The sequence below is a fragment of the Mytilus californianus genome, unplaced genomic scaffold (assembly GCF_021869535.1).
Source record: "Mytilus californianus isolate M0D057914Y unplaced genomic scaffold, xbMytCali1.0.p SCAF_9, whole genome shotgun sequence".
In the NCBI taxonomy this organism is placed as follows: Eukaryota; Metazoa; Mollusca; class Bivalvia; order Mytilida; family Mytilidae; genus Mytilus; species Mytilus californianus.
Genome location: NW_026262745.1, coordinates 69161234 through 69233322, shown reverse-complemented (window position 1 = coordinate 69233322; position 72089 = coordinate 69161234). Strand labels below are relative to the sequence as shown.

Below are 72089 nucleotides of genomic sequence, written 5' to 3'. Positions count from 1 at the left end.
TCAAATGCTAAGTAACTGAAGATATAACAAGGGAGAAAAACTATAACTACAAAAGCAACGAACATACAAGTTCGTACACGACTTGACCAACACGTAGGCTCTTTTAGTAATCCACGCGTGGATGATTCCAATGGTGTGTATTCATTTGCGAGATCTGTTTCAATCAAATTAACTTCATTTGAGTAACTTTTCTTGGATGGCCAAAGTTCAGCAATAAAAACCATCGATAACAGAAAATACTCCATTTCAACTGGTGTTAGGTATGGCTCTATCTTTTTTAAAACGATTTCCCAGTAGCAGTTGTCAATTGAGTAATTACTCATAGGACAAACTAGTTTATAGCCTCTTGTGTTTGAGTCTTTGTATATTTCCGAAAAATAATGCGCCCATTGTGATATGTTTGCTAGAACTATGAATAGAAGGCTATAATAAATCCCCCATGAATTTTTGAAGCTGGAACGAATGAAGAAATATATAAAACAAGACTGGATGAAATAAAATGAAATTTGAATACAATGAAAGGTAATATTTGCCTCTTCGTAGTCTTTGTAGTACGTGAAGTTTTTGTCAATACATCCGACACTCTTATAGTTGTTTATTGTTTTCGCTTTGCAAGGTACTCTGATCACTTTTACCGAGGCATACAAAATACCTCCAAACGTAAAAATCCATAAAAATCTAAGTTTCAATTTAGCGATAGCGTCGACTTTAATTAAGCATGTTGAAGGTAAAGTTATACGTTCTACGCGCTTAACACGATATATGATGAAATGAGCAATAAAAACAGCTATAGCAAGGACAATTGTGACACACAGATATGAACGTAATGTTAAATATGGTATGGTCTTGTGTACTTCTGAATCTGCCAATCTTATTCCAAATATAGCAAGAATAACTATCACTAAGACGCTTGAAATAAGAATCATTCCACTGATACTACCATCGTGAGGTCGTATATAAGCACTATTTTGTTGGATTTCCGATGTGTCTCCAGCTGTAAATGGTAGAACTATGGCGGCATTTAAAAACTTTGCTACGGACTCCATAGCCTGAATGCAAATAGAAATGAAGGTTAACGTAAAGAATTAAGACCCGAATACAGCAAATTTCTTTTAGAGAGACATTTGTAGAATTGATTATTATCTTTCGATTGATTGATTGGTGATTGCTTTACGCCGCATCAGCACAAAAAGGCTATATCGCGGCGAAATATCATTCGTGTATGAATCATATCTGTTCTGTGTAAACACAGGAAATGTCTGATAGCTTGTTTCATCTGCTAAAACACTTATTTTGAGTCCAGAAGAACATGATATTTCATAAGTTGAAGTTGAGATTTGAACCACGGGAAGCGGATGGATGCTTAACATGCACATTTTGGTTCAGACATGCAGCTGGGGTTTTACACCCCCTATTCATGTATCGTATGTTTGCAAAAATCCTGACCATTCATATGTTTCATAGCATTTTAATACCAGTAACACATTTATTAACGTATTAACTATCACACATGAATCTGTGAAATCGTATCTAGATGTAAAGGACTAATTCAACTGATGTCAAAGAAAGTTAAACTTGATAAAAATGTTAACTACATGGGAAAAGTTATATCAATTATATATAAGAAGAAGTCCACAGTATTTACACAAATATTATAAGGGGATGAGAATGTATTACCCACTGACATATATTACGAAGGACACCACATATGGAGAAGAATTTTCTTACCCTTCCGGAACACCTGAAATCACCCCCTCCCCTCCCTGGTTTCTGGTTGGGTTCATGTTGTTCAGTCTTTTGTTTTCTATGTTGTGTTTTGTAAACTGTTTTTTTCCTTTTTCATATTTACCACATGGCATTGTCAGTTTGTCGGGAGTTTAAATGTCCCTTTGGTATCTTTCGCCTCTCTTTAGTGTAGTTTTGAATTAGTGCAACGCCACAGTTCATTGTGGTGCCCTACTCGAGAATTACGCTCTGGTAATGTCAATTTTTTTGGCAGGATAAGAACAGTAAACGTACAATGTTATTAATGTATACAATTAACAGGAGATAAGTTTGACGTTTAATAAATGCATGACAAGTATTTTCAAACCATGCAAACATGTGGTATATACTTATATACTTACATTAACAAAACAAACTTTGTGAAATACTGACTATTTTTGTCGTCTCACAAACTATTTCACAAATGTTGTAAGTTCAATCTGAAACTGGCAATGCAAAAGTGCATAAAAGTTATCGTAATAATATCAATAATTACATGAAAAACGTTTGTAAAAGTTAACATCATCCAGAGAGCAACTAATCTGGTCCTGCATTTATTCACAAGGAAAGTTTTACAATATTTAGACTTAAGTGCATAAGATGTTACTTCCTCAACAGATGTTTATCCTTTTCATAGAAACGTTGCTTTCGGTTTCAGGTTTAAAAAAGTATTAACAAAAAACCCAAGTTCAAGGTAAATTCAAAATGAAAAGAGGGAAATCCATAAAACTGTACAAAATTAAACGTTCGACTACATTAACTAACGGTACGAATGGAAAACAACTGTCATTTCCCTGAAATAGTACAGGCACTTTCCAAACAAAGTGTGGGTTAAGCCTTGGTTTATATCTGGCTAAACCTCCCACTTGTATTCCAGTTATCAACAGTCCCGATATATTTCCAAATTTTCGTGAGCATCCCAATGATAAATTATGAACATATAACATATACAGGACATTCAGTAATTTACTTTAATTTACACAATAGTGCGACGGAACTACGTTCCAGACGTCAAATGTAAATATGTCCTTACCTATTGGAGTTCCCTTCCGTTGTTTTATGAGTTTCTTCGTGTTGTTCGACTTCTTCAGGTTTATTAAGTTCATAGGGTTCATTTCCTTCCACCAGAAGTTAAACATGGCATAAAAGTCAACGATCTGTCAATTGAGCTTAGAATACAGAGAGGTTGAAGGCTACTTTGGTTCAATTGATAAAGCATTGTTTTTTTTGTGATATGAGACATATGTAAGACAAATACAAAAACAAGTGTAAGCAGTGTTAGATCTGTTAGATAACGATCATTTTCTCAAACATAATTTTAAACAGCTTTCTTCAGAAACCAAAAATTACAAAATCAACATTTCGTGTTAATACTAATTTTTTTTATAAATGCAATAGTTTAGGACTTCCTTACGTCTTGATGTGTATAGACAACATCAACATATTTGTATATCGTTTCGGCTTCATCACATTCTAAACTGCTCTCATTCCTGTCTTTCATCTAATATTTGGATCAGAAGAACTTATTTGTGCCATTTATTCCATGTATTATTCTGTATTAAGACCACTGCAGTTTTGAGTTCTTTGTTTTATAAAATGAAAGTTGGAAAAAATTTAGAATTAAACACCGTCTGTGTTTACATTTTTGATTAAGGTTAGAATACTATAATCTTAAACCTAAAACACATCTTATAAGCCTGCAGGGGATTAAAATTAGTGCAAATTATGTAAGATTCTTTTATTTGTATGATAAATACTGGTTATTAATACTAACTGGTCTTCATCCTGTCGATCTATTGGATGTTAACTAATGCATATTTTAGTCTGGGAAACACGCTTTATTTGCTAGTTGTAATTGACTTTGAACTGTGATGTAGCTCCAGGTTACTGCAAGAACTCTTAGATTGGTACTTTGTGCCTTTAATAATCTTTTTGATAATTGTTTTTTTCATTTTTTTTGGTTGTTGTCGATTTAATGAGTCACGCCCTTTTCAATTGATTATTTGTTTTTATGTTGCGCTGGTACATTACTGTCTGAGGTAAGGTGGATTGATTGCTCGCACATGTTTAACACCGCAACATTCTGTGAGTGCCTGTCCCAAGCTAGGAACATGAATCCAAGGGTTATCGCTTATAGTTGTTTGTCCTATTTAATTGTTTGTTGTTTAATACATACATCTGGCCGTTTGTATTTTTGTTTGAATTGTTTTACATTTTATCATGCACGGGCCTCTAACGAATTACTATAATGGATAAATTTGCACATTGTTCACAGCCGTACGGTGTCCTATAAGTTATTTGGTGTCTTGGCAATTATACCAATCGTTTCTATAATTGTTTTTCGTTTACTTTTATTTTCTCAAATCAGGCTACTTATTGTCCCTTTGGAATTATTTCATCTTTTGCTATTTAGTAGCCTATCAAACCTTACCATACTGTCTGGGTTCGCTGGTCATACACCTTATCTCTATTCCCGGCTGATCCGAGAATCTGTCCCGCTTGAACTATTGACGTCATACAGCAATCACTTTTCCATTGTGGCGTCAGATATTTTGTATTATGACGTCAAAATTTTACAGGAACCTGTGTGATTTCCAGTAATGGCGCTAAAATACCAAAAAGGTGTATTGGAAATAGCACGGTAAGGGGTAATGGTCTGTGTTCTAGTTTTTTATTCAATGATGGGCAGTTGTGTCAATGACAATCGTACCACTTCTCCTTATTTTTATGTTAATTCGTTGGTATGGTACAAGATATTATTCATATTCACATGACATTTACTTATACTTGTTCCGAATATGTTAAAAAGATTAACTGCAGAAAAGTAAACACCAATCCATTATACTTTTCATTCTCATGTAAGTAAAGTGATTCAGTATTGGATATATTGCAATAATGATGTGTTTGTTCGATTCCTGATTTAAACTAGATACTAGATAACCAGGTTTGAGATGAATGATATTTTGGTCATTGGACATATTGACAATAAAAAGAGGATCATGCAAAAATGTACATCCTTATCGTTTCTCAAATGACTAGTTCTATTTCACATTTCGGTACCGATCTTGATACAATGTTACATGACTAATATTTTTTTCTTAACTTTCAATTGCTAAATTTCGAAGCTATTAAGAACCTGGAGTTGTGAATATTTATTATTACTATTACATTTTTTGACGATGGGGTTCGTTTAAGTCACCAATCAGTAAACACACTGATAACTTTGTGATGGTTCTGTCTTAAGATTGATAGCACTTTGAAGTAAATTATTATAATTTTACAGAATGATTTGTCATTGAAATGGTTTTTTTTATCAGGAAGACAGGAAAACGAAAGTCACGTTCACAAGCCACTTTTATTTTTATAATTTTATATAAAAATAAAAATATGAAACAATGCCATTGATAAGATCGTTTAAAAAGGATAAAAATATATTGAGGAAGTAACATATTATGTACTTAACAATACATAATAGATACATTTCCTTGTGTACTACGATAGACATGTCAAGGAGAAGGCAGGTCTTTATTGAATAGTCTTTTGTTCTGTATTCTTAAATTGTTTAAGGTCATATTTTTATCTTTTGTTTTCAGTCCACAATTTTCCATTTTGTGTTTGTGCCCGTTTTTGTAGTCTCAGTTTCTCTATTCTGTAAACCCCATACAGACCCCAATGAAGAGTTCCCTGGAAGATGTAAATCGTTTTTAATAATTGTTACTGCAATATTTAAAAAAAAATCATTGCCAGGTTCTTATTGAACAAACAACATGTTTGCTATGGTCGTGCAATATTTTACAAAGTTTGATTCGTCTGGTAATGTAATTTCCATATATCACCCGTATGCACGATTTGAATCTATTTGTCATGCATTGATTAAACTCCAAGCAAGCTTTTCTTCTGTTTCAAATTTAAAGTTTTCGAAATTTAAAACATATTAATATAATCCTTCAATTCCATTTCAACATGCAAGGAGGTTGATACTACTTTGACGCGTTTCAAAGACTGTTTGATGACTGCTGTACCCATATTTTGACTATTTTATTTATAATGTCTGTTTTGTTCACGCATCGTTGTAAATATAACGGAATTTGATAAGACTGTCGTACAAGTGAGAGGTTAAGCGCTATAAAACCAGGTTCAATCCACCATTTTCTACATTTGAAAATGCCTGTACCAAGTCAGGAATATGACAGTTGTTGTCCATTCGTTTGATGTGTTTTGTCATTTGATTTTGCCATGTGATTAGGGACTTTCCGATTGAATTTTCCTCGGAGTGCAGTATTTTTGTGATTTTACTTTTTTTTTCAAGAAGTGGGTACCAGGATAAACTGTGATGCAGCAGCAAGATGAATACTGTCGTTTAGAGCAAACGCAAACTACCAATCTTATATAGAAGAAGGCCAATGTAGGATACTGAGTACCAAAAGACGATATTTTTATACTGTACAAATATCGACCAATTTTATTTATTCAATTTTTACTATATATTTGAATGATAAATTAAATTATGAGTTTTAAATTTTACTGGTCAAACTATTTTTCACAATGCATATTAAGATAAAGAGATCTGGAATGATTATAAAAAATGAATTTATTATGCCATTGAGATAAGTATACTGTTCCTTTAACATTCATGCATTTCATGCATTTTGGGGTCTTAGATACAAACTTCTTGTTTCTGGTCATGAAGAATCTTACTATCTAAAGAACCGCACTGATTCCAAACAAATGCACCAAGAATGATATCAGCAAAATGCGGGACAAAATATGTGTTGACTCTGTTGGATTTAGATTTAAAAAAACAATCAGTATTCTAATCAGCGCACTTTTACTGGCGACTTGTTTTTGTACTCATATGAAGCAGAACTCATACAAAACCTTCTCAAAGAAAAAATCCAGAAGACAAATCTTGAAAGTTCTTTAATTTCACTTTCAGGTATATTGATGATGTCCCCTATCACCCAATAATCCACCTTGTGAGTGCTTGTACATGTATCTTATATATCTTAGTGAGTTTGACATTAAGTATATATACTACCGAAACTGGATCGTCTGTTTAATATCTTGATCATTTCCTCGATATTGACGCAGATGGACGACTTCAAAATAGAATTTATAACAAACGTAATGATTTCAACTTTCCAATCGCTAACTTTGCATTTCTCAGCAGTATGGCGTTTACACATCTCAATTGATACGTTACGCTTGTGCATGTTCACACTATACCGAATTGATTGGCAGGAATGTGCTTCTAACAAAAAGACTGCTACAACAGAATTACAAGGTAGAAACACTCAAATTGACACTGCATACTGTAAACCAACTTATTTTCGCGGATACTTTATTTCGCATTTAGTCCTTCTTAGCCGACTTTGCGGCGATTTATTTTCGCGATTTTTAAATCATTTTGACGTATTTATATAAAGGAGGATAAATAGTTTAACAAATTCGCAAAGATCAACTTAATCCGCAGGTGAACTCAAGTAAGGTAAGAACTTAATAACATTCTGAAGTACGGAACATTGATGATATGAAGGATTGCTTTATTATTTTAATTTTGTGTGGATTTTGAATTATAGTCACCATCAAGCTCTGTTATAGCTCTGTTCTTATCTTTGTTAAACATTGTAGTAAATTAGTATACTTTACCGAATCTCCTGTGTTTGAGTTTGCTCATCAGATAGACAGGAAAACGAAACCTACGCTTCCAAGGTCCTTTTATTTTGATATTCGATATACAAAAATATAAAACAATGTTATTGATTAGATCTTTTGAGAAGTAGACACGTCTGTTGCGAAAATAATATCTAAAAAAAAAGTCATGTTCTTAAACATACAAATTGTAAAAGTTTCTTTGTGAACGATAACATGTCCAGACGAAGAAGGGTCTTGATAAAGGGGTCTTAATTTCTGTATTTCTTTCTTTTTCTTAAAGATTATATTTCTTTATTTCTATTTTTTCTGCTTATAATTCTGTATATTGTGCCGAATTACATTATTATGTTTTCCTCTTTTTATTCCTTTTATCGTTTAAACCCAATCAATAATCTCATAGAGCGTTATCTAAAAGGTGAAGATATTTTAAAAATAAGTCTTATATTATTAGTGCTACTTTAGCAACATATGTGTGATAGCTTACGGTACGTAAAAACTTGACAAAATGACAAGTAGTTGAAAAGTAACAGTCAAAGTTAGGCCTACAACAATGAGTCAAATCGGACATTGCAGATAACCGCTGAGAACTACAGGCTTCTTGGTTTGGACAGGCACATACAAAAATAGATGTGATCGCACAACAATCTACTATTAATGTTGGAACTATATTGTAACACTACAACATAAGAAAAAAACTGTACAAATTAGTTAGAAATTGAATGACTCATCGTATTGGTACTATGCACGAAAACATATAACGAACAGAAAAAATGCACACAGAGAGAACAAAACTAGAAAATGAGTTAATGAAAACAAGTCCAATGCCAAATTTCAAATAATAAATAAATCTACAAGACTAAGAATTCATATTTCAACAAACTATCTGTTGATGAATTAAGGACTGCCTAAGAAACTATGGGACTAACTCCCTCAGGCAAAGTTGAACTAAGATAAATTAGCGATTTTAGGTCCCTTTTGGTCATAAATCGCTATATAAATTACATATCTTTTACATCATTGGATTTAACATGTTTGGGTTTGAGAGTTCCTGATGAGAGTCAATCCAGAAAAAACGTTTCGAACGCAAAACAATTTTCTAGTATTAATTTCATTGCCAAATATATCGAACTTCTATCAATACATGTAAAGTAAGCGACAGGTTCGTTTTCCGTTATTCAATATTCAATATGCTACTGTCCGCTAGCTAAATAATATTTAAATGAATGTGTAAAGGATTTCTGCAAAATAAAACAATTGTTTAAAAAGTAGATCTGAAAAAAAAATTATCAAATTTGCTTTTAACATAACCGATATTCGTTAATTTCTGTAATTTATTCCTCATTTTATCAATTTTAGAAAATAAAAATGAATCACAAATATTATTATTATTATGACCACGCCCGAAATCTATTAATTAAAACACGGATATAATGAACTTCTGAAAAACATCTTACTACGGAAAGCTATAGTAAACTTTTTCAAGTTATATTACGAAAGACTACCGTTGAAAAAAACTAAAAAACGACCAAAAGACGACCAATAGTAGTTAGGCGAGGCATAGATATAAACACTATACAGAGGACATATCTGAATATTTTTTTTGGGATATACCTGCATATCGTTTCTATGTTGTGATGTTACACTGTTGTTTCAGATGAGGGAAGAGGTTTGGTACTATTGAAACGTTTGGACCCGCTGCAATTGTTTGCGCCTATCCTAAGTCAGGAATATGAGGTTCAGTATTTGTCGTTTGTTGATGTGGTTATAAGTGTTTATCGTTTCTCGTTTTTGTATATAGATTAGACTATTGGTTTTCTTGTTTGAATGGTTTTACAATAGTAATTTTTGGGGCCCTTTATAGCTTGCTGTGCGGTGTGAGCCAAGGCTTCGTGTTGAAGACCGTACTTTGACCTATAATAGTTTATTTTTATAAATTGTGACTTGGAAGGATAGTTGTCTCATTGGCACTCATACCACATCTTCTTACATCTATAGACACGGAGGTAGAAAAACCTAAGAGTTTCGATTAATTCAACAGTTTATAAACAATACATTTACAGAAAAATGATACATGTATATTAATGCTAGTACATAAAACAGAGGCGAAAGGTACCAGAGGGACATTCAAACGAATAAGTCGAAAATAAACTAACAACATCATGGCTAAAAACGAAAAAGACCATCAGACACACAATAGTACACAAAACACAACATAAAAAACTTAAGATTGAGCAACACGAATCCCACAAAAAGAGCTGACTTGTAGTAATACAGATCATTGTTGGTACATTTTGAACAACATATACAACATCCTTACCAATGAACGTCAAAACGTCCAATCCGTCTGAAAACTTGAAAAAGCATTTCCTTTTGAGGAATAACAATAATGCTATACAAAAAAAAAGTTTTACCAATTTCGCATGATTTTGGTTTCCTAATTGGGTCCAAATCCAAAATTTTTGAAAACCTCAGACATTGGAATATAAAAGAGTCATACAATATACTTAAAAAATTATTCAACTATTTTACATTTTCATATATTCTACAATGCTTTATTGTTAACTTTTCAAAAAGATTATCTGACTTTTTACAAATTCGACGTAATGCTTTCAAAACTATTAGAAATACTATGTTCCTTTATATGACCGTTAAAGTTAAACCATATGAATTTCCATGAGTATGCCATGTATGCGAAGGAGGACAAAATTCTCAGCATGTACAGCGCTGATCTAAATGGATAACTGTTGTGAACGCTACTTCGACCCAATTAATAAAGCATCACAGAAAAGAGCGAAACCAACAAAATGATTGTTATCTTACAAATTCACAAAACGAATTACTATATTTACTGTCAGATAGATTAACACAGCTTGTCAATACTATGCGACTGTGTGTATGTAGGCAAGACCGAATGTCAATTCTACGTCAGTTCTAAAAAGAAGTCATTTGAAAAAATTCCACAATGTATAATTTTCACTTTTATTTGGATCCGACGACATAAGTGCTGAAGAACACACTATCATTTACTAAAGATATTAAGTCCTTAAACACATCATATTTTTGCAGCATAACCAATCCTGTCTCATTTTATTAACCACTCCAGACCTATGATATTTGTATAATTATCATTTACCTTTCTATAATATTTTTCCTATTGTATTGTTCCATTGAAATAGTTTCTATTTGTTGTCATCTGAATTTTTTTTTTACATATAATAATTATATGGAGAGGATTATGTTAAAGTCGTCATAACTTTAAACCAATCCTATCATTTATTTACTACAAAGGTTTCGAGGTTACCGAGCGCATTCGCGGTTAACTAAATATTAGTGTTATATTATGCATCTGCAAGAAGTATTAATGTTATTGTTCGAAGTCAGTTATTCGTCAGTAGTTGTCTTTATTATGTTGTAGAGAATATAGATACGGGATTTAAACTTTTGAATATAATTCTTTGATCTCTCTGTTGATTTTGTTCACAACTTCACTCACATTTTAGAAATTGACATTTTAACATAGTTGAAAGTCTATTCTTTTTGTGTTCTACTATTATCCGGGGTTAATTTTTCAACGATGTATACATTGTATGTTTACAATAAATTATTCATGCAATCACACAACAAACGAATGATATACAAGTACACAAAATAACGTCTATATAACAGAAAATATGTGCTACCCGCAATACAGATATAAAGTAAACACAACTGGGTTCGAGTCGTTCCATATTAAGGATGCACTTTGCCAGAAGAAAGAAAAAGAAGAAGAAAAAAAGAAGAAAATAACTCAAATAGAATTCAGTGAGGGCACAAGGATAACAATTAAAACTTGTCCAATTCCGAAATAAATGTCTTGTTGCAGCATGTTACCAGTGGAGGTGAAACAGCAGGATGGTTCTTCACAGCATTTGTCGACGCACACATTGGGCTTCCATGTACAAACAGATGGATTTTTCTTATAACAACAATCAACCGGACAATTTTCTGAGGTTTCTCCACTTTCACATTGCAGATTAAAGCATGTAGCAGGTATATCTTCAAGATCCCGCTTTCGTCTGTTGTATGACCTCTGGCAATTATATTTAAAACATTGAGCATGTGCCCAACAAAAGCCAGGGATGTTATATATATTTCTCAACCCCGAGATGCAATGTGTCCGTTTTTCTGTTTGACCATCACAACCACCACATCTGAATTCGTCTTGATATTTGATAGCATTACCAGTACCTTTGTCTACTCCACATTTATTACAGTAGCTAGTGCTGGAAGCGGATTGGTTACTTTCACCGTCGCAGGAAGGAGCATAAGATGGGTTATTACTTTCACAATTATTGCAGCAGCTATACCAGTGAAGAGTAGATTTTCCGCCCCAGTTGAAAACTTGGCATCTTCCCTCTGCTGCTTGATCACCTGCTGCGCGTATCTATCGAAAATTTACGAGATCTGAAAGTTGAATTTATAAACAATTACATAATACTGAAATTCCGTTAAAACGTCTGATGCTAAAATTACAGAAAAAAGCCTTGTGGTATTTACAGCATTTGATAAATGATTTTCAAAAATATGCATTAAAGGGGCATTAGCTGTCAAATTCGTGCACAGAATCAGGCAACGAAAAGGATCTTCCCTAGGTGGCTGCCTGATATTCACTTTTCAAAGCTGACATTCTTTTTTTTTTATAATTATACATGGTCAGTCCATGCGTAAACTATTCCAAGTTTAGGATCATATTGCAATTCATATGTAAACGGATGCAAATAAGTTGAATTATTGACTTGTAATACAATATTACCCGATATTTTTTAGCTTACTTTGACAACATTGAACCAAGCTGACTGCTAATAACACAATGTCGCTTTTATTATTGTTTGAAACAAATCATATCTTGATTTTTTATTGTCAACTTCGTAGCTTATACCCCGTAACTACTTTTTGATTAAACATATCTAAATTAAAGCGACAGAAGTTTACCGATGTTCAAATTTTGTAAATAGATTAAGAAGAGACAAATAAAAGTTAAAAAAAATCCTGAATCGCATGAACTCAAAGAGGATCGACACGATGAGTAAATTGCAGATCTTACGACTGTACCGTTATCCTTACATCCAAGACTGCGACACGTTGCTATTGAGTTGAGACAGCGACACTGTGTATTGGTCAACTAATTCGTGATGGTGACCGTAAAACTTATGTTTTGTCATCGATTTCAGTTGGTCGTCCCCATAACTCTGTTGGATCAGTTTTTGTGTAAAAAGCATATACATGTTAACGAATCAGCATTGTGTGAACATGCGTAACAAATTAACTTACATAAATCATATGACAGATAAGAGGGTCTGTTACAACTAAGAAATGGAAAGCTTACAAAAATCACTTTTGTCATAGAATCTAATTTGTAGACGTCTACATCCAAGAAAAAATCAAGATACGAAGCAGAACTTCTACTTTCGGTTTTATTCTTAATATCAAGTTCACTGGGATATATTAGATGTAAGTACTCATTGAAACGTGGGGGACATTACACCATCAATATATCTGAAAATGAAATTAAAGAACTTTAATACATGCTCTTTATTTTTGTAAATAGTCTGCTTCATATGAGTATAAAAATAAATCGGCCAATAGTTTTGCACAGTCTGTACCAATTGGAATGCTTACTGTCTGCTGAAATAACAATCAAACCAAGCCCAACAAATATGTTGTAAATCAAAAAGTCCAGCATTTTAGTGACATCATTTTCGGTGTATTTGGTGTAGGAAAAGTGTGGTTCTTTACAAAATAATATTTGTCTTGACCAAAAACAAGGAATTTGTATTGACGTTTCTAATTTGTTTAGTAAATGCTGTCAAATTGTTTAATGAGACCATGTACATGATGTAGTCGATCTTTCTAATTGAGCATGTGGAAAAGTAAAATTTGTTTAAAAAACAGTTTGAATAAGTAGTAAAAGACTATCATGTTTAATGGTTATAATTGCTCTTCCTAGTTTGACAAAACCAATATTCAACTATACCATGAATAATTTGTATCATTTCATTGTGTACCCAATATCATAAGATATAACATTAACGTTTAAAAAAACCTAATGGTTAGAAAATAAAAGCGTCGTATGTTCTAACAAATCCCATATCTATCGTATAACCTTTTAACTTTCATTGAGATGTTCTTCATTTTTCAAAAGAGCATTTTTTCTTTAAAATAGTTGCACCATTTTGAGAAAACGGAGAAAGTTAAAAAAAAAAAAAAAAATGCGCTAAGATTAATATATTGTAGGATGTATGTGAACTTTCAACTACCGCACGTTTTCTTATTTCTTTTTCACTTTTCCATCAGCGCAACATGAATAAGAAGACTGTTACAGAAAAGCTAAGGTACCCGACGATAAACAGATATTTTCCGTAGCATTTAAATTCAAGGTGTAAAACTTATGTACAAGTAACAAATATACATTATTCTGTAAGTTCGTATGCGATATTTGTGATGTAAACCTTTCACAAGAATTTTAGAGAGCTCGTGTGAGAAAAAAAGACGCCAGACTGGTTTCAAATTATTTCATGTAATGGACATTACTCACATTAGTATATTTGATCAACTCTGATGTTGTATTGCTGATGTTAACTCTAGCCCTTTCATATAAATTTCTTTTTATTCCAATGATATTTTGGGAGCTCTTACTTTGATGATTTGATACTTATACTTCTTGATTTTTCAAAAAACATAAATTCTCGCTAAATATTCGATTGGTATACATCCTAGATATCCGATGTAAACCTATGACATAATATCAGAATGTTGGCGAGGGCGCGTACGACATTGATTTTCCATTTTATTGAAATTACAAGGGGAATAATGTGGCAAAAATAATCAACAGATCAATCCGCGGTACTTTTAGAAATCGTTTCACATAATGCTACTGTTAAACTTTGACACACATTAAATTAAGTTCTGTTGCATGGGAAATGTATTTGTGAGAGCATTTTCAACTTTGTTTTCAATATTATTCAAATTTCCAATAGACTTATGTCTACCATTCTTCACAAAAAGTAGATAAATAAATCAATCGATCCTGGGATTCGAACCAATCCGAGATATTATTAAGGTATATTGTGTACCTTGACAACAAAGTAATGAGTCGCTAAAGGAAATGTTGACACGATAGCGCTAAAAATGTTGATTTTCGTTTTATTTACATTCAAAAAAGGCATATATATCCAAATTATCGATCTAACCTGATTTCCAAGTCATTTAAAATATTGCTGATGTACAAATGTACAACTTAAAATAGTTTTATCAAAATCGGATTAAAACTGTAGCTGTTAAGGCACTAACCAATTCAAACTTCGAAATCCTGCAATTCGTTGTGGAACATTGAATATAAGATAAAGATGTCAAGTTAATAATATGCCTTCACAAATACATATAGTCCCATGGTTAAAGTGTGGCTCATTTCCATTAAGAGAAGATTTTGGCTGGAGCCCTACAGATGGTTCAAAGTAGGCACTGAAAACTGAGCACTAACCTTTAAAAGATCTAGAAAAATATGATGTTTTTTTTCAAATTATTTAAACGCCTTCTTGTTCCGCTTTCATTACTTAAACCTTGTACAATAAAACCTATGAAATGCAGAAAATGTATTGTTACTTCATCGTCGTAGCAGTTAAAAGCGAAAGCAAAATAAAATTAATGAATTACAAATGTTGTCAGGGGGTTTTGTGATTGCAGTTTTAGTTTTACGTTTGTGCTTCAAATGCAATGGTTTTTTAAATAAATTTACATTTTATTTATTGAAAGAAAATACCTTTAACGTTGGTATAGCTGTGTTTGTAATATTTAAAAAAAAATACAACTCGGCATGATATACAGTACCTGTTCTATTTGTATTCTGATCTACTAGAATTCAACGAGTAAACACAATCTAACGGCGAAGTATACATAATTGGACAGTATTTCGGGTTGTATAACTTTGTATTCATTTCAAATTCGTTGAACTACAAGCAACAGTTAGATATGTAGAATTTAAATTCCAGAGAGACATTATATTCACAATTGTAAATTTCCATTTGACATAAAAAATTCAAAATCAAATAAATCAAAGAAATCGTCTTAGAAAACGTGAGGTCTGGAATTCGGAATCAATTGGGAAAAAATACACTATATCCATGCTCTACAAAAATGGTGCTACATATAAATCGATTGTTCATAATAGGAAAGCTCATCATCTTTATTAAAACATAACTCCTTTTATCTGATTAAAGGTCTTTTAATACACATGATACATGAAAATTTATTTCCTGCGACTTCTTCTGTAATGAAAAAGGCAAAAAAGCAATATATAACCATTGGAACTGTGACTTGATGATTAAAGCAGTAATTATTCTCCTTAACCACATATATGGACGTTTCGGCAATACAGTTTATCAACATGTTGTATGTTAATGGGCACAAAATGATTTTCTTTAAAGCAGACCTGCTTCTTTATCTTTATTCTTCACAGTTTAAGGACTAACTATAATATCCATTTAAATTCCATTTAACTGAGAAATGTTAAAACACTTACCGTTACCTTGATGCTTAAAATAATCAAGAATCCTCGAACTGACTTTAAACAAATCTGATAAAAAATCTGATAAAAACAGAGAGAAAAGTGTTTCATAGATTTTGATATCGCACGGAAAACTGTTTACAGGTCATCCCGATAAGAAGGGCGATTTTTCGTTCCCTTTTGCTAATTTTCCTTCTTTGGGTGGTAATTTTTCTTTGGCCACATATTGTGACCTACATTTAGCACTAAATGAGGAATGTAAAGAACCACACATGGGAGCAAAAGAAATGAAAAAATAATAATCGATTCATTCACATATATTAAAAATTACCATAAGTTTTTATATTATGATTGTACTTCCAAAGTCTTCCAGATAATGAGGAATTTTAAATGAACAATGTTAGACATTAAAGATATTTGTGTTATATAAATTAGCTCGCAACAATTATATATCTATAACATATGGCTCACGCTTTGCTACAAATGTAATAAGATACTTGTAGTAAAACAAAACCATTACATTAACTTGCTTGCGTGAACGTTTTTGGTACAGCACTGTACTGCATTAATATATCTCAATAAACATTGATTTTAACCAAAATTGGTTGAATGACTCTCAATTGGAGGAGGAATGTTCCTCTTCGTTTTGATGTCATTACTCAGTACCAAGGTCACACAATAATTCAAATGACTTTTTTTTGCCAAATAATACTAGCAATTTTCACCTTTGAAAGAACAAAAGGAGCCTTTTGACTTAAATTGCAATACTTATATATATATATATATCGTGACATTGAGGGATAGTATGTCGTGAATTATACAACTTAGGAATAGATAAAACTATTAAATTTGAGATCACTTTGTCAAATTTTAAAAATATGTTAAAGTTAATTAATTTATAATTATGCAAACTTACATTTTCCAATTTTGACATAAAATGTAACATATCAGAACGCTTGGTCTACAAAAACAATACACTATGTGTCCAAAATCATCTGAATTGTTTGTTCTTGTACAAATCAAAACTGATGATCATCGGTATATATCTCCTCAAATAGCATTTTCTGATACTTTGCGAACACAAATATATTACGATGCTTTTTTTTCAAAAATATAATAGAAAGTATTTGTTACCGTGGTGTTTTTAAAGCGACAAGTCATGTAAAAGTGCACAAATTTGCATATGATATTTATATAGATTGTTTATGAAAAAACACTTTTTGTGAATAAAAAGAAATTCATGAGATTGAATTTTGAAATAAAATATGCAAAGAAAGGTTCCATAATATGCTTTATAAAAGAGGAATTTGTTTTCTTGCTACAAGACAAAAATGAACATTTCACATTCCAATATGAACTATACTATATGAGTTATTTCCCTTTTAATGATTTAGTTGAAAAATTGATTCTAAAAACACAAATATTATGTATTTGTTTACATATTTTGGATGATGCAATACACATGATAAATAACCTATTTTTCTTATACAATTAAACAGTCTTTCACATAGATTGCAAATCTGTTTCAAAATTGGAGAATTTGGACAAAGAATTAGACCGATTATGTACTGCTATTGTACAATCTAAGTTGGTGGTATACATTGAATATAAACACGCATTGTAATACTGTTTTATTCTGTAACTAGTATTTTTTTCTAGAACTTTCTTTTGAGGTAATTGTTTTGGTACTTTGTTAACATTTGAAGCCATTTTAAACAATACGGTTGGTACAGTTCTTTAATTTCTTTGCAATCTTGAACATTTAGCATAGTTTAGGCTTGCAACAGTAGAAGCTGATGTAAATATGTAAATCTTGATCTGTCTAAATAAACAATATCCTTCCGTTGAACTTTCATCAATGTAAAACATTTAATCGATTCTTTGTCATTTATTCACAGAAATGACCGTCGACTATTTGTGTGGTACTCTTTTGGAAGTATTGACAAACATAAGTAGAATTCTGAGAAGGTAACCCGCGGAAACGGTCGTGGAAAGTACAAGAACAGATATAAAGGACGAAGATGTGGACACTATAAAGCACTCGAAACTTTGATTATAGAAACTTGCCTTCTTCCATAATTGCCAGCTACTGTTTATCCAAGTTCTGTGTATAATCTAATGTCATTTAAAATAGTCAACGATTGAAAAAAAATTATGAACACACCAGAGCGTTTAAAATGTAATACTTTTTCACAATACCTTTCTGTAGATTACCATTTTTTTCATACATTCTTGTACTTTCTAAATTGTCTACATAAGGTTCGAATTACGTCAACACATGCACAATTTAATGATACTGATATAATTTTTAGCTTCACTTTCTGCTGTATATTTCTTAATCATTCTATTGTTTTTACAATAATTGCGTCCTAATAAGCTTTTGATAAAATATACCACATATACAGTCTAATATTTAGTATACATTTATAAAATGAAAATGAGGCTCGATTAAGAATAAAAGTGTAAACTAAGAGTTAGAATTTCTATTTACCAATTGTAAACACTCTTTTTCGGTCTAGCGATTGAGACGATATTGAAGTGCTTGTGTTTCATTTCATCACTGTGTTGATAGTATTTTACTAACTACAGTGAAGTTATGGTTCCAAGTAGTAAAGTTGTAGTAAACACTTCTCAAGTTGACGGATTTTAATAATAAATCGTTTGAACGTTATGGGTATGTGTCCAATCATCTGATCGTAATTCTGTTGTTTGCTTTCTCTCTAGTGTGACATAACCATATGAGACATCATTACCGGATGTGCGACACAACGGTTTCCACATAAGATACATGACCTGCTTTCTAGGGTATCTTAATTTACTTCAGGCTTTCAATAGAGTTTGTGTTTCTTAATCTCTGTTTTCTGTAGAGAGAATTGTTAATAATATTCATCTATTCTCTGCTGCGTTTTGGTTTGGCATTGAACGAGACATTTTGCAAATGCCTCCATGGTATCATTGGTATCACTTTAAATGAAAAATGAAAACAATGGTTTCTAATTTGAATGCGTCCTAGGCGCTTTCTCATTTATCCGAGTAACCATAAGTCTCTCCTCTTTGTAACACAAATAATTCTATAGAACCCCTTTTTACCAAAAATCTGAATGAGCCTCTATTAACCATTACTCACTGGTTGTCTTTGGTTACTGTCTGTAATAAATGTTTTTCGTTTAATGTTTAGTTGTAAATCAGGCTGTTGTTTTGCCGTATTGCTGTTTCTCATTTTTTCATGTTGCTGCTTTATAAGAAAACAATGTTTCTATTATTTTTACCCATTAAAAAAGGTCCTCTGATGACCTTCGGTTATCAAACCCACTCAGTTTTGACATTGTTGGCTAATTGTCTAGTTAGCAAGCAAACGAAATCTCATTATTTCATACTAATGATATAGTACCGGCATGTAGTATGTGTCAAATATCTTCCTCTATCTGTTCTAAACACTAATAAAAAATGCATCGTCATTCAGTATGTGTCTGCAGAGTGATGGTTTACATTATAAATTGTGCTGTTTGTGAGCTTTTACAAAATATTTTTTTTTACAACAAGCAAACTAACATTTTCCCGTTGGTTATTTGTCAAATTGTCCAATTATAATTAAGCTGTAATAAAGATTAATCCGATTACTTAAAACAATCATAATTCTAGTCGCATGCTAGTCGTAGGTGCATGATTTTTTCAATTAGTTGCTATTGGCTTTGAAAATAAGTAAACTATAATATTATAATTCAAAACTTATAATACAAATGGCAAACATTATAATACAAATGGCAAAATCAGTCAAAACACATCAAACGATTTAAAAACAAATGTCATATACCTGAGTTGGTACAGGCATTACTTGTCATGCTTATGTAGAACAATGTGAATGGATAAGCTTTCAGAAACAGCAAGTACTCCTATAACTGTACTTTGTGTCTATGTTGATTTCTATTAGGTCGTTGTGCTTTGTATTGATTTGATGAGTTAAGCCCTTTTAAACTGATCTTGAATGTTTGCTATTATTTTGTACGGGGACACAACTGTCATAAGTAAGGGGGATAGATAAGCGCTAGAAAACATGTTTAATGTTTAAAATTTGCTTGTTCCAAGTAAGAGGCCTGTAATTAATGTTCGTTGTTAGTAACTGCATATCATATTTGGTTTTTATTTATATTTTTGAAAATGAATTATGCTGTTAGTTTTCTTTTTTGAATTATTTTACATTTGCCATTACGAGGACTTACTATGCTACGTTGACCTTTACAATATAGTCTATTATTCAGAAGTAATACAGCTTATAGAATTAACTTGTAAAGGATATTTATTCACTGCAATTTTCAGTCTCAAAATGGTTTGTTTTGAATCTTTGCAAAATGGCCAAATGTCTATGGGTATCGATAAATTACTGTCGCCTCAGGTCATACCCAGGAGATGTTGTGTTGATTTTGTGATTAATATAATTTATTTGGTGGGATATTATAGTTTATTTGTTCCTTTTTGTTTTCTTTATAAATTCCATGTAATGCTTCTGACTACATCTATTTACAATACTGGTATCAACATAGAAAGGTTATCCTGAAATCCGTAATTGAATCTAAATACATATATATTGAGCAGGACGCCAAGCTATTGAGTGTTCGACCAATTCAAAACTTAGTTACCAATGGTTATACCTCATTCTTTGCTTTCTGAAATTGACGGTATTTGTAGTGATTATTATGTTCTTACATTGTTCGTCTTTCAATTTCTCTTAATAATAGAACTGTACTTTAATTAAATTGTATTCTTCAAATAAACAACTATGACAAATCTCAGCGAGGCGTTGGCGAGTATATTTAGCTTGCTCTGTCATTATTCAATCTTTGCGACTAGGTTGATGACAGTTAAGTAGGAGCTGTTTCCGAAGTTTTGCAACATGTATATGATATAGCAACTCAGAGACTCATTACTAATTTTTTGTTTCTCTTTTTAATCTTCTTTAGATTTGAATCTTTCGTTTTTATTTATAGTATTTTTCGCCAAATCTCGTCTAATTTCATTTTCATAGAGAGCACTGAACATTTACTATTTGACGAGATTCCAACAAACATACTCTTTTTATCAAAATTGATATAATCATGAATGCTTACTGATTTAAAATTTAGTGGGAATGTATCTAACATGATATTTTCTCTACAAGGAAGATAGTTGGACCTAAATATTTACATTCACATGTTCTGTTTTGTGATATTGGTAATTTTATTTTTATAAATGTTGTACTGTAAGTTCTATCTATCTTTTTATATATATATATATAGAATGTGTTTTCAGCCTTGTATCACCATCACCGGTGATCCGATGGATCAAATCTGCCGTAGAGTTGTCACTGGTTCAGACGTACTTATAATATAATTATTTCTATGACTGCATCCTACATTTATTTGTAAGATCCTCTACGATAGAAAATTCAGCTAATCTGTAATATTACATCTTCATGCCTTATATATCATGTACTGTGTTACGACGCTAGATAAAAATTGACGAGGAAAGGTAACAACCGGCCACCGAAAGCTTGATTTTTGTCGAGTCTAGGTGGTCGAGTGGTCTAGCGCGTCGGGCATAGTGCAATGCTATTTAGTGCCACGATATCTCAGTAGCATGAGTTCGAATCCCGGCCAGGGAAGAACAAAAAAATTGCTTCCACAAATTTACAGATCTAACATTGTTGGGCTGTAATTTAGACGAATTATATATTGATATTCTTTTCTGTTTGGTAATACATTAATAATAAGATCTATTTTGTTACATCTTGTGAACCGTTTATTTGGCAATCGTCAATGGCAGTCAGCAGGGTTAAAGAACATCAGTTGTTCGACCTGCTAGTCAAATGCGTTTTGTTAAAATATACATTTTCACTCATTTGGTCTTTTGGAAAATGTTGTTTGTGCTGTATTTAGACTCCTTTACCAAGAAATTTGTTTTGCATGCACACGTATAAAAAAATGCGGTTTTTATCCAACGCAATTATAGGTTTGAACGTTGTTTTCAATTTAGACTTGTTTATATTTTTTCGTTTGGGCTTGTATTATATTTTCCTTCGGGTTTATATGATCCGTTCATCCTATTTGGACTCTCCAAAATTCAAGAGTCTATCCTAAATTGAGGTAAATTATATGGCCTTCCAAATACCGTTTCGATTCCTAACATCACTGAAGAGACATTATTTGTCGAAATCCGGATGTTGTACTAATTTTTGCACCTTTTGTTTTCGGTATACCATCTTTTCCGCAAGTTTATTGTTTTCCGTTTGATATTAAATTAATATTTAAGATCCATTTTGTTAAATCTGGTGATCATTTTATTTGGCAATCGCCAATGGCAGTAAGTAGGGTTTAAGAACATCCGTTGTTCGACCTGCTAGTCAAATGCGTTTTGTTAAAATATACTTTGTCACTTTTTTGGTCTTTTGGAAAATGTTGTTTGTGCTGTATTTAGACCCCTTTACCAAGAAATTTGTTTTGCATGCACACGTATAAAAATTGCGGTTTTTATCCAACGCAATCATAGGTTTGAATGTTCTTTTCAATTTAGACTTGTATATATATATATATATATATATATATTATATAGAAATGTCCTGTCAGGTTTTCTTGTCACCGCCGGGACAGGCAGCCGGTTGGATAATGAATATCGAATAACGTATGAAAGATCATCGAGGTCAATCCAACGCATATTTCCTTTTCTAGTTGATTTTCATTTCTTTTGTAATAGTGAAGTGAAACTTTAAGGCCACCGAACATATCAATAGTGAAAAACTTCAAGAACATCTTTTTGATAGTATTATAATTTATGCATAGCTAAGCGATTTTGGCAAGCGTTACTGTATATCGAATATAATAGCCATTTGAAGATCAGGAACGTTTCGCTGTCATCTAAACGGTCCCATATAGTCTTTTGCAATCATACGCAACCATATCAGTCGTTAAACGGACAAAAGTTACAGCAAAAAGGGTAAAAGCGTTATGACTGTTCAGACAGTAGTCGATTGGCAGGAAATAATGATAATCAATAAAGACCAGCTAATAAGCTATTAACCTCATAATATATTTTTTAAGACATATCTTGAAATTTATATGCACAACACCGTGTTTGTAATTTTATATAATGTATTCAATTGCAATAGACAAAAAACATTTGAATACAACACCTCTATATTCTGACTCAAAAGAGAGGCGTAAGATAAAAAGGGACATTCAAACTCATAAGTCGAAAATAAACTGACAAAGCCATGGTTAAAATGAAAACAAATAGACAAACAACAAAACAACAGTACACAAAACACAGTTGATTAGTTCATTCAGAGAAAAAAGATTGGTTTTAATTACAATTTGTATAAGATACAAAATATTCTTACATATTCAGATTAACACAAAGCAAAAATTATTATATAGGTAAACACACGAAAACGTAAAAAAATGGGATGAAAATAGTTCACAGATAAAAGTAAAAAATCTAGCATTAAATTAAATCACAGACAAACAGCAATCCTTTACCTTTTTCGTGACAATTGATACTCCTCAAGTATCTTTTTATAACATTGTTTATGCACACGGTGTAAACTCAACATGTTTTCTCCGTTTTTATTCTTTATGTGCTTTGCTTTAGTTATAATCTCAACTTATTTTTTTTAATGCGCAAATCAATATTTCAAGGGGGGTTTCAGATTAAAAAAACAACAGTTGGTTTAACCCTGCCAGTTATATAATCATATGCCTGTCCAAAGTCGAGAACCTTGTCAATTGTAATGGTATGTCATATCTTAATGTTTTGCATAAGATGGAGAATTTGGTGTTGATGGCAGACCTGTTATTGTTTCAGTTGAATTCATTAAGAGTTTTGATATATAATCAGTGCATTAAAAAGCTTGTTGAATTGATAGTGACGTTTTGTGATTTTTGTTTTTGATATCTGATTAACGTATACAATTCCCCATTTTTTTTTTGCATATATAATCTGGTAGATGTTCATCGTTTAATCCTCAATAACAATTGTTTTGTAGATTTTTGTTTGTGTTAAGCCATCACAGTGTGTGTGAAATCAAATTTTAAGTTACCCTTTTTGAAATTTCGTTGTCATTGGCTCAATATAGACAATCATCTCATTCAATCATGATTTGAAATAAAAGCAATCATTCATATGCTAAATTTAATTCATCAATGACATAATAACACCAGTAATAAAGGTATAACATAAATATATGAAGCAACAACTTTGAAGACATTTCTACAGCATGAATTAAATTCCCAATGTTCATGTTCATGTCATTTATTTCATAAAGACAGATTATACATCACCAATATGATGCAACATTAAAGTGTCAGTGTCTGAGCACTTATGATGATGATTGAGTTTTATTTTCCAAACAACACCACGGCAAATTCTACAAAGTTTCTGACAAAATATTGGTTAACGATTGACTTCAACTTATCCTGGTTGTTAGTATTGACTTTGTTCACATATTTTCAAATCAACAATTAAAAGAGTTTGTTGTATGAATGAGCAGTCAACATTGTGTTATAATCTTAAACGCTAAAAAAAACAAATATGTAACAAAGAAGCACAAAATGGTATATATACCAAGCATATTAGCTAAAATTAAAGACCATAATACACAAATTTACCATTTTACAATAACACAATGACGGGATGTATAAGTACAGAGCCACGTCATATATGTATGTGTTTGCAGTTGTCTTCTCTTGTATCATAGTTTTTACACAATCGGCAATCATCGGGTCCTCTCCTTCTAGATGACGGTACGGAATCAGCCGAGTTGTGACGAATGAGTATTGACATCATCATCAAATGTCAATTACAACCTGAGGAAAGATCTGTCTAGTCTTATATCTTGTTTGATGTCACTTGGAGCAGGTTTGTATTGCTGATCAGCAGTAAGGTTTCAATTTATGCAGTGTGGTAAAGGGACACTTTCAATCCTGTGCTAGATCGCTAAGCACACTCCAACCGCTGATTGTTCTTTATTGTAGCGTAATTGGTGTATATGTTGTCCTGATAGCAAAGCTTGGATTAACCTTTAAAAATTTGTATGATCACTATTTTGGTTTAATATTGTAGCAGAAGTCATTTATAATAATAAATATAAGAGAAGCCATTTATTTTCTCAAGATTAACTCATTGTTCGAATACACGGGGTATATAGGATTGACCATTTGGTCAATGTTTTGTTTTGTTTAATTAATTTATTGTACTTTAATTATTGTACTAATCAACTTTTATTGATTGTTTAACAAACAAAATGTTGTCCATGAAATATTCAAGTTTTTCAAACTATACGAAAGAGATTATTAGACTGATTTTAAAACAGGCTACATTTTCCTTCACATAATCTGTCATTTGTGTTCTATCTAGACAGAATGTAATACACTGTTAAACATTTTGAATATCAAAATATTGATTTAGAAAAATTAAATAGAAAACAAAATTGTTTTTTTGTATAAGCGTTTTTTATAAAAAATAGAAAGAAGAAAAGAAATAAAATTCTCTGAAGTCAAATTCAAATTTTATCAGAAAAAATAAAAGGGCATTTAAAAGGGATTCAACAATATATCTTTCTTATATTCATTTACTTTTTTCTTTGATTTTTTCCAAGTGACTTTGTACACGATTCTGGTTATATGTTTCTGCTTAATGAATGTTAATGAAAATCTGTAGAGATTATATATCATAAGTTTCAATATATATACCAATTTTACTTTTTTTAATTCTCATTTTTTGTGACCTTATTTCTTGTGCCCTTCTTTCCTGTGACTTCTTTCCTGTTATATTTTATCCGTGATATTTCATCCGTGACATTTAATCTGCGACTTTTTTTGTACATTCATCAGTCATAAGTAGGGTCGGTAACTCTGTCATTGCAGATCGCCAGATGAAGGGTCGATTAGTTCTTAATTTAATTGTGTGCAATCTCTCTTTGTTTTTATAAAAGAAAATTTGATATGATTGCCAATGCAACAACTCTTCACAAGAGACCTAATGACACCAAATGAACAACATTAAGTCACCGTGCGGCCTTCAACAATGAGCATAGTCAGCTATAAAAGGCACCGAAAGAACAGATGTAAAACAGTTCAAACGAGATGACTAAAGGCCTAAATTATGCACAAAAAATGGACAGAAAAGAAATATATAACACAGCAACAACCGACAACCACTGAATTCAGTCTTCTGACTTTGGACAGACATGTACATACAGAATATAGGGGGTTTAACATGTTAGCAGGATCCCAACCCTCCCCTTACCTTGTACAGTGGTGTAACAGTACAATATAAGAACGAACTATAATATTCAGTTGAGAAAGGCTTAACTCATCAGATGAATACAAATAGAAATACATCTAACAATAACACAAAGTGGACGTGGCCGGGTACTTGTACATCCAAACAATAAAATGAGACACTAAGAACAGATCTGAGAGTACTCACAGCTACTGACAGCTAGTTCAAAGCAAATAACAACTAAAAAAAATCATTCATCTAAGACTTAATTATCAATCATTACACATCCAACATTCAATTGATTCAGTGTAAAGACGCCATAAACAGTCAGAAAAAACATGACTTTGTGCAATGCCATGATACAGGTATCAACATATGGTAGATGCATGAATATGCATAGGTATATATCAATGATATTGAGTTTTGTTTTAATTTACTGATAACAAAATAAATATTAATACATATAAAAACAATATTCAAAGATCTAATTGCAGTGAACCTTTAAGAATAAGTTTATTTAAAGGATTGATAAGTTTACCATGATAATGTCTAAATTTCAAGGCACAGTTAACCAATTCATATAGGTCATATATCGATTTAAGTAAAAAATAATTCTGTATTTGAAGAAATGCTGCCATCAATTTTGCAATGGTCGCAATATCATTTTTTCTGGCGATGCGTAACGGAGACATTGAAACGGATATTTGTGACCATTAAAATATAATTGACGGTGGCAACTCTTCAACTACAGCACTTTTATTACGATTCCCGTGCTTTTAAAAAACAAATTATATCATTAAAGCTTGAAAAAATGTATAAGTTTAATATACAATATAATTCCGCGAAAATTGAAGTAGGATGTTGGCACATAGATGTCATTACTGAACACGAAGTCACTTATGTGAAAACTTACAATCTGAAGATTATTACGTTTCTTCCACGATTCCAATCTGGATAAAATCAAATGAAAACGGCTTTTTAGAGGTAGGTGTTGTTTTTTCTCTCTCGATAAAATGTAGCAGACGACCATTTGTTGATCTTAGCAATTCAAAATGACAGATCACTTCTTAGTTACGACGTGTAAACTGAGGATTTGATGGTAACTGTTACCAAACGAAAAAAAAAATGTTACATTAAAAGTGCATTAAAATAAAATTTTGCAAACTAAAATTGGCCAAAGTCAAAGAAAAAAATACTGATCAAAATAATTTCCCTTGAGTTTAGACTAAAACATCTTTATTCAAAGAGAGTAACAAATCAACTCAAGTTACTATTGTGTATTCATAAAATGCATATGTTAAAACATTAAGGAACAGGAATATGAATATTGGAATGTTTTTTACCACTTTAAAACTCTGAAATAAATTTGTACACGTGACGATTACTACAAAAATAAAAATAAATGGTTTTGTAAACGTTTTCCGTGTAATACCTGAATAAAAGGGTAATGTGGACATGCTCCGTGTTGAAGGCCGTACCTTGACCTATAATGGTTTACTTTTATAAATTGTTACTCGGATGGAGAGTTGTCTCATTGGCACTCATACCACATCTTCCTATATCTATTGTATCTATCTGTTTGTAATTTCTAAAGCTTGTCTGGTGGCATTATCTTTCATATATATAATAAGAAGATGTATGGACTGTAAAAAGTTTATATTTTTGCATCCAAAACAGATGCTTTAATAATAAACATGGTCAAAACATGAAATCTTTAGAAATCCAACATCTACAGAATGAATCATATTTATCTAAAATATCAACGTGAAAAATGACACAGCCGCCATTAAATTTTAGAAAAATCACTACGTCGACAATATCAAATGTTTCGATAAATCAGTGGCGCAATTTGCACTTGATTTAAACAGCGTAAGCTCTAGATCTGTAATCACAATGTAGTTGCAAATTATTACCTTTATTTAAGCAAGTGTTGGAATTGATGTATAGGTAGACATAAACAAACGATATTTGCAATTGATAGAGGACGTAATTTAAAGTTGAACAACCAATCCTTTTTGAAAGAAATATGTTCGAACATCAAGAATAGAGTTGCAAAGGTAGAAGAATGGTGAAATCAAAGTAAAAAAGAAAAGTTTATTAGAGGGCCTTTGCAATTTTTACGAGACAACATGACTTAATCATTTTGTTTAGTTTCTTTTGTAACCTATTCTGACATCGGACTCGGACTTCATTTAAACTGAGTTTTACTGTGCGTATTGCTGTGTGCTTGTATTTTTTTCATTGGCTAGAGGTATAGGGGGAGGGTTGATATATCAAAAAACAAGTTTAACACCGCCGCATTTTTGCGCTTGTCCCAAGTCAGAAGCATCTGGCCTTTGTTAGTCTTGTGTGATTTTAATTTTTAGTTTATTTATATATTTCGGAGTATAGTATGACGTCCATTATCACTGAATTACACATTTTTGTTTAGGGGCCAGCTGAATCACGCCTCTGGGTGCGGGATGTTCTCGCTGTATTGAAGAACCATTGGTGATTCGGCTATTTTCTGCTCTTTAGTCGGGTTGTGGTCTCTTTGATACATTCCCCACTTCTATTCTCAATTTTATTAAGATGGCGTATTTATACGTCAACAATATCACACCATGTCTTGCTTGCTTGGATATTTCACAATATATCAAACTGGCACTTTGAGCCCTCCGTGATAGACGAAAAGAAGCTTACTCAAATTCATCTTGGCGTCATTTGTATATTGACTAATTATCTAGTAATTATTATCTAATAAACTACAGCTTGAATGGGTCATAAAACGATTTTTGACATATCAATTTAGCCTTTTAACTATGATTATCATGCTTTCCATGTTATCGAATATTACCATTTTTATTATTTTTATCTTAGAAATTTAAATAATGAACCGACTACTAACAGCCGGCTGAATATTGAATATTGAATAACGAATAACGAACAGGCCGCTAACTTCACACGCATGAAAGTATACATGTGTTACTGCCATTGACAGATGAGTTTCAAATGAAACGAGTACATCGCGAATTTTGGAACAACTTAAACTGAATTCTGTAACAAATTTGTGAATAACATATTTCATTTGTTGATATTTTTTGTTCAAAATCTATGAATTAATATGTTTTATGCTCACTGTTGATACTTTTGTCCATACGCAAACGAATTCGCTAACCATCGCATTAGTTTCAACAGATCATATTTTATTGTGTTATGATAATACCCAGCCAGGTATGAGGCCTGTTTACAGGGCGATTTTTCACAATATTTAATCAGGTAAATAACAATAACACAAAAAACTACAAACGAGAATGTGTTTTGCAGATTGTAGTATAAAGACAAAAAAAGTGTATTGACTTGACATATCAACAATATTAAGGATTCGACCCAAAACTCGGAAAAAGCTCGAAAGAGCCCTGCATTTCCCCGTTTCTAAGCTTTATATTTATTTTATTGATATGTCAAGTCACTAATATATAATTGTCTATTCATTATTTCAAATTATTGAGTAGTGTTTCTTTACACTTAAAATAGAAAGGAAATCAGATATCCATGTACTTACGTATCTCGATAATCAAATCAATATGTAAAATAACTCAATAGTTGACAACAAAATGGCAGGTAGGATAACTTTAAAGATTTGAACATGAATTTACTTTCTTACTGAATTGTTTATAAAACAAGTTAAAAAAATAATTAGGAAATGTGTATCTGATACCAAATAATACGTATTAGCAATGTGCTAATCATGCTTTTATTACGTAGATTTGAGCACGTACATTATACATAATTGAAATCAATAAAATAATGATAAGTATCGACTATCAAATCCCATAGCCGACAGTAAACATGTATCTCTGAAAGTATGAATAACAGTGTATCTCATTATTAGTTTTGTTATGAACACAAACTGATAATAAAAAATATAATTACATTTATATTAATATAGATATACATCATGAATACAGGAAGTTTGTAGTACACACGAAGAATATGTATAACAGGCATTCAATTAGATCAAAGCATGTAATTTTACTACTTGTTTAGCATGTTTAGTGCACATGTAAAAACAAAATAGCCGTCATTGCGATATTTACAATGTTGACACAATATCGTATCAAAATCTTTAATATTGTTTTAACTCTTATATAATGTTTACATCGTTGACATCGTTAACGTCACAATGTATACAATGTAATAACGATAGAGTGTTTACATCGCGATCGATAATGAAACCAATGTCAACACCATGGTATTAACTCAGTATAGAAACATCAATAAACACGATTGCTGACACTATTGTAAATAATGTTAACGATGTCAATTCAAAGGTAAAGACTAAGTATACACTATAAGCACGATAGTGTCTCGCTATTGGCAACATCGCTATGTCTATGATGTGAACGATGTAAACACAAAGGCTTTAGCTTGTTTTACAAAATTAACAGTATGCCGACTCGCTATTGTAAACATCACAATGTATACTATGTAAAAAAATGTAAACACAAGGTACATCATAAACATTGTAAGAACTCTTATATACTGTTTACATTGTTGACATTGTTAACATCACGCGTACGATGTTGACAACGTGATCGATGTAAACACAAAGGTATTGAATCGATATGCAGTAAAAGATATCAACAGCGCGATTTCTTCGATATGAACGATGTTTACACAAATGTATAGACTTGGTATACAAAATAAACACGACGTCTACGGTGTGAACAATGTAAACACAAAGGTATATATGCTTTTAATAGATGCAATGTAATTACGATGTTGACTCGCATATGTTAACATTCTGATGGCTATGGTGTGAACGATGTAAACACAAAGGAATAAACTCCTTATACAATATAAATACCATATTAACTAGCTATTGTCAACAGCGCAATGTATACTATGTTAACAATGTAAACACAAGAAGTTATAAGAAGATGTAATATGAGTGCGAATGAGACAACTCTCCATCCAAGTCACAATTTGTAAAAGTAAACCATTATAGGTCAAACTACAGTCTTCAACACGGATCCTTGGCTTTTTCCGTACAGCAAGCAAGGGACCCAAAAATTACCGGTGTAAAACCATTCAAACGGGAAAATCTAGGCCTTATCTATATAAAAAAAACGAGAAATGAGAAACACTAATGAACCACATCAACAAACGACAACTACAGATCTTGACTTATATATACGATCCAATATAAACACAATAATGACACGATACCGTAAACATCGCGATGTTGACAGAATTGGTAAAACATCGTGCATTGGACATACTTAAATTTGCCTGGACCAATTAATTGAAACGTTTCGGAATTCTCGATTTGCAATGCTCTTTAATTCGTTTTTGATCTTTTTTTTTTTTTTTATTAAGTGCCATTGTCGAGTCTTTTGTAGACAAAACTAATGTCTGACATATCAAATTATAAGCCAGGCTCCTTTGGTGAGTCTTTAAAAACTGTAATACAGTATCCATTTGGAATGTTCGAAATAAATGGGCACTAATCAAAAAGCAGCCATCTATGAATTAATGAAAAACTCAAATGTCTTCATCTTATTTTTGAATGTTATTAAAAAACGATATGGTATGATTGCAAATGAGACAACTCTCAACAATAGACAAAATGACATAGAACTTAACAACTATAGGTCACCGTACGGCCTTCATCAATGCAAGCCCATACCGCATAGTAAGCTAATATATAATTGCAATTCTAATAATCATATACTAGCTTTTTTTCTTAACTTTACTTGAACACTATGTTTAAGTTCCCACTTAATCGCACTCCACTTTTGCAATATACACGTTTTTCTTTTTAATATACCAACCGTACTACCCTTATAGTAATCTGCATCTCAATAAGTCGTAGTATGTATGATTTCTTCACAGAATTAGAAACACAGAATGCATCAACAGCTCTGTATCGGTATCTGTGTCAGTTTATCATAGGCACAGATGAGCATGTGAAGACTATAAGATTAATAACTGCCGTGAGAGACGATTTATCAAGCGACAAGAATAGCGCAATAATCACCAGTGGCAGTCATGGAGAGGGACTTGTGACGCCGGAAAGTGATTTCGACATAATGTCAGTAATCAAATCTATTGAGGTCTGTGAAGTCATCAACGTTCACTTTAATCCTAACATAACATACTATATCATGGAAACGGAAGATACACAGCCAGGTTATACAAGGCTACGTATGGTGCATGCTAATCGTTATAGCAACATTGGAGAGTTAAGAGGCGATCATTATTTGAAAAACACGAAATTAAAACCAATCGGTGCAAATCAAAGGTTTTCGTTTGTTCATGGACCGTGTGTCACGGACAAAGATGGATTTTTTGACTATTGTTTCTGTTTACGTAGTAAAACATGGGTATCACAAGCAAAACAATGGATAAGACGATCAAAAACCTTATGGCCAGCATACGATGTGAGACAGGCTATCGTAAAACATGGTGTTCTTTTGGTACCAGTAGGTGTCAGAGGATCTAGCAATGAAGATTTAGAATGGCGAATATCATTTTCCGTTTCTGAAAAAATTCTTATCTATACGTTTACCCATACACAACTGCAATGTTATGTTCTTATGAAAATTCTTCTAAAAGACGTAATAGAGAGTGATTTAGAATGTAAAGATTTGCTTTGTTCATATTCTATGAAAACAAATATGTTTTGGATTTCCGAAGAATTAACACAAGCAATATGGAAACCAGAAAACTTGATATCTAATTTTATCAAATGCTTAACGAGACTTATATACTATGTTGAATACTCGGTTTGTCCCCATTACTTCATTCCTGAGAATAATCTATTCAAAAGTAAAATCAAAGGACTCGCACAGAAAAAACTCTTAAGTAAGCTGTATGAACTGAAAAGTTATGGCTGGCAATGTCTCACATTTTCAGATAAAATTCCAAATCTGTATTCGTTGTCCATGTTCTCATTTGACATTAACAAAGAACCATGGAATTTACGTGTCGAAAGTATAAAACAATTCTTAATTACATATATGATGATAACAGACAGTTTACCGTCGTTTTATCAATCAACATTGGCTAAAGGAATACACAGGGTATTGCAGGTACAGAGTTCAAAATTAAAATATATCTATTCGTACCATATGTCACAGTTTTATTGCAGAAATATGCATTCACAAGCATTTGAGAATATATCTGATAATAAATCTACCTATAAAAAGAACAGGTGTTATTTAAGTACTTTGTTACTTAATACACAATACGATGCAGTATCTGGATGGTTGATGTTAGCCTCGTTTTTCTATACGACGAAACAGTACAATAAAGCTATGTACATCCTTCGATATTCTTTATGTAAATGTTCACATGAAAAGATTTTCATTGGTATGAATTGGTCGCCTTTCCATTATGAACTTTTAAATCTGAATTTATTTAGGAACATGACAATCTTGCAGCTATGTAAATTTATGCTGGTTAAATGCATTAATTTTTCGAATAACATTATGATAATACCTAATGAGTTGCAGAATGGAACAGAAAGATACCTTTTCCCAACTGTAGTATATATCCATTTCCTTCGTTTTCTGTGTTATTATCAGCTACTTAATACCAAACTTTGCCAGAAATCTCTCCGAGATTTACAAATGACCATCGAATACGATTATTTCATTGCAGTTCCTTACCATACCGCAAGTTCATACGAGATCCTAGGTATCATTTTTCAATTGATGGACGACAAAAGATCAGCGAGGTAGGCGTTTATAAAATATATCAGATTGAATTCAGATCCATTGACTAATTCTGGTGCGTTGCGGAGATTGTCAATGATATGAATGTATGACAAATGTGTTTTTGATAACTGTCGACCCTCTAAAGTGTTAACTTAACAAAGGGAACGAAGTGTCTGCTGCAGGGACTATTCGCTGTCTGTGTATGTGGTTCATAACGGGGGAGGGAGTCACCGTTTTAATCAAATATATTGCTTAGTCTAAAAATGTTTGCATTTACATAAGAAATACACATCAATATATCATTTGGTTTTTTTGTACGGTAGACATTTTCTTCAGCTGATAGAATTTCAATTCCTTAAACATGTTAAACAATTTTTAGTCATTTAGCAATAATAACGCGTTGAGACATTTTTATAGTCATGAAATATATATAGAGTACACAAGATGCAATTATAATTAATACTTATATATCAATATGAAGTCTATGTACTGCTTTTGTGTCTTCTATGACTTATATGTGATCATAATCAAAAGCCTTTATAACCTGATTTGCATTGAGTTGTTTTCTTTGCTCATTTGTTTTCTGTCCCTTAATTTTTAAGAAAAAGAGGATTTAAATTTTGAAAGAATGTGTTTACGCAAGAAATGTTAAATTTCATGTTCGAAGTCTACAGATCGTCAGTCGTCGTCTTTGTTTCATTTTAGTGAATATATGTATATGAATTTAACTCTTTGATATAGTTCTTTAAGATCTCTCTTGAACCTATTAACACTTAAAAAATGCCATTTCAAACATTGTGGAACGTCTGTTCTTTTCGTGTTCTACTAGTTTTCTGTATTCAATTTTCATTGATGTATAAATAATCTTTAATTATCAATTGATTATACAATAATACATCAAAAGAAAGATAAATGTAAAAAAAGGGATTAAGTACAACAGGAAATATGTGCCACCTGCAATACATATAAACAGTAATTACAACCTGGTTCGAGTCTTTCTAAATGAAGGAACCTCACGAAATAAACGAAAACTAGTATCCTACTTATAATAATGCATTCACATTAACACAAAGAAAAAAAAAAGAGAAAGAATATTCAACTACAATTACTGTACAAGGATAATAATCAGAACTAGTATGATGCCGTAATAGAAATCTAGTTGCAACATGTTTCCAGTGGAAGGCAAACAGCAGGATGGTTCACCACAGCATTCGTCTATACACTTGTCATCTTCCCATGTACAAATAGTTGGATTGGTCTTGTAACAGCAATCAACAGGACAGTTTCCAATGGTTTCGCCATCTTCACATTGTAGATTGAAGCAGGTTTCAGGTACATTTCTGGTGCCCCGTTTTTTTCTTCTGTATGACCTCTGACAATGATATTTAAAACACTGGATATGCTTCCAACATAGACCAGGAATCTTGTAAACACTTCTTAATCCACTACTACAAAACGTTCGTTTTGTATCTTGACCACTACAACCGCCGCATTGAAATTCATTTTGATATTTACCAGCCTCACCTATCCCTCGATCTTTTCCACACGTATCACAGTAGCTTGTGCCAGAACCAGTTTGGTAAGTTTCACCATCACAATAGGGATGATAATTGGGATCATCATTTGCACAATTGTTACAACAACCATACCAGTGAACACCAGAACTTCCACCCCACTTGAACACTTGACAGTTTCCTTCTGATGGTTGATCACCAGCTCTGCGAATCTTTCGAATATTTACTATTTCTGAAAGGATAGATGAATATATCAGTACATTATACTTTGATCAATCAATTCACATCCCTTGAAGCACGATAAATGATTATGCATATCGAATTGAAATTGCATAAAGAGAAAAAATGTACATGATATCACTATTAGTTTACGACCCTTATTGGCATTCGAGATTTCATGCTCCTTCTGAACTTGTCACAGCAGTAGGAACAACAACGCGAAATGAACTATATCTCAAAATAATGTGTCTTTACGTAAAGCATTCGTGGAGGAAAAACATAAAAATACTAATCAGGACATGGGATATAATTGTCACTGAGATATCTTATCACCAATATCAAAGGACAAGCTTTTAAAAAAGAGGCGAAAGATACAAAGGCGACATTTGAAACTCGTAAGTCACAGAAAAAAAACCGCTATAGCAATTAACGAAGGCATCGGAAAGATGAGCAAGTCAACAAAACATTATTTCGAAAACTAGATACTAAACAGCTCGATCCATATCAAAAACTGGTAGTAAACTCAGATGCTCTGGAAGAATCAGTAGCTCCAGCTTCACATGTGTCACTCTTAATACAGCTCATGTTATTACAAATCCTGTTTCATTCCGTGATTTCACAATCGATAATAAAGAGGATGACATTGTTTCTCTTACAGTTGGAACATATACCAGTGGTCATCTGTGAAAGACATGTTCCATAACTGTCAAACAACTCGTGATTGGGTCCGTAAAATCTTGAAAAGATGACTTCATATTTACAACTTTGCCTTCTTCGTTCAATAACTTTCTTATAAACATCAACCTTCTACCAAAGCAAGCAATGCTAGCAAAAGGAAACATCATCTTCAAAGTCTGAACAATAAATCATTCAGTTGTTGATTAATTTTTTAAAGCTGTTTTGATTAATTAACCGTTTCAGATCAAAGTGTGTTTTATTAGTTACATGCATATGCAGGCGGTTATAGAATGTTGCTACATATTAATATGATGAATAGAAAATTCACGATTAGGAGGATGTAATTTACAAGTTTTTTTGTGACGTTTTCTACTCACCTGATCATACTTTCAGATAAGTTGGTGATGTCCTATCGTAATTTTCCCTCGATTTTACCACGGATAATTTCAACCTAGTGTATATGACACACGAGATGATTTCGACTTTTGAATTTTAAACTTCCCATTTATTAACATAGAGTCTGCTTCACACCGTCGTTCATGTCCACACTACACGGAATTTAGGATTTGCTCTGATCGTGTGCCATTTGCGATAATGACATGACATGTTGACTGAGTGTGGATTCACTTTGATTTTGATGCATGAACACGATGAAAAGCTTTCTATGTTGATAAACCAGATCCCGCTCTTCTTAAAGTTTATTTCCTGATTTGTGTCTTTATTTATATAATGTTAATGAATTCATTGGATTTAAACATCGATAAAAAAAAATAAAAAAAAAAAATACCGAACTCCGCGGAAAATTCAAAACGGAAAGTCAATGATTAAATGGCAAATTAAAAACTCAAACACACCAAACGAATGAATAACAAATGTCATATTCATGCCTTGGTACAGGCATTTTCTTATTTAGAAATGGTAGATTAAACCTGGTTTTATAGCTAGCTAAACCTTTCACTTGTATAACAGTCGCATAAAAGTCCATTATATTTACAACGATGTGTAAACAAAACAAACAGACGTTAGAGGTAAAAATGTCAAAAATAGGGGTACAGCAGTAAACATTGTTTTATAATCTTAATCCCTATAAAAGCAAACAAATATGTCAACAGAGAAAAACAAAAAGATATATAGACAGATCACATTGAAGCAAAAAAAAAAAATCAAGAATTCATAAATATCATAGCACAATTAAGCAATGATCTTTTTTAAGAAAAAGGACGAGACGTTTTTCGACATACCCCTGCTTCATCAACTTTCTTCTCATCATTGGTGATGTTTTGCAAGGTCTGAGTAGCAGCTGTAAGCTCTTGAATACTGAATGAGTTGGGAAATGTATATCCCATATGCAGGTGAAGTTGGATTATACTGCTTCTAAGGTGGGGGAAATTGATAATCTCAAAATCAAAATCGTCTCGTTTGGCATATATTCTGGTATTGAAACTAGCGTTTCCTAAAATTTCCAAGTTGCAGTTTCAATGTATTTCTCTAGGTTGCACTTTGTAAATACGGCTTTTCTCAAACCACGCTTCTTTTGGGGAGATATGTGATATTCATAGATAATTAAGTTTGTTTACGTACTGGTTCTTAGATAGGATATCTATGCTTCAATTCGTAGAGACATAACTTGGGACTGTTACCAGTAAATATACATATTCATATCAGTCGAATTGAAATTTGTGGGAAACCTATAGTCAAGGTAGGAGTAGTACAGGATTTTAGTGAAGGTTTAAACTCTTAGAAGTTCAGCGCATATAAATGATGACAATATGCCACACAGCCCTATATTTTGACCAATGAAAAAATAGAAGTGCATATGAACTTTCCATTCTAGGATATAATTTTTTTTTAAAAAACAAGTGGTACAGCTTTAGCCGTAAAAGGAGTTCCTATGGGAAATTGCATTGTCAATATTTACAGAACTCCAACCTCTAATGTGATCAAATATTGAAAAATTTAAGCTAGATTAACGAAAGATTGTATGCATTAAACATATGAAGCGTGCATCATAACAACAAAATGTCCCGCCTTTTATTAAAGTAATTAATGTAGCAGAAGTGAGTTGATAAAATGACTGTCAATGAAGAAAACGTTTTTTTTTTGTTTATAAAATATGATTTGAAAACGGCTTCCGATAGTGCTGAAAGTGTGGTTAAACACAAACACTCAATTAATCGATCAATGAATTGAATACGTAGACTTAAAAAAAATGGCAGTTTGAATCAAACTGGTTTTAACATTGTGACAATGGTTATCAAACTGTGGTGATCTGTACTTAAAAAAGTGAAAAAAATATGAAATCCATTTGCTAGATCAGTCAAACATTTGTAAATTTAATATGAGGTCATTATAAGTGCTGTTTCAAAAAAGGTGAGTAATAAAAGATGTCAGCCCATTTCTAAAAAGCATAATTCTATTTTTGAAAGTAATCATAAATTATTTAATGGCTTATGAGATAACATGTTTAATCTGTCAATATTCTATTTTTTGCTAAATATATGATTACGATTTATTGTCAAAATTAAATCGTAAAAAATGTTACAAAAAAATAAAAGGCACAAAATGTGTCAATTGTCAAAAAAATGTTTACGAGAAAAAAAAGAAAAAAAAACAATATCCTTTCTTAACTTAATCTGTAGGAAGGGCAGTAGTTGTCTTTTTATAGTTTTGACGAAATTTCAATATTTGTATGGTAGCTTATTGTCCATTTGATGGATTTAAGCAGAAGTCAAATAATTGGTATAGAGATGACCTCCACAAAAAAAAAAAAAAAAAACAACGGTAAGCAGCAAAAGCTCCTTTACATGGTTCTCTCAGTCAGTTCTAGTGTGGTATATTGTTGTACTTGTATATAAATGGAAGTTTGTCGGTTGTTATTCTATGGTTGACGAGTTGTAATATACTGTCATATATCATTTATTTATGTAGTGCTCTGTCTTAAACATGTTAAGTGTTCTGGCGTTTATTTGTACTGTTTTCCAGTCATTTAATGTGTCATTTAAGCGGTATTTTCAACATTTCCATTAAACCATGTTTAATCCACCATTTTTTCTTGAAACGTCATGTATCGAGTCAGGAATATGGCAGTTGTTATCAAAGAGTCCGTTTCTACGTATGTCGACGTTTTTTTTTTGTAGCAGTTCAGTGTTTTTGTTTTTCCGTTGTTTTCCTCCTATAGTTGATGTGTTTCTCTTGGTTTTAGTTTGTGACATAAATTTGTTTTCGCTTAATCGATTGATGACAATTGAACAGCGGTATACTACTGTTGCCTTTATCATGTTTTTTTTTTTTATTTTGTTATAAATTTATGATGGCGGTTTGTTGTCAATATTAAATCGTAATGAATGTTGCAAAAATCAAAGCACAGAATGTATCAATTCGTAACTTATCACTGACTTGAAACAGCTTAACGAGTCTTTTAGTCACTTTTATTGATTAAAACTGTTAAAGCATCAGATGTGACTGCAGTAAATATAGTTCTTACTATTTGTGTCGGTGTGTTGAAAAAAAAAGAAGACAAATTTTGAATGGCTATACATCAATCTTTATTCAGCATGAACACAATAAATGTTATTGGAACTGTAACAAAGTTTGAATTATAGATGACGGAATCTCAAATTATGTATCATGTCCCTATACTTAACGTTGATGTTGAATAGGGAGAGGCGTCAATTTTCGGGATATTGTACAATTTTTGAAAGTTTATACTTTTTTTTTTTAAATTTGATATGAGGGCTATTTATAAGGATGTGTTCATAAAAAAAAAAGTTTGCTCCATGTGGGACACATATTTTGAAATATCTTAAGATAAGTTTGAAAAAACGATATTGAACAAAACTTTCATAATTTCGTGATAAAATTTTCCCTAAAAGACCAATTATTCAAATTTTGAATTGCAATATGATTAATTCGACCCTGCAGGAATGACCGATTTCTGTCTTGTTATGTTTCTTGTAACCGTATATAAACAAACAATAACTTAAAGACAAGTTGGTTCATGCAAATGGTAAACGCTATTTAGATATATATTTTATATAACCGCATTGTCTTGTTATTGTTTGTTCAGTACAATTTTTGGCCCATTAAATATGTGCATTTTAGCATTTTATAGATATGACAGATCTTTTGAAGGATTTCGTTATGTTTATCCGATTGATTTCCGAAAAAAGTGAAAATTTTATAAACAATATTTTGCAAAAAGGTATTTAAATTTGTTATCAAGGTGCATAAACTAGACTAAATGACACCAGAATAGATGGCACTAGTATATTCAGCGTAATGTGAATTAATTTAAATATACAAACACGGAGAAAAACTTGAGGATAACATAGAGTACTCAAGGTGATTAGTAATGAAGAATAATGTCATGCTCTGCCAACATATCAGATTGGAATACTGGATTAAGCTAGCATTTAATTCCAAATTTGCCTTAAATTAATCTGGGATTTTATCATAATCATGATAATGGTTAAACTATTACAATTTAAAAGCCATTCATTTTTGTTGGAAAAACGCATCACCTTATTTTAGAGAAAAACAATATTTATTTTTAGCGATTTAACTTCTGAAACAAAGCCGTTATAATCTATAGATATAGAATAAATCTATAGGTATAGAATAAACACAATCAGGTATTAATGCTAATGAGAAAACTCAACCAGAAACTAAACAACATAGATATTTACATCTAATGACCGAAATATGGCCTTCAACAATGCATAACATTTAAACCGCATAGTCAGCTAAAATAACCTATATACCGTATAGCGGGTTATTTTCGCGGGGTGTTTATTTTCGTTTATTTTGGCGGGTCAAGGGGAATCGCGAAAATAAATTCCGCGAAAATCTATGCATACGTTCGATACTTTCTAATAGCTAAAGCTTTTTGTAAACAATCTATTTTCCCGTTCGACGGATCAATAACGGTTAATATTAATTTAAACAACATAAATGACATAGGCCATTGTTCACTGGCTATCAGTTGTTAATTAGTTTAATTTATTGGTTACATAATAAAAAAATAATGATAATATAGGAGTGTACAGTACGCTTGTCAGGTATTTTATCCTTATTAATTATTGTCAAATTATATAAGAGTTGCTAGTCACTCATGATAATTTTATAATTTAATTAGTACACCAAAGGTCAGGTCAATTTCGTAACTTATCAACCGCAATATTCACAAGACGTTTGTACAAAGAAAAAAAAAAGAAAACGGTATTCTATTGATTAACTGTATCAAAATATAATCAATAATTTTACTTATTGATTATATTTTGATACAGTTAATCATGCATGTAAATCAATCATTTTACCATAAAAAAAAGACCCTTTTTAATCAATTTTTACAACTTTTTGACTACAACCATTTCAGTATCCGCCAAAATATTTAATTGGGATTATAGAATCCGCCAAAATAAAAACCGCCAAAATTTTTTGTATACTTTGTTAACCCTGAATCGCGAACTTTTACACCCGCGAAAAAAAACCCCACTATACGGTATAAGGATTACTGCATTAAAGCTGAAACATAACAATATACTTAAAGTTGCTTACTTATTTGGGTTTTCAACAACCTTCACTCGTTATACAGCCCTTGCACGATCGGTATTTATTTAAGGTGGTATGATTGTCTTCCTCCATCTTGAATTTTGAAGTAACAGATAATAAATTGTCTAAATCTTTAATGGAATGTGCAAATTTTGAGAATAGTTTGTTATTCATGTGTAAGAATTTTATGATACTTTTTTCTGTTTGATTTAATTTTTTCGACTTTGCCACATAAGGGCAGATAACTAAGATAGAAGGGGAGATAACTCAGGACATTTATTACTTAGATAATAAGAAAAGAGCACCTTATACATGTTATATATAAGTAAAAAAATACAGTAAAACATACAGATAGAAAGGAGAATTAAAACAAAACTTATAGTATTCATAAATATGAGTACTTAAATGTAGAAGAAAGAAATATACATGTTTTCAATAGTTATTTCATTGACCTTTAGGCTGATATAATGCTTTTGAGTATCATAATAAATAGTAAAATGAACGTTTGATACCTAAATTAATCATTTTGAGTCAACGGTTACTTTGTTTGATTTATAAATGTATTTATTAAAATTTCATTGATATTACATCTATTTGGTAAGAAAGGACTTATAAGAAAATGTTATCAATCTTGATTTAGAAATTTAATATTTTCTGTTTACTTCTGAAATGAACTTCGGTTCATAATTAATATCTATAGAAACAAATCAATAAAATAACAAAAAATTTTAAAGTGTAATTTTTATACTTAAATAACTTAGGAATTCAATATTTTTGGTAAACGACAGAACGAAATTTTTTTTATATTCCGAATGTCTAGTATCAATGGCATCAACATATCTAAATATAAGAAACGATGCCTTAAACTATTCTTTTTTCAAAAAAGTACAATTTAAGTAGATACATTGTAGATCAATAAATATCAAAATTGTAAGGAAAAAAAGTAATTTGCTTAGATAAACATATCTGTAATATTTTCAGATTCAGATGTTTGCAAAGATTCATCACGGGGAATGCCATATCTTTGTGACCCTTTGACAAGAACGGAGTTAAAAACCAATATCATTAGCAAAGCGTTGCACAAACATTTCACCATATTTAATTAGCAAACAGTAATATGTTTAACTGTTTTAAAACGTTTTATATTTAAAACGTTAAGTTTTGGCAGGTAGTTTTTCAAACTTTTATGTTCTTTGGTCTTATTAACCTCCCGAGTATGACTAATAGTTCAATTTAAAAACAACTTTGTGGAAGAAGTGATTTCTTAACATCGTTTTGTGATCTTTAACAAAATCAACAGTTTGAAGCAAACATGCTTGTTCCTGATGTAACCTAACACAAATTATATGTTAAATCTAGCAATTAGTTTCACAAGTACTGAAAAGGGTATGCAACAATTCAATTGCAAATGAAGTGTTTTTCAGTATGACTTTAATCAGATTTGGTCCAAGATATTGGAAAGCTTACAGTTATACAAAAAACAGTAAAAGGTAAATACGGTCTTGTTAACTGTACAATCTAAATGTGCATAATAACATGCAAGACACATGTATAAAACTGCTTAAAACATTAAGAATATACTGGTCGAATTGGAGTTGAAGGCATTTACTTTTCACTGTGTTCATTTTCCATTGCTCGGGGGTGCCGGAGTGTCGGCGGATAACCGCCGATATCTGTCATGAAAACTGGCAATCTCAGTCAACATAGATTTGAGTCGAATGCAATACAAGTGTTTGGCAGAAAAAAATTCCCGTTGCAGAAAAAAATCAATTGTTCATGGGTTTTGAACTCATCTGCGATATTATTAAGGCGTATTTGAAACCTTTGATAACAAAATGATTAGTCTCCAATAAGAATGGTTGCACGAGAACACTGATAATGTCGATTTCCATATACTGTACATTTTATAGGAGGCAAACATTGTGTTTCTCTTGAGTTAACGATCGACCTGATTTAGAACTCGCAAACTCGCTCAAAATATTGCTAATATACAACCTTAAAATCATGTTTGTCAAAATCTGGGAATAACTATAGTTGTGAGATCATGCACGAATACTTACTAAGGGATCTCATTACTTCGAAATCCTCCATTTCTTTACGAGACTTTATATATCAGATACAGATGTAAAGTTAGTTATAGAATCATGCTTTGGGATAAACTGCTGCTCATTTAAAAAAGAGAAGATTTTGACAGGAGTCATCGAACCAGTTTAATCTAGTCACTAAAAAAAACTGAGGACGTACCTTTGAAAGATCTTGTAGAATATGATGTTCTGTTAAAATGAATTGTACGCCATCCTGTTCCGCTTTCATTGCTTACACATTGGATAATCAATCCTATAAAAATGTAGAAAGTATATTGTAAATTCATCTTCAGTGCAGTGAAAATAGAAAGCAAACTAACATCATTTAAACCCTAAACGTTGTCAAGAAGTTTTGAGATAGTGATCTTAATTTACGTTTGTGTTCGAATGAACTAGATCTGTCAAATACAATTTAAATGTCATTTATTGAATGAAAATACTTTTAACATTGGTAAAATTGTCCTTGAAATTAAACTCGCAACGATATGCTATAAGTGTTCTATTTTTAATGAATAAACACAATCTTAAAGTAAAGTCTGTATAATTGGCCGGTATTTTGGATTGTTATGATCATTTAAATTCATTGCGAACTCACTGAACTACAAGTGCATGTCGAAAAAAATGTACATACAGCTAAACAAGTCTGTACAAAATGTGAAAAATATCAATTTATATAGACCGTTCGTTTAAAGTGGCGAAACATAGTGTATGTTGCAAATTCTAAAACTTCCACCTGCAGGATTGTCCAAGAAATAATAAGATTTTTAATGAATAGCGATATTACTTTTCTTAAACAGGAATTAAGAATTCTAAGCTATACCTTTACACTATATAAAATTATTTCACCACTATTTTAAACACTTTCACGTACAGTTAAAATTTGGATTTAATATTTATGGATTGACATAACATAACCATTGAATTATGTTTCCTGAGCAATTTTGTTACAGAATATTCTCTTTCTGAATCGATCTTTAAAGTGCCATTCAGTTCAATAGAAATCGGATATTTTGATAAGAAAAGCTCTTTGAAGACTGATTTATAAACTGTCAAATCATTGCAGTCGTTCAGTCATTTTTTTTAAATCATCCACTGCGTTGAATTCAGTACAGTTTAGATAATATGCAATCAATGAAGATCCGTTCAGATCAAACTTTTAGTAGTTGACATTTACCTACACACCAATATCATAGTGAATTGTCTTTAAAGATACGGAACAGAGTCTTTCCCTATTTTTGGACGGGAATACTCTTTTGAACCCTTTCTTTCGATGTGCTTATTCCCTACTCATTAGTTATGCCGTTATCTGTAGTCACATTTAGATTTTGATAAACTGTATCTATGTATGACTGGTAAATTCGGAGATTTCGTTACCACAAATTACTTACAACATCTGCCAGAAAAGCACCTCGGGTGCACCAAATCTATGAAGTGTTTATTTCATTCAGTTTCGAAATGTGTGTTTTCTTATCTTTCATTTTTGCTGATGTGGTTTGTCTATATGCTTTTGTGTGTTTCTTTGACACATATGACGTGTAACTGTTCTTATACATCCCGGCATTGTATTATTGTGTAATGGTAAATTTTTGTATTCTTGTCTTTTGATGTTTGCTGATGTGCTTTGTCTATATGCCTTTTTGTGCTTCTTTGTTACATATTTGTTTGTTTTTATAGTGATTAAGATTGTGACACAAGGTTGACTGCTGTACCCCTGTTTTTGACATTTTTATCTATCGTAATGACACAGAAATTATTAACTATAGGTCACCGTACGCCCTTCAACACTGAGCAAAGCACATACCGCATAGTCAGCTATAAAAGGCCCCGAAATAACAAACGTAAAACAATTCAAACGAGAAAACTAACGGCCTAATTTATGTACAAAAAATGAACGAAAAACAAATATGTTACACATCAACAAACGACAACCACTGAATTACAGCCTCCTGACTGTGGACAGGCACATACATACAGAATGTGGTGGGGTTGAACATGTTAGCGGTATTCCATCCCTCCCCTAACCTGGGACAGTAGTGTACAACATAAGAACGAACTATAAAAATCAGGTGAAAAAGGCTCAACTCATGTGTCTGTTTGTTTTATTCACACATCGTTGTCAATGTAACGGAATCTGATGAGACTGTCATACAAGTGAGAGTTTTAGCTTGCTATAAATTCGGGGTAGATCCATCATTTTCTATATGAAAAAATGCCCGTACCAAGTTAGGAATATGACAGTTGTTATCCATTCGTTTGGTGTGTTTGAGCTTTTGGTTTTGCCTTTTGAATTAAAGACTTTCCTTTTTTGAATTTTCCACGGAGTACAGTATTTTTGTGATTTTACTTTTTTAAAGGAATATAATTGGCAGTAATTTTGAGTATCTAGTTGTCTTGTGACTTTTGCTATGTATTCATTATTTTTGTCGGTGATGCTGGTTATAGCGCCAGTGTATCTAGGTGCTAATAATGTAAAATAATTGATACGTTGAGTACACTAATTATTCGAGGTTATTTTAACGCTGTAGTCAGATTATATTTTCTTTATCGGTACAAACATCGATTTTGCTTGTAATAAATCTAAGCATTGATCAATGTGAGCTGCTAAACAGTAATGAAAAAATACAGTTCTTCATGTTGTCAATACAATGGCTGCGATCTAGTAGCTTTCGGTCACTTCTATTACTCTTATATCGATATTCTAATTCTGATCCGTGTTGTCAGTAGTTCTGGTGCTTTGATGAGCAAAAATCTTTCTAAATAATTTTAACTTGTGCTGTTTCTTCGCTGTCCAAGGATAGGATAGTGTTGAGAAATCACAAACATGTTAATCCGTGTCTTATAACATATACATATGCTTGTTGAAAGTCAGGATCCTATAACTAATTAATTGTCGGTTGGTTGATTTTTGTCGTATTTAATTGTCTTTGACAGTTTTAGTCGTAATCAGGCTGATGGTGTCCTCGGTTGAATATTTTAAATTGTTTTAAAGCCTGGGCCTGTTATAGCATATACTACAGTATAGTTTTTTTTTAATTGTTGGAGGCTTAACGGTAACTTATAGTTGTTTACATCAACGATGAAAGATATCTCATTGGCACTCATAATCTATAAAAGAAAAAGATTTCAGAGTGATTACATTTTTACAACAATAAGTTGTACCGACAACTAATAAAAGAAAAGAAAAAGAAGAGATTAAGCTTATCTTGTTGATCATTTACGATTTGACAAAAAAAAACCAATATATATTTAAATGCTTCAGAAAGGCGTAACTATCCTTTCCTCGTAATGTTTTTTATCACACTGTATCCGATGATAAGAAGCATGTTTTATTATTTATCTTTTTAATAAAAACGAAAATAAATGTTTGTTTTTAAATCTTTGTATTAGTCGCGGATAGAAAGGTTTCCTTTTTCTGTTGGTATGTGTGTCCGTCATTCCACACGTCATTCAAAAACTACAGAAAATTTCCATCAAATTCCTTTAAACTTGTATTAAATATTTGAAGGAAACATATTTAAAAAAAAAACTGTTTGTAATTCAAAAGGATAGCGAATATTAACTGTCATATTTTTGCAAATATCAGGCACTCATACATCGACAAGTTTTCTTTAGAAGTCATCTTGTCGTTGCAATTGCTGAAGATGTGGAATTTAGAATAAACAAACATACAACAATATATTTCTTCATTTTTTACTGCGTTAGAAATTCAAAGAAGACTAATATTATATTTCTATTAATAGTACTTGCAAATACTTAACAGTATGATCATTTGTTTGTTTTTATATATTTGTATATATAAAGAGTAAATGCAAATGACTATTTAAGACTTTGTGCTATGAGTAATTATACATTTTAAAACATGTTCCAGGAAACAATTTGGATAACAATCAAGTCATATCTAAGACCAGTATAAATGGATTAATGTTCTTGCTGAACTTTGGCTAATCAAAAAAGTAACACAAAAAACCCGAACTAATCTTAAATCGTAAACGATTACCAAACCACAAATTTTTTCAACGATGTTTGCGTTGCTTCCGTTATTATATTGGTCGGTTTGTTTGGTAATGTTTCAGGTTATTTGCATTAGACAGAAACAAAATGAATGCAAAATCGGCAGATGAGATCTTGGAAACTGCAGATATTGTTTGCTACATTTGTATCTTTGATTCTTAAGACTTTGTCGATGATACGTTTTGTTAGATATTTAAATTCTAAAAGACAAAAACAAAGCTTCAGTTTTCATTATATGATGATGGTTGGTATTTTATTAGGTTCTGTTGGATATTATTCATAAGTTATTTCATCATATTTACATTATTGAAAATTTCTAACGTTAATTAACCTGCCATTCAATTAGTGAGTATTCAACTGATTTTTTATAGTTTGTTTTTACGTTGTAATGGTAAACCACTGTTACAGGTGAAATAGAAGGTTGAGCGCTCACGAATATGTTGAACCCTTCCACATGCTGTAAGCGTCTGTCCCAAGTAAGGGGCCTGTAGTTAAGTGGTAGTCGTTTGTTCATGTTTGTCATATTTGTTTTTCGTAAGCTGTTTTGTTATGAATAAGGCCGTTCGTTTTCACAATTGAATTATTAACTATTTTTATATCGGGGTCTTTTATAGCCGACCAAAAGGTATGTGTTTTTCTCATTGTTGAAGGCCGTACAATTGCCTATAATTTTTTACATTCACTTAATCTTAACTTTGGTCGATAGTTGTGTCATTTCAATCATACCACATTTCCTTATTTTTATATTTAGTGTTATATGATTATGAACAATTAAGGCAAGGCGCTAGAGAGTAAGTTCGTCTTGTACTGTCAATAATCTAATATTTGCAACTGGATTGATGAAAGTATTGACAACATATTTGTTGAATTTGGACGTTGACTTTTTCAACAAACTGTCGTAATTCCTAAGGAAACGAACTGTGCGACTCTCGCTGTCGACCTCTTTTTTTTTTGTATATGAGTCGGAGTTCCTCCAAACACTTGTCCTAAGCAAGAAGATCAAAGAAGCCAGATCATTAAAATTTCACATTCATATACAGTCGAACCTCGTTGTGTCGAACTCGGTTGTGTCGAAAACTCGGATGAGTCGAAGTAATTTCTCGGTCCCAGTAAAATTCCCGTTTGATCAATGCATAATAACCTCTGATGAGTCGAACTCGGTTGATTCGAATACTCGGTTAAGTCGAGTAAATTTTATAGTCCCTTCGATGTAAAATTCATGTAAATTGACCACGATGACTCGAAGTTCGAAAGTAAGAATTTTCAAAAGATGCAGACCTAATGATAAAAATTCAAATCGGATGTTTTTCTTATGTTACCTAATCATTTTCAAAAGTGATTAAAGCTGAGTAAACATACTTGTTTGTATAACAGTTAAAATGACATGTTTATGGTGACCGGTAATTTACACCTTTGGTTGATCGTTCAAGCGGAATGTTAGTGTGTTGAACATTTTTCACATCAGCTAAAAACAAAACGAATTTAAATGACCCAAGCCGAGATTAAATGAATCGTTAGATTTAAAACTCATTAATTACAATAAATAAAAGGATTAGAACAATTACGATAAATTCATGATAATCTAATATAAAGCAGACGACCTCTGGCTCATCAAAGACCGTTCATAACTTAATTCGTTCCGCGAGTGATTTCATAATTTATAGTGACTGACCTTCGTAAATATTTGTGTAGACTATTGATTTTATTTGTGCATGATTTGTATCTGTACTTGTGTGTTTAATTATTATGAAGGAACAAAAATGTAGATTGAATACACAATCATAAAGTGTCATATCGAAAAAAGGCACACTGTTCATTGTATCTTGTTTACACAAATCATACCAAATTTCATGCATTCCAAATTTATGACGACACACTCGACCTCGGATGTGTCGAATACTTTGGTCCGGTCCCTTCGACTTCGACACAACAAGGTTCGACTGTATAAAGATGATGTTCTTTGATTGGGTGTCATTAATATTTCCTCCAGAACATAAAATCAAAGAAACACAGAGAAAAGATGCCATGGTGGTATAATTTTAATGTTATCAATTTTCCCTACCGAGCAATATATAAACTGCACCTGCATATGGGATATACATTTCCCAACTTATCCAGTATTTAAGAGAATGCAGTTGTTACTCAGACTTTGTTAAACGTCACCATTGTCTGAGCAAAAAGTTGTTGAACCAGGGGTATGTCAAATAACGTTTCGTCCTTTTTCTAGATTTTTTGTGAATACACAGAAGTCCATGAGATAGAATTTAGAAATAGAATGTGAGAATATATATTGTATTATATTCTTTAAAAACATTGTTTTACCAAATTATATGTTTTAATAGAAAATTTGAAATGAAAAAAAAAATGTATTTGGTAAAGCAGTCTATATAGTGCAATAGAATACTTATTGTCTCTAATAAGGGCCTCGGTGGCCGAATGGTCTAAGTAGTTACTACTGTAATCACTAGCCAGTCAACACTGAGGTCGTGAGTTCGAATCCCGCTGATGTGGGTGCACTCTGACTCCAATCTTAATTGACTAGAGTTGTCAGTTTCCTTATCGAAGGTCGGTGGTTTTCTCCGGGCACTGCGGCTTCCTCCACCAATCAAAACTGGCCGCCACGAAATAGCCCAAAAGTGGCGCTTAAAAGTGGCGTTAAAACACCAACAATCAATCAACAAACAATATTGTCTCTAATTAAATAAAACAGTATAGCACAATAATTGCCTCAATCTGTCTCAATTGTGCAGATTTAAGCAAGGAACTATACAAAATTGAGTACTGATATTTTAAAATCCATGATGAGGTTATACAATTAATCTACCTTTACTCCTTCAAACCAAACTCATGATATTTCTTGTGAGGGTAGTGAAATTATACACCATTTATCTGTTTTATCCATTGAAAGTTCATAGAGGAAACATTGGACCTAATAGAAGAAAATTAGAAGTATTGTATTAAGTGACATTTACTTCCGGTCCGCAACTTCTTCTCAACTTCTAAAAGGATTAATGTGAAAGTTATAGAAGTTGTGCATCATGCATTTTGTTTCGACATGGTGGGTTCACAGGGGGAGTAAATAGAGTAAATATCATTAATATATAATAACACCTTCGAAACTAGTATGTTTAAATTAAGTTATATAGTTTTCATACAAGACACAAACACTCAGCAAGTCGCTGGTACATTAAACCAAGTTGCTGCACTTGTTTGATTAACGAAGGCTTAACCACTACAACCTCCACATTAAAACTCGCTCTTAAAAAGCGAAGTAGTTTCGCCTTTATCGACGCCACATGTATTGCAATAGCTTACACTTGAACCACGTTGGTACGTAAGGCCATCACAAACCGGCGTAAAGCTAGGCAAACTATTATAACAATTTTTGCAGCAAAGGTAGTAGCGTGATATGCTGGAGTCATCAAACGAGAAACCAAAACATTTTCCATCTGAAGCTTAATCGCCGAGTATTCTCACTACGCTTTTCTCCAATGGTTCTAAACCTGAAAAGATATCGTCATCAATGTGACACAGATTTTTCCAAAAAAATAAATAAACATCTGTTAGGCATTATTTGATATGATTATATTTCCCATATGCATGTTTATGCGATGTACTTAATTGATCCTGATGCAGATAAATATGAAACGGATGACGTGTCTACTGTTGTTGTTTTATTCACTTCTCATAAATATTAATTATCCCAACCTGTTTAATCAATAGCTATTTTTCCTATCTCCTATATTTCCCAACTTTAAAAAGTCTTCAGTTCTTTTTTTTTTGTCTATTTTTTAAGATATCGATTGAACACATGAGATCACCCCCGGTATTTTGTGGAGTTCGTGTTGCTCAGTCCCTGGTTTTCTATGTTGTATTGTGTATGCTGTTCGTCTTTTTTGTCATGGTGTTGTCCATTCATTTTAGAATAAGGATTTTGAATATTCCTTTGGTGTTATTCGCCTCTCTTTTGATATATCTCTTTACTTTTAAATCTTTTTAAACAATCATTTCTTAAAAACAAGAAAACGGAGTCTCATTTATTCATTCTTTGATTGTGATGTGTCATGTAAATTTGATATACTTTGTTATGATAGTTTTGTTATTTAGATATCAGCAGTGAGCTTACTAAACATAGAGAAGAATGTTGAACCCAGCAACATCTGGTGCTTTTAAGTTATTGTTCAAAGTCAATACCACAGACAATCAATGGAATTTGAATGTTTATTCTCATTTGTATCATACTTGCCTCGCCTTTTTCGAAATGCACTATCACTTTCTTTATTTTTGTTTGCTTGTTGTAGTCCTAGAAAATAAGTGCTGGGTGGAATATTTTATTCTAATAACGGTAAAATAACAAACAGACATTTTGCTAAAATGAACAAGTTAATTTTTAATACGTAAAATATATTTTATACTAAAACAATATTCCATGCGAAATTTATGTTAATTTAGAATTTACTTCATAGCTGATGAATATACATATTTGGTTTATTTTTTAATTACGAGTAAACTTTTGGCAAACCAAATACAGTAAAAAAAAATTAGATTATAATGTATACACAAATTTATATTATGAATTTCATTGGTTTTACAGTTAATTATATAAAACAAAATACTTCAAAGAGATATATATCATGTATTAAATTTCTTAACTTTTTTTATTTTAGTTTTGTTAATAAGACCAACGTTGTTACATGTATTCATAATAAATGGGTTATACGAACAACAAAATTTCTGAAACATGACCTTTTTTTGTTATGAATTTAATGCTATAGTCAAATAATACTTTTTAATAGTTGAAACTAATGACAAATGACTTTGTGATATGTAATACGTTGTATATATATTGAACACAATAGCTGAATTGTGTTTTGTGTTAATACGTTACAATTATTGGTTCATTAAACATGTTCATTTAAACAAGTTCCGAGTAATGACGATTTTTTAAAGAAGAACTTTATGCACTAAGGTCAGGTTTGTTTATCGTGTTGATTTTAAAAAATTGAAACGTAAGAAGAAAATCCGTTTGAAACAAAACGGTATACAAAAGTACTCCGATGCATATATCTGAATTTAAGGGCAAAAAAAAAAAGAGAGAAAAGAAATATAATTACAATAGGAACACTTCTTTTTTCAAGTTCATGTTACTTTCAGGATTTTTCTAATTTCAATGTTTTACTTCAAAATTGATCATTCTAGTTGAGTGATTTTTTTTTGTCGTATTATGTATATATATATATAAATATAAAAATAAGAAGATGTGGTATATTTGCTAAAGAAATATTCTCCTAGAGAAACCAAATGACACAAAAGTTAACAACTATAGGTCACCATATGGCATTTAAAAATGAGCAAAACACAACCACAAAGTCAGCTATAAAAAGCCCCAAAATGACAATTAAAACATGAAAAAAACCGCCTCATCTATGTAAAAAAAAAATGAACGAAAACAAATATAACATACATCAACATGAGAAAACAACTGAAGTACAGGCTCCTGGCTAGGGACAGGCACATATATATTGCGATGAGGTTGAACATGTTAACGTGAGCCCACCCTTTCATAACCTTGGACAGTGGTGTATAAATAATTTTCCTATTGCATTTAAAGCCGATATTTAATCGACTCTGATTTTTATTTTCAAATAACATCTTACAATTAGATTTACGTAAAGGTCTAGAAAGCAGAAAAGTATCATAAAGTTATTAAGAATTTCTTACTTCATACATATTTGACATTTTAATGCTTCGGCTAGATCTTTCTTGCTAAAGGAAAGTCCATAAAAACGGTTCGGACAAACGACAGATATTGAGTGTTTTTTTCATTAATTTATAAATCATAAAAAAGGATATGTCCGGATGATTGCAAATGGGTCCACTATCCAACCAGAGAAAATTCATACCTAATAGTAAGTTATAGAAAGCTCCTGCATGACATAATTCAGAAATAATTCATGGAAGCCATAGATTTGTTGGAAATTTACACATTGCCTGACCTGTGATATTCGGATTTTATCGGATAAATTGACAAATATCACGACCAAGGCTATATGTTAATGTCTAACAAATATATGGCTTCCATGAATTATTTCGATTTTAATAGGATACATACGATAATTAAAAAAAAAAAAAAAAACTAAAGCGAGGGTGGGTATACCGTTTGTGTAGCTGTTCTATTTTACGCCTGTTAGATAAAGCTAAAAATTTCATATATATCTATAGCTTGCATGAATTATTTCTTAAATAACCAATAAAAAGAAAGTGTTTAATTCTTTTAATTCTCAACCCCAACAAATGCCATATTTAATTTACATTTTTCCCCTAGTAAGTCACCGTAATATCCAGTTGACATTTCGTAACTAAAGAGCCGCCATGCTGACTTGCTGTTATCAGTTAATGTGCGAATTATGCAACAAAATAGAAAATAAAACAACACCTACCTCAAAACTCCATTTTATTGCAATTTTATTTAAATAAGGAGGGTTCGTGTCACGGAAAATCCTTCAGCTTTAACGTTTTTATTCGTATGACGTTATGATTTGAAATGACTTTAATGCGTCAATAGCATTAATTGAATTTCGCTGAATCTTAGTTTATTTTGATTTTTATACATTTTCCCGAGCTTTAATGCATTAATTCTTTTTGTTATGGATCAGAATACAAATAAAGAATATGAAGTTTGTTTTTCAATGGTATTTTGTAACACAGCTAAATCGGCATAGCGTTTGCACAAAGGTTACGTAACATGTGGATTTTAGTGGAAGATAAATTGTAACAGCTATAATTATGTACATCTCTGAGTCTGCGTTAAGTAAAGATATATCTAGAACTTTATCACGGTGTTGTTAACAAAGCAAAGGAAAGACGTCATATTAGAATGTTAAATAATTCAAATGAGAAGATCATGCTAAACATCGAAATACAAATAGGGTAAACTGAAAACTACAACAAGATTGGTTAACAAGCGTCGGCCAAAGGAAATTCACATAAAGAAGATGATGATGTAAATGCTCAACTCTCCCCTCACAATATGCAGATTTTCCGTTTATTCTTTTATGCAAATTCTGGTTTCAGGAAGATTTCAAAATATGAATATGATGAACAAAATCTCAGTATAATACTTGAAAATGCAATTTCTACAATCAATAATGAGCTTTAAATTTGTTATATTGCAGCTAATAAAATCATTATTCTTTTAGTTCTGGATGTCATTTATAGTTTTGTCCAGAACAAAAGCCTTATTGCATAAATTATTTGCTATTTAGTAAAAATGTTATAGATCAATTAGAAAGAATGGCATATTCTTTTGAAAAATATTCAGAACATTCTTCTAATTTTACTTGAATTGGTTTTTTTCTGAATATTTTTTTTCTTCATGTCTGGCAGTGTCCTTTTCGCGCTGTTAGTGATGTAAGTGTCCGAAGAAAAAAAAAAATGAAAAATACAATTCAGAAAATATCTCTTATGCATTTATTTTTTTATAATTATTTCAGTGCATTTTGAATTGAGATACAGGTATTATGTTTGGGGACACGGACACAAAAGTAAATGATATTTCGTGGTAGGGTTGAATTGTGTAGTTTGCTTCGTAAATAACGGCAGATAGAAAAAAGAACAACACTTATTAATATATCATATGAAAGCAAATCATATTCAATATGAGATTGATTTCGAAGTTCAGTTATTTGGGATATATTGGCAGATGGAAGTTCCTTACTAAACTGTTTTATATATTTTTATAACAGTGGCAAGAAAAAACATTTTCTAGATATTAATATCGATGAATATTTTTCACCAAAAGATAATTATTTGAAATTAAAAAAAAATGCATTTCAGGAAATAAATCACTAATTACCAAGAATAAATAATGAAATATAATAAAACTATAATGCTTAAACTATTCACATACCTTTAATATGTTCAGGTAAATGAAATGCGGCATCTGACGCCATTATTGGTGTTTTAAACCCTTTAATGATTGCAGGCTTTAAAATAAACACAATAAGCAAAGCACTGCACAACAATTTCACCATCTGTGCACCCGTCGTGTTGCTCATGTTATTAAAAACCCGGTAGATAGTCTAATTCGGTAGGTCACATTCGTGAAAAGGAAACGGGATTGTAGTTACGGCATAAGAAACATATCTGATATTATCTGTGAAACGGATATTCCATAACGGTCAACCAACTCGTAAACGCGTCCGTACCATTTACGAAGAGATGATTTCAACTTCACAATTTGGAACAAAGTGAGCGACAACAGATGCTCTATTAACAATGATGAAGTAAAGGAAATAACTGTTCTTGCTTAAAACGGTCTCGAATTACCAGAAACACAGAAATGAAAGACCTACCATTTTCTAACTCAGAATGAGGATAACTTCAAAACAGGATGGTTCGGTTGGTTTTTTTCAGCCATGTTTTGATTTTTTCTAAAAAATTGCCTGATTCTTACAAAGACTGGCACTTAAAACATAAAAAAAGATTTATCTATATATTTGGTGACCTAGAGAACTGAACGAGGGAGCAGACTTTATAAACGTAATGTCTAATTTTGATGATGTGGGTATCATTTGCAAGAAACAAATTATAGGGAGTTTTCAAATATGACGTTGTTTCAAACTACACAATTAAAAAGAACTTGTTCTTCTTTTTCAGTCAAAACATAAAAAAAAATAAAAAAAAAAAAAAAAAGAACAAAAAAAAAAAAAAAAAAAAAAGCAGCTATGGATGCTTTTGCATTTGATTTGTCTACTGAACCGAACTGATAACTTTTATGAGTTTGTATCCCAGTGTTTTTTATTAGCAAAACTATAAATCACATTATGTATTTCAAAACACATGAACGCTCGCAGTACAAAATGATGCGTCAGTTTTCCTTTTACCATATTTAGTAGATATACATGTCAATTATTTACACATTATTACCATTCAATGGTATACCTGTATACAACAAACTTTTTCACTCTGATCTGATAAAGTATTGACATTTCATGATATGATTTTAATAATTTTGTGCTGATGATTTTTTTTTTAATATTGCAGTTTCACACGGGAAACACCATACAAATATTTACGACAAAAAGACGATTTTTTTCCTTTCCGATTAATAATTAACCATTTTGGACGGTGATATCTATTTTGCCCCTTCTTTTGGTATGCTTTTGTTATACCCGTATTTGTAGTAAAGTTTTGGATTTGAATGACCTATATTTACGTTGAATTGACAAATTCTGAAGTCAGAGATTTCGTTACCACTAGTTAATTAAAAATTTTACACAATTCTTTCATAGATAAATTTGAGAATGGAAATTGGGAATTTGTCAAAGAGACAACAACCCGACCAAATAACAGGTAACAGCCGAACCACCAATGGGTCTTCAACGCAGCGAGAAAATCCCACACCCGGAGGTGGGCCTCAGCTCGCCCCTAAATAAAAATGTGTATTAGTTCAGTGAAAATGGACGTTATATTAAACTCCAAAACATATAAATGAACTAAAATAAAAAAAAAAACATACAAGACTAACAAAGGCCAGAGGCTCTTGACTTGGGACAGCCGAAAAAATGCGGCGCGGTTAAACATGTTTTGTGAGATATCAATCCTCCCCTATATCTCTACCCAATGTAGAATAAACAAACACACAGCAACATTGATCAAACACTAGGGGATGTTTTCTTAAATGCTTTCAAACGCTTAAGGGAATTTTTACAAACGCTTAACATAAAATGACGTTTGTAATACTAGTAATTGCCGATTCCAAGCAGCATGAAGCTCTTCACAGGAAGTTCCAGGATAAAAAGCACACCATCAAATCTAGTAACTTACAATAACAACTTGGCAAACATGGTTGAGTCGTGATCTAAACAAGTTTTTTAACCAAGCTTAAAAGGTCAAGAGAAAAAACTGTTTCTCAGACCACCAAGACGAATGAAGACCTCCTTGCGATCTTGCCGCATCCTGCACTGCCTCCTCCACCTCCTGATTTGCAGATTCATTACCTATCGAACCAGCTCAACGTGTTACCCTTGAACATCGCGCACAGGAGTACCTACATCTTAGTACTACGAATAATACAGACCTCACCTTTGGACTAAGATCAGAAAACAATGGTATTTTTATCGGATATACACCCTTTACCTTTGAAGGAGATAATATTTTTTTAATATGAATAGAATACGATTCAGAGGAACACTCGTATTGTTGGAACTCATGGTCAAGAGACGTCATGAAACATTGAACAAAAAGACTTAAAACCTTATGTAGATATTTTGAAAACTACAAATGCAATGAATAAATATTACGGTCCAGAGTGCGGACCTAAACCAAACAGGAGCTACGGATAGAAGGGCATCGTGTCGTACAAGAAAAATAAGTTTCTTGGTGGACTACAAACCGTGTTTATACCATCAGACTTTGGTCAGCTTCTAGGTCAACTGGACCTTTTCGCTGCCTCCTTTCGAGCTGGAAACAATGGTGTAAGCAACGGGATTGTATCCATCATCAACACAATGAAGAAGTTTGTTATAATCGACAGCGGGGAGTACAAGCTGGCACATCGTAACATCTTATACATTAACATATAAACGTGGTATACAGGCGGGGTCTGACTATTATTTGACTAGTTTAGCCGGACGCATGTTCGCCTCCTCTCTCGCAAAGCAATGGGTACTGCCACCAATTCAACCCTAAAAGGTGTTGAAGAGGGAGCCAACAAAACTGTTAACCAAGTCGTTGATAAAGTGACCAGCTGAAAGAAGAAAGCCAGCGTACCCAGCAAAACCCCTAAAACAAAGACTTCTCCGCAGCAAACCCCTTTAAAAAAACAACATTATCTCAGGTACCGGTATTGCAACAATTCGCGATTTTATCCAGTGCTATACTAGCAAATAAATAACAATGTCTGAAATACTTATCATCACAGAAGGTTTGTCGTTCGATGATAATTTTCAAGATTACGAAATACTGTGAAAGTACTTCTATTCGTTGGGTACCAGTTTTCATGATTTTCGATGATAAATTTATCCACGTATTTAAGTGTTCAACGAACTATAAAGTGTTGTCCAAATCAAGTCATGGAAAGATGCCAATGTATGTTTGACTACACGGCCATAGATTTGGCCACATATAATAGAGTCTACATTGAATATCAGCAAACGCATTATGAACTATAAATACAACTTCCAATAATATTTTATTTTTAAAAAAAACCTAAACTGTACGATTTTCAACCTTTTAATTTTCATGAAAAATAGTTTTGTTCGATGCAAGTCAGACTTCCGGTGATGATATGCGATGATGAAGTGTTAATTTTTCTGTCCTCATAATTCTCATACGAAAGAATTATAATTTCATATTGGGTTTGCTTTTTTATTTCATAAGAATTAATTCTACGATCAAAAAGTACATTTGTAGCATTTTGTTATGTTACTATTTTCTTTAAGTTACAACTTTATTGCTCAATTAACAACTTTGATGATCGTTAATCTGATGATCGTTCGATCTCGGGTTAATTAGTGTTGTCACTACTTATTACATGTGTGCAACACTAAGAATGTTTACTTTGCAATTTCCTTCAATCTAGACAATCTGTAAGCATAGATAAATCAGTTTATTTTCGGAAACAATTATTGCATTAAAAATTTGATGAATGTTGACGAACAAGTAAGTGAAAATGAACACCTTATTTTGAAATGTCTCACAAATCATTATAAAACAAAATACATGTATGATTAGTTTCAAGATTCTTCGATTCTGATGGCTTCAAAATTTTCACTCGATTTTTCTCAGAAAAGTAAAATCGATAAATTTAAGAACCCACGAACATGCAACTTAACTTTGCTTAAACTACGACAATTGATGCCCACGAGTAAAAGAACTTTCAGAATACATGAATACGAGCCTCAGTCATGTCATTCCAGAGCTCTCTTAAACAGTTCTGGCGCAGAGATACGAATTAACATTGAGACCAAGGATCTGTTTGTCCATCTGGATGAGAGTTATCTCTCGGTTGAAGGACAAATTTAAAAAACGATGTCACGGTTACGCAGATGCAAATCTAGTGACACCTGTAAACAATGGTATTATTTAATTACCTATCTAAAAGTCTTGGTTACAGACTGGCAGCACAGCCAAACGAACACGTGAATGATCCATGTATAGAGACTACCATGTTGAGGTTGTTGACTTATCTTGACGACTTCGACTTACGCAATTCGCAGAGTTTCAACCACTTGTAGTGAAAAAATTCGACGGCTGACGCCGAAGCTGACAACATTGGCTTTGCAGCTAGGCATTGTAACATCGTTATGAAACCTGCGAGCAAAGGAACGTTCTCATTCACCACACCATTAAAGCATATCTTCGGTTTCGCAGAGGACTATGACAACATCGTGTACGGATTCAAACACAAAACAAAACTCGTGATACTAACGTGGTGTAAAGAACAGCGACAGTCAGCAATATGGCAAAAATCGTCTTGAGTAAATAATTCTGGTGTGTTACTCACGTTGTTCTCTTTGATAAAAACAAATTGAAACAGTACAAAACAATCCAGAGCAAGACTAAACTCAACTGTGATTTTCGTTGGTTGAAATAGTGCAATTCCATAGCCGTTCCCCAGAGAACACAATTCAGTTGGCTTTTTTTAGCCAAAAACGGTTGAGAAAAACCTATATTGATCATCGTAGCCTTCCAAACCGACAAGTGTAACGACTAGACTCATAACGCAGCATTGGTGTTTGCGAAAAATCCACCTCACCCTCAACGAACAATGCTACCCAGTCATGTACTTCAATGCTGCTTTTACCTAGTGCAAAACATTTAGGTTGTACAAAGATGCAGCAAACTTTCGCAAGAAGTTCTTCAATATGGATAATCTCATCAGCAACAGTAACATCAGCCCTTTCGACTTGTCAGCCCTATATCCCTTGTGCGTCAACGATTTGATGCATCAGTCAGAGAAACTGAAAGAGTCTGAGGATGACAATTAAATCAGAGCAGAATTCGAGCGCAGTGTCCCAGCAAACACACAAACGTTCTGATGTTCGAGTGTGACAGACAAAAGATGAACGTCGTGTTTAAGGTAAACAAATGGATAATGAGTTGTTATAACCAATTGTCGATAATACATCTCCTGAGCAAAGGTTTTTTTCATCGTGTCCGGGAAGATCGAAATCGACACTCGGTTCAATCAACCCATTCACCTCAAAAGTGGAAGGAGTTAAGAAGTTCTGGTAAAGTTAGAGACTTACTACTTTTTCCCAAACACTATTGCGGTGAAAAACACCTTGCTTTTATTCGAAAGATAAAAGTAACACCTAGACGTAGATCTACTATTGCGTTGAACACTGGTTTTTACACTATCGAAGACATCAACGACGTGTTGCGAAGACAACTACGAATCAACAAACACCCAAACAAAATCAACATCAATGCCACATGTCAGTGCGACACTAACCTAAGCAAAGAATTACATAGTGGACTTTAAAGTTGTCAATAGCACCAAAACAGTACTGCGATTCGAATGAAACATCTACAAACACGACTACAAATAATGTAGACATCATCACCATCATCATCAGTAGCAGCAGCATTCTAATCAACTGTGATATCATCAGTAGTAAATGTGAAACAACAAACCATTATCTACAGTTTCTTCCTAAAAGTCTTACCCGGCATAAAAATTATTCACAATCCTAAAAAAATTGAACATTTACCAGTGACGTTGAACAATCACATGAGTACTTATCAAGGCGGGATTCCCATCGAACTCAGAAGCGAACATTTGGCCATACGCTTTGTTCCTCGCGAGGTAAAAACAAATGATCATGAGTTATCACGAATACAGTTTCAAATTGACACAGGGTCAAGTCAACAAATTACAACAAGCAGCAAAGAATGGTTGTTCAGTCAGCATCCGTGTTCGCAGTCCAATCTATCAAAGGACAAAAGATGTTGCTCGCCAAAAAATCGACAGGCTGTCAGATAGTGGTAAAGGTGATATAGTTTTGGAGCTTAGTATACCTGGTAAAACAGCTAAAACAAAACATACAAAAGAAAATTGGATTCCTACCCATGTTAATAGGTTTAGCAATGAGAGCGCTTCCCGTGTTAGCGAAAACCGTACTACTGTGGATTCATTAATTTCTTGTGGGTACCAATTTTCGTGGATTGAGGAAACTTTGTATTTTCGTGGATATTTGATTTCGTGGTTTTACTTAGGTTTGCATACAGGGCTATACAAAATTTGTGCTTTGTTGAACATTTAGATTCTTGGTTCACCTGTAACCACGAAATCAACGAAAATTGGCATCCCACGAATTATAATGAATCCACGGTACCTGCCATGGGGGTTGCTGCGTTGAGTGGTTAAAACAGCGCTGCCATCAACAAAACTATTTGATAAGATCTCCATCTTTAACGTGGAGGTGGTGTGTGCTGTGTAAATGCTTGCGGTAACGATCTGTACCTGATCCCAGGCAAATAACCTTCTATCTATGGAAATGGTATGTACTGGAAACAAGGACGACAACTCATTCTACGATGGTGAGGGGTTGATACTATTTAAAACAGTCCTTGTAGAAAAGTTCTTCCCTCAGGTCAGGACATGCACTATAACATAGACAGTGTTTCAAATTTAAAAAAATAATTGAAGAAACAGTGGTCCATAGGGTCATAACATCAAGTTTAAAAACCAACATAAATTTGAATAAACAAAAAGCTTTACAATTTTCGAGGCCTAGATTCAGATTTTGAACATAGTACCACTCGAAACCTTGCGCAAACGATGCGCCTGTTTCTCCTCTACCAGACCTATATTGCCATAACCCGTGACACCCTTCATTAGTTTTCTTTAGCAGCGATGGAAAAGGCTAACCCTCTGTTTTTTATCCAAACTTTTCACAATTTCGAGCCCTAGTTTCAGATTTTTGAACATAGTGCCACTCAAAACCTTGCGCAAACAATGCGCCTGTTTCTCTTCTACAAGACCTATATAGCCATATCCCGTGACACCCCTCATTATTTTTCTCTAGAAGCCATGTAATAGGCCAACCCCCCTGTTTTTTTTCCAAATTTTTCAAATTTCGAGTCCTAGTTTCAGATTTTTGAACATGGCGCCACTCAAAACCTTAGACAAACGATGCGCCTGTTTCTCTTCTTCGTGACCTATATAGCCATACCCAGTGACACCCCTCATGATTTTTCTCTAGAAGCAATGGAATAGGCCAACCCCCGTGTTTTTTATCCAAATTTTTCAAATTTCGAGCCCTAGTTACAGATTATTGAACATAGTGCCACTCAAAACCTGTGCAAACAATGCGCCTGTTTCTCTTCTACAAGACCTATATAGCCATACCTCGTGACACCCCTCATTATTTTCTCTAGAAGCAATGGAAAAAGCCCCGCCCCCTGTTTTTTTTCCAAATTTTTCACAATTTCGAGCCCTAGTTTCAGATTTTTGAACATAGTGCCACTCAAAACTTTGCGCAAACAATGCGCCTGTTTCTCTTCTACAAGACCTATATAGCCATACCCCGGACTCTTTTCATTATTTTTCTCTAGAAGCCATGGAATAGGCCAACCCCCTTGTTTTTTTTTCCAAATTTTTCAAATTTCGAGCCCTAGTTTCAGATTTTTTAACATAGCGCCACTCAAAACTTTGCGCAAAATGCGCCTGTTTCTCTTCTACAAGACCTATATAGCCATACCCCGTGACACCTCTCATTTTTTTTTCTAGAAGCCATGGAATAGGCCAACCCCCCCCCCCCTGTTTTTTTTTCAAAATTTTTCAAATTTCGAGCCCTAGTTTCAGATTTTTGAACATAGCGCCACTCAAAACCTTGCACACACGATGCGCCTGTTTTTCCTCTACAAGACCTTTATAGTCAATAAATCAAGGGTAAGAAAATTTTGGCTCTATATATTTTTTTTTCTATCACCAAAAGTTTCATTTCTGCAAATTTGTTTGTTAGTTCAATTTAACTAAGACAACAAAGGTGCTATTTTTTTCAGTGAAGGACAACTTTTACTTTTTTTTCTTAATTGAAGTGGGTGCATTGGTGGTCTGACACCTACAACCAATCCGTTGACAGATGCAGATTTACTGTGGTACTGAATGTTACCCTGAGAAGAGTTGTGGCTTGTTTTATAAACAGATGTGGTAATCCCATTTCATGATAGAGATGTAAATTGTAATTTCTGGACTGAATTTCTGCCTTTTAAACATTTTTTTAACGGCTGTTGCTGTCTTTTTCAATATTTCGGTTTTTAGATATATTGCCTTATTGTTCGCTGGCTTATTGTTCGCTAGTTATTGTTCGCTAGCTTCAGCCTGGTAAGAATATGTGCAAAACCAAATACTGTTTTCGGTCGGTGAAAGAATAAATCGGATAAGAATGAAAATAATATAGATTCTTCCACTAATTGTGGTGTAATACGAAAATAATCAAGACTAGTATTGGGAATTGGTGTGGTTTCTTTTGATTTTCACTGCATCTATGTCAAAGAGACAATAACTCGACCTGAGGGCATAACATGCATACTTATTACTATTTCTAAGTAGAAGTATATTATTTACCAAAACTTAGATGTTCGAACTTGAGGTAACTTATTGACAGTTGGAAAAAAGCTGGGATTTAGCGAGAAGATAGATTATGCACTTTATGCAATCAGGAGATAGGCGCCGAGTTTCGTGTATTATTTACCTGTAAATATGCTGATATTTCTGTTCCTAGATCATATCTTATACTATACCACACCATTATGAACCAAAGTTTGAACACATCTATTTGTGTTTATAATTTAAATAGAGGGAAGAAAACAAATAAAAACTATTCGTCGTGTTTTAAATTAGAAATAAGTGAATCTTTATAAAAATTTGAAAATAAAAACGCATTTATTTCACAGCAATGGAAAAAACTTTTTATGGGTTGTTCTCTATCCACGATACATCCAGTTTTGCTCTCATAAATATGTTTAACCCCACCATACTTTCTATGCGCCTGCCAGAAACCTGTAATTCAATGGTTCTACACCATCCTATTAAACATAAATTTGATAATTGTGTCATACTGCTGTTGATTTCATTGACTTGTTATAAATACATGTTAAAAAGGGCACACAATTGTCACTCGATCGTACATGTAACAAACAGATTAAACCATTGGTTGATTGAATTATATCTTATTGTACACTGGATATTTGAAAAGTTATTTTTGATTTTGTTGCGGACTATGCTCTATTATTGCAGTAATTGTAACTGCGTTCTAATAAATGTTTTCAGAGGAGGATTGGACTACGGAAGTTACTCGCAATTAGAATTTATTGGTCTGTCCATCTTTTACGGATAATAAGGAAGGATCGGATATTTGAATATCTATCAACTTTTTTTTCAGGTGGTTTCCTTTCAATAATTTAAATAAACTGATTGCATAACCCCTATCAGCATATAAGTTGCACTTTGTAAATACAGCTGTTTCACAAGCCACGCCTCTTTTGGGGAGATATATAATATTCACCAACAAATTGGTTTAGTTTACGTACGTACTGGTTCCTAGATATGATCTCTATGTTTCATCTAATAGAGAAATATCTTGGAATTGTTACCAGTATAAAAACACATGGTAGCGGCGAAAATTGAATTCTGAGGGAGACTCAGAGTGGAAGTAGGGGTAGTGCAGAATTTTAGTATAAGTTTAAACTCTTAGGAGTTCGGGGCATGTAAATGTTAAAATTAGGCCGCACAGTCCTATGTTTTGTTTATAGTGCATATCAACTTTCTGTTCTAGGATATAATTTTTCACGAAACTTCATTGTAAAAAAGTGGCACAGCTTAAGCCGCAAAGGGAGTTCCTATGTGAAATTACATTGTCTATATTTACAGAAGTGCAACCTATTTTGCGGTACTCGTTCTCGTTGTTAGCATGCAACCTTTATTGGGTGAAAAAAGAGAACATATAGAATTTCACCAAATCTGGTTTATCTCAGAGATTTTAATGAAATTTACTCAAATATATAGTTTTATAAATATTTCATGAAGATTGAGAAAATCCTTTGCCTTAACTATGATGACTCAGCACAAATTCACAGTTTACAGTATGCATAGTTTACTTAAGGCCCTGAATGCAAAATAAATTTATAATATATGCATATTTGTAATTTAAATTGTTAAGAATTACTTATATCTACTCTTCGCAGTCATTGAAACTCATAGATCCTTGATGAATATTGTTGTTGGTGTTTTTGTCCTCTTGATAACCCAAAAGAAAGCCGTAACACCTGAATTTGCTCTTTTTGTGACCACGGCAAAAAAATAATAGCTAGAAATACAATAATACCTCAATAAAACTAACAATAGTCTGTTCTATCCTAAATGTGTACTAAATTTTCCATATTCACAAAAACAGCAGAAAAAGTTAGCAAATTTGAGGCCCCAGTGTCAAAAACATAGAAAAAAGAAAGACCCCCTGGGTCATAAAACAGATAATTCAACCTGTAAATGTTATGATTTTATTATTCTAAAAGTCTTTTGTGTAGAAAACAATAACTGTGCTTGGAAGTTATGCAAAAAAACAGATGTTAGCAGTCAGTTCTATAAATTTTTTAGTGAATTCATACATCAGACTTGTAACTTCATACATACATTTTTTGCAAATATGGCTTTGTTTAACACTTCTAGATCATATATTAGCTAAGTTATGTTAGATACATGGTTAGAGATGATATTGTTGTGACAAGATTTCTAAACTGACCATTTGAGGCAGAAATTGTGAACTGTTATTGACAAATAGGCATACAGTAAGATGTGGACAGGAGACAGAGGCAGGATTGGATACTTTATATAATCTTGAATGTTGGAATGATTAACTACTAAACTTTACATTTATAGTATTCTGAAATGCTTTCAATTTGTTATCAGAATAGTTTCAAACAGGTTCTAGCCATTTCATTTCAGCAAACATGCACATAGGGTAAGCTGACAATAATTAAAGTCTTGTTTTCAAATTCTTTAAAAATTGAAACAGGGGTGGTGGTATAAAATGTACTGTGAAAGAAAAGTTAGAGTAAATGCAGTGATTTCTTTAAGACTTTAATTCTGATAAATAAGCTGTTTCACAAGCCACGCCTCTTTTGGGGGATATATATTATTCACAGAAAATTTGTTTTGTTTACGTACTGGTTCCCAGCTATGATCTCTATGTTTCATCTCATAGGGAAATAACTTGTGAATGTTACCAGTATAAAAACACATGGTAGCGGCGAAAATTGAATTCTGAGGGAGACTCAGAGTGTAGGTAGGGGTAGTGCATAATTTTAGTATAAGTTTAAATTCTTAGAAGTTCGGGGCATATAAATGTTGAAAATATGCCGTACAGTCCTATGTTTTGACCTTTGAATAAAAAAGTAGTGCATATCAACTTTCCGTTTTAGGATATAGTTTTTCACGAAACTTCATAGTAAAAGTGGCACAGCTTGAGCCGCAAAGGGAGTTCCTATGTGAAATTGCATTGTCTATGTTTACAGAAGTGCAACCTATTTTGCGGTACTCGTTCCCGTTGTTAGGATGAACGAGCGTCAATTGTCTAAAATTTATCGACCCTTTTGCTTTGAATCCCCATCGTCTCGATGGTCTTGTAGCATATTCGCATCGAATTCTGACGCCATGGATTAAATCCCTTGCCGGGTTTTCATTTTATCTAACGAAAGACTTCAACACTGAAATTTGCTGTTTCTCCTCTAAGCAAGCAGACACTAAAAGCAACAGCAAAGACCGGTCTGCTTGGGTCCAGAATATGTGTTCATTAAGGGTGGCAACATTTTCTCGTGAACAAGCACAAAGGTCTAAGTTTAAGGACAAAACAGTGTTCATATTTATACTAGCTACAATTGGTATCAGTACTTACAATTGTATCCCTCTTTAGACCCGTCAGAATAATCTAATATAGAAATGTTCTAAGTTCTAGAACAGTTTTAACTCAGGAAATCTCTACCATATCACTGTTCATGGTCGAACTGTCAAAATCGATTCTAGCGTAGAACTGTCCAAAACTATTCCAAGGTAGAACCGTCGAAAATGTTCTAAGGCAGAACTGTCAGGGTCATTTCTAGGGCAGAACTGTCAAAATAGGTTATAGAGAAGAACTGTCATAAACTACTGGTCTATGATAGAACAGTTCTAAATGACGTTAATTAGAGCAGCTCTCTAATCGTGATTTAGAGCTGGTACAGTTAGCTGAATTTTCCATGTTAGTAATATTTCAAACAGATGATGAGGATCAGTAAAATAATGGATGTATGTTTTAGCTCTGTTATTTAACTGACTGTGTTTATAATTTATCTTTATTGAATATCATGTTATTTTTTTTTGTATATAATGCTTAACCTGTGAAGAAATATACACCTTAATTAAATATTTTCGTAACTATTATTATTATTATTATATAATATATGTTAGTCAATTCGTCAGACACATTACCGTTCATTAATCCAATTAATCGAAGATTTATATGGTCCAGACGTTGTTTTTAATTTCAAAAGCAGAAAAGAATGTTATATGCGGTATTAGTTTTACTCATTGTTGAAGGCCGTACGGTGACCTATAGTTGTTAATTTCTGTGTCATTAGGTCTCTTGTGGAGAGTTGTCTCATTGGCAATCATACCACACAACCACATTCCACATTACTATGAGACGTCCAGGATTCCGAGCTTTAAGGTTGACTTTGGATGATAATTGGTGTGTCATGAAAACTCCAATGTATAACTGTGCAACTGTAGATATATTTCTATAGATGCATTTATCAAGCACTAAAAAAGTATATATAATTATTTATGATATATAACACTGAGTCTAGATCTGATCAATCGTATCAACTGAAATATACGTAACAGTAAAAGTTCTATGGTGTTAAGTTAATATTGATATTAAAAGATCTTCGAACAAAAAAGGATGTTGAGACAATGAGATTTAAACAGCACTTTTTGTGAGGAGGTCTTTTAATGTCAATATTAACATAATCATTGAACTTTTACTGACTTACAAACCGTCAAAAACATACGAAAAGTATACAAAAACACATGCAGAAGCCTTATTCCCCTGAATTGGACAAGTCTAAATATATTTCACTTAAATGATAGTTAAACAGTACTCATACTGATATATATATGTTCCAGACCATATGAGTATTTGGACCGTACTCTATTTCAAAATACGCATACGGTCGGACTGTACGCGTACGGTCTGCCTAATTTTAAGTGGGTCAAGTTTATTAGATACAAATGTATATTACAGATCAACATAACTTAAATCTCGAATTAATACTATTGTAAAATGTAATAAAATTTTAATACTTTAACTATTACAAAAAGTCACGTTAATCTAATCTGTTAATCTCCTGTATTTCGCATGTCAGTAATACACGAAATTTAATTATGCTCACTGAAATTGAAGTTATCGGAAGTAAACATAATGTTGGAAGAAAAGTTTTTAGAATATTTAGGAACTTTTCTACAAAAACCGTCAAAGAAACTGGACAGAAATTATAAAAAAATCTGTTGAAAATACAATGAGAAAATATAATAAAAAACGTGTTGAACACTAATGCAAAGATTGAAAAAGGTAGCTTTGCTACTCTACGAATACCAGTTGTTGATAGGATCTTCCCCGATTATTATGTAGGGTTGATGATATAATTGGTAAAGATGCAAGTTTGTACAAACTATCATGTGAATTTGGCATATTAAACTCTTGTTAAGATATGGGAGATATAGAACTTTTGACACGCAAAATTGAAACTGCACGTTGGAAAACAGAGAATTTTCATTGCATCGGCTGCCGCAAAACAAACAAGCTTTTCTCTTGCTGGCAAGAGACGCAAATGCAGAGGAACATGCATAAACAAAACATGAAAATGTAAAACAATCTGTTGTTCCTTGTGGCAGCAAGTGTCACCCTAGGTGAGAGTGCCAACATAGGATTCAGATAGACAAATAAATAAATATTTAATTTCATTGATTGAATGTTCTCTTATTCACTTTATTCATCTAATTGTAATAATATTAATTTGAAAACTCAATAATAGATTTTTGATAAATGTTTGTCTAAAATTAACCCATTTGGTCCAAATACATATATGGTCCAGCTCGTACTAGACCGTTTTATAAGTATACTCATATGGTCCGACCGTACGCGTATGGTCGGACCGTACGAGTATACGCATACGGTCCGGATCGTACGCGTACGGTATAAATACTCATATGGTCTGGAACATATACAAATAACAGTTACCTGATTGCATTGAAAACGGACCGATTAAATGGCAGTACATCATTTAATTATTTCATAATATAAATTTTGTAGCATTAAATTATCACCTTAATAAGATTACCGACTTCTCAAAATAACGATTTTTTTATTTTTATAAAGGAGTAAATCAAAACCCTATACGGAACGTCTTGTCATATATATTTGATGTTTTTAATTTGTCAGTAATCATGAAATAGATTCATGAAGACCAGGGCTGATATGACTAAAACTACTTCAGTTAAGATTTGTTCCGAACGAACAGATTTTTCTTCATGTCCTACGATAAATTAGTACTACGATTGGATATCTTAACTAAAGTGGTTTTATGCATATCAACATTGCAGACCATATAATGACAGTAAGTAAACCTTTTCCAACAATAAATTTCACAGCTTCTAATCGAACGGACTTAGATGCAAATTGTGATTCAGAATATTCAGGTATAATTTTCATTTTGGTTATGATTCTGGGCCCGTATGCATAAAACATATAACTTAAGTGTTCCTTAAACTTAGATTTCACTAAGAATTCCCTTAGGTAAGTACGATCTTAGTCGTATGCACAACATTACTTAGGTTTTCACTTAACTAAGGAATACTTAACTCATAACATTTCTCTAATTACCGTATGATATATAACTCATCGCATGTACTCATCCGTGTAAAAGTTTGTTTTGATTATTTACATTGATTGGACAATATACCCACTTTTACCAAGAACTGGGGTTTAATTGATATTGGTGTGTATAACAATTGAAAAATACGTAACCAACTAAAATGTCCAAACAAATGACATGTTTGTGCATAGGAAAAAAAGGTTGTTTTGATGGACGAGCATGGGAAGAAAATAAAATATTTGTAATGCAAAACTTCCTACTACTGTTACTACAGGAGAAATGCAAGGGCTTGGAAGGAAATTGGTTTATTTTATTGATGTTTGATTAATGTCCAGTGGCAAATATGCCATGTATGTTCAGGACGGGAACAAATCAACAATAAATACAATACGTAGATCCTGTAACAGAGGTTGTCCGGGATGAAATTCGAGGAAAACTGCCACTGGGAAACTAAGGTATATTAAACAGGGACAGAAATTTTGCCTTGCAACAGGCCACCTACGGACCTCAGAAAGTTGTTGAAGGTGTTTTGATTGTGCAGAGTGTGTGGAACTCTCTCTACACAAAGCATCGGATTAAATGTCCCCATTCTTACCGGACGTGATTACGTACTTATACATACCGCACAGCCAAACCGACTCTCTACTTTGGCAAGGTTTAACTCCCCTTAAAAAAAACATAAGTGATCGTATTTCTATTCGCCAGTAACCCTTGGGGATGAAGAAAATAAGAAATATATAACAATATAATAAGTAAAGAAAATTTCATGATTAGTGATCCTAAAATATCAAAATATTTCGAAATTATCCACTAGCAATTTTTTTTTATAGCAAACAAAACTTCAATCACATGCATATGAGGAGTCACTCATACTTGACATTATCTTGTAGCAAATCACCCAGCTTAATACTTGTATTTGTTAATCAAATCTTTATTTCAACAATATGTTTTTTTTTCAAATCTAACAATACATGATAAAGATTTTTAAATCTATTTCGATTTAGAATTAACCTTTTATGTCACTTCCCTTTTACAACAATAGAAAGGGGGTATGATCAGTTTTCCATGAAGTCATATCAAAACAGGGGCATTTTCAAAAGTCCTTCAATCTTTACTAAAACACAAATAACTAAATTCATATGTTTACTGTAAGGTATTACCAACATGTTCGCGTGTTTTCTTGGTATATTTCACTGGA

General features: G+C 32.4%; 2 protein-coding genes and 1 pseudogene across 2 annotated transcripts in view; 1 reads left to right on the top strand and 2 right to left on the bottom strand.

Moving 5' to 3' along the window:
• Positions 1-1043, bottom strand: part of LOC127715173 (uncharacterized) — a 2140-nt gene extending 1097 nt beyond the window's left edge. Inside the window, exon 1 of the mRNA XM_052221213.1 lies at positions 1-1043. This exon is cut by the window's left edge and continues 1097 nt beyond it. Within this exon, the coding sequence (XP_052077173.1) occupies positions 1-926 (926 nt within the window). The 5' untranslated portion in view covers positions 927-1043.
• A 30934-nt stretch (positions 1044-31977) lies between these two features.
• On the top strand, positions 31978-34017 carry LOC127713963 (uncharacterized; annotated as a pseudogene).
• On the bottom strand, positions 33944-44330 carry LOC127715182 (uncharacterized). The gene is made up of 2 exons (XM_052221222.1): positions 44121-44330; positions 33944-35661 (listed from the first exon to the last, which is right to left on the bottom strand). The coding sequence occupies exons 1-2, from the start codon at positions 44245-44247 to the stop codon at positions 35021-35023; spliced, it is 768 nt and encodes a 255-aa protein (XP_052077182.1). The 5' UTR covers positions 44248-44330; the 3' UTR covers positions 33944-35020.
• Between the last annotated feature and the right edge of the window lie 27759 nt (positions 44331-72089).

What these genes read in the sequence shown, in the direction of transcription:
- LOC127715182 (XM_052221222.1), bottom strand. Translation starts at nt 44,247, where the DNA reads ATGAATTTACAATATACTTTCTACATTTTTATAGGATTGATTATCCAA. An exon ending in TTCTACAAGATCTTTCAAAG is followed by an intron (nt 35,662 to 44,120) that starts GTACGTCCTCAG and finishes CTATCCTTTCAG; the next exon opens with AAATAGTAAATATTCGAAAG.